Source organism: Ixodes scapularis, unplaced genomic scaffold (genome assembly GCF_016920785.2).
Source record: "Ixodes scapularis isolate PalLabHiFi unplaced genomic scaffold, ASM1692078v2 ptg001200l_1__unscaffolded, whole genome shotgun sequence".
Lineage (NCBI taxonomy): Eukaryota > Metazoa > Arthropoda > Arachnida > Ixodida > Ixodidae > Ixodes > Ixodes scapularis.
In genome coordinates this window covers 1298959-1371047 of record NW_024610116.1, presented here as the reverse complement: position 1 = coordinate 1371047, position 72089 = coordinate 1298959, and the positions used below count along the sequence as shown (strand labels likewise).

The 72089-nt window shown below is 43.1% G+C and overlaps 1 protein-coding gene across 2 annotated transcripts; it reads right to left on the bottom strand.

Annotated features, from left to right (window-relative positions):
• Positions 1 to 35897: 35897 nt before the first annotated feature.
• LOC115327838 lies at positions 35898 to 41385 on the bottom strand. 2 transcript variants are annotated; one of them, XR_005716485.3, is made up of 4 exons: positions 41216 to 41385; positions 39248 to 39372; positions 37619 to 37809; positions 35898 to 36408 (listed from the first exon to the last, which is right to left on the bottom strand). XR_005716485.3 is itself a non-coding variant. In XM_040216754.3 (4 exons), exons 2-4 carry the CDS (start codon positions 39303 to 39305, stop codon positions 36153 to 36155), a joined length of 477 nt encoding a protein of 158 aa, XP_040072688.1. In that variant the 5' UTR covers positions 39306 to 39372; positions 41216 to 41385; the 3' UTR covers positions 35898 to 36152. The 2 variants fall into 2 exon arrangements, 1 of the variants encoding a protein (XP_040072688.1); XM_040216754.3 differs by having other exon boundaries at positions 35898 to 36380.
• Positions 41386 to 72089: the final 30704 nt, after the last annotated feature.

The window sequence follows — 72089 nt, the reverse complement described above, 5'->3', positions numbered from 1 at the left end:
CAGCAATCCTTCACCAAGCCGGATAGATTCAATATTATGTCTGCGTTTGATTGTGTAAAAATAAGCTTCAATGCCACTGCCACAGATCATTCTGAGCTCGGTCAATTAAATATACGTATCCGCTCGTCTGGCTTCACTATTCCTGCTTCGCACCAAACTAGAGTATCTGGAATGCTCACCTTTGAGGAAAAACGAACTGGTGCTTGCTTGCTTGTAGCCGTGGAAACTGGAAGAGAGATTTGCGGTTAGTTGCGTCCAAGTAGCAGTTACTTTGAGTTGCCACGTAAAGTACACTAAGTCTGAAAAATTCAAAATTACATGCGCGGGACATAGATATCCTCTTGCGACGTAACTGGGCACGTGTCAATGTAGCCCGCTTGTATTACAGAAAAATAAGCTTCAATGCAGGATCTCCCAGTCGTTCTGAGCTCCGTCAATTAAAAATGCTGTGCAGGTCGTATGGTTTCAGTATTCCTGCTTCGGAAATCTGGAATTCTCACCTTTGAAGAAAAGCAAACTGGGATCTGCTGGCTCTTAGGCTATGGAAACTGCCAGAAAGATTTTCGATTAGCTGCGTCCAAGTATCAATTTCTTTGACCAGCCACCTACAGCACACTAAGCCGGATAAATTCAAAATTACATGTGCGTGACATAATATGCCTCTTGTGACAAAACTGGGCACACGTTTTGTCGCCTACAGCAACACTGAAGCCAGACAGACAAGCGGTACGGCACCTTTAATTGACAGAGCTCAGAACGAGTATTGACGCTTTCACTGAAGCTTGTTTTGCTGCAATACACACGTGTATTGCAGCAAAACAAGCTTCAGTGAAAGCGTCCCCAGTCGTTCTGTCAATTAAATATGCCGTACCGCTTGTCTGGCTTCAGTATTGCTGCTTCAGAGCAATCTAGAAAATCTAGAATCCTCACCTTTGAACGAGAACGAACTGGCGCCGGCTGGCTTGTGGGCCATGGAAACTGCAAGAGACATTTGCGATTAGTTACGTCTAAGTAACAATTTTTTTGGGTAGCCACCTACAGCACACTCAAAATTACATGCACGGGACACAGATGCCTCATGCGACGGAACTCCCTTCGTCCTTGTTTTCTGTTAACTCTGCTCCCCTTCACCACTCGCCTCCAATTTCTGCGCTACTTCTTTACACTCGATTCCCTGGTTCCCAAAGGCCATGCCATGGCTTGCGCCAGTCACGGATCTGTCAGCTCTGCGACTGGCGCTATTGTGGCAAAGACGCCACAGCACCTGGCGCTTGATGTGCTCTTTCAATATTTTGAGCACGGCTCAAAACAGGTGGATGGGTGCCTGGTATGCCCTTTGCTTATTTGCGGATCGTTCCGAATCAGAGGGTAGGGGCTTCTGCGACCTGGCCGCATGCTCGGTATTTTAAAATAGTTGATACCGAACTCTTCAGGAATCTTGAAACATAACAAACATAATGTGCACGCCAAAAGGCATAGCAAATGAAACACCCAACATCTATCTATTTTCGTTTCTTGTCCGCAAGAAGCTGTCGTATATGTAGCCTCCCTTGCTTAAGCCGTTCCTCCCTAGTGTCCCGGTTGGGTCTCGTCCTGATGAATCGTCGGTGGAGACCTGAGGAGCGGTCAACATCAGATTAGACCTTTTTGAGACAGAACCATATACTTGCTGAGAGGAAGTACACCCAAACGAATCTCAGGCATGTCATTTATAGTGCGTTTTAAATTGAGACGCATGATGTAAAATGAGATGTCAATACTGACGCACCCCTTTTGCGAACCCAAAATTTTGAAGGCCTTGTCCACCTCGCTAGGGGGACAAGGCACATGAATCCCGGCATGTGGATGAAATTTTTACCTTAACATCCCGACTCAATGCCCATCCCTGAATAATCGACCACCACACTTTAAGAAAAAAAAATTTTTTAGAAAACACTGAGTCAACTATTACCCCTAAAAACGCCTGAACCAAGCATATTCGTACCGTGGCTTGTTTGCTCCGTGCCGCCCCCGAGTTAATTCGGGCTGACAATGTTTTTTTTTTTTTCAAATGTAACCCACATCCTTAGTTTTGGTTTGTCTTGTAGAGGCAGGTGGATACATTTATAAAGCTTCCTCCCTATGCGCTTCCGAGTCAACATTTTTGTAATGGCCAACCCCCGGGCTTTGATTTTGCGCTCCTTGATGAATGCTGAAACTCATATAGGCGGGCAATAGCTCGCCTTGAAAATACTTGCTTTTGGTGGCCGAGAACAAACTCGTGTTCCTGATTGGCAGCCATTTGCTGCAAAGAATACCTGCAGATATCCTAAAGAACCGAGTCTTAGTCTAACACAGATGCTTTGACCGGACAGAGACACAAAAGCCTGACACAAGACCACTATAAAGAGAGGACATAGAGTGTCTGTGAGGAATGAAACGCACAACACAGATAGGCGTCAATCACTCACCTTGAAAACACTTGCCATGCGCGGCAAAGAGCAAACTTCTGGCCTTGATTGGCTGGTGCTTGCCACCAAGACCTGCATGTATAAGAAAGAACCCGGTCTTAGTCAAACTTGGGTGTTTTTGCAGAAGAGAGACAAAATACTAATGCAAGACCACTACACATAGGTTATGGCATTCAAGAGGAATGAAATACAAAACTCATATAGGCCGGCAATAGCTCACCTTGAAAATACTTGCTCTCGGTGGCCAAGAAAAAACCCGTGTTCCTGATTGGAAGACATTTGCTGCGAAGAATACCTGTAGATATCCAAAAGAACCCAGTCTTAGTGTAACACAGATGCTTTGGCCGGACAGAATACAAAAGTCTGATACAAACCACAAAAAGCAGGAAATAGTGTCTGCGAGAGATGAAAAAAGTCCCAAGTGGAGAGGCTCGTTCTGTTTACGTTGGTCAAATAGCGTAGCTCATTTTGCTAAAACAATGCATATTTGCTAAAAAAAGTATCTATATTTTGCCCCATTTAGCAGAGTTTACTGCCAAGGGTACCTGCACGACAGAATAAGTCAGAATTAGTCAGTTTGTTTTTTCTTCTTTCGATGAGCGACAACAGAATCCTAAACAGGTGATGAAACAAAATATGAACCCAGAAAGACAGGCTAGTTTGCCTTGATGCAAGCACAGTGCTTCGGCCAACCAAATGAGGTTCTATTCTTTATCACTTGTCATATTTGGTGGGAATAGTAAAGTGAATGAAAATAAGGCAATCTCTCTTGCAGCCGACAGCTGCAAACAAAATTCATATACCTCGATGAACGACCTGGAAATAAAATTGGGTGGTGGCCAAGTGGTTTAAGGTGTCAAATTTCAAACTTACAGACTGTAGTTTTGGTTTAAGTCCTCCTGGTGTATATTTTTATCCTTATAACTATATTTACATTTTTTTTGTATTTTTGAGGCACAAGTACTTAATTTATACGCTAATTCACCTTTAGAAGCGTTTTAATTACACTCCATGCCTTTCTAGTGCTCGTAATTGATTCTTGGTGAAAGCGGTCTTAAATTTTTTTTTCTTGCTGTCGCTGCTGCTTGCTTTCTCACCTTTAGAATGCTGACAACTCGACGCAAAAGTAATGAAAAAATGTGTTTAAAATGTCATGAAGATCAGCATTTCCAAGCTGTACCCCTGCTTCATGCCCCGACCATGCCACCCTACCATAGCCGAGTGCAGTGACAAATGGTCCCAGGTTTGTCACCCGACCGTATATGGGCTTACGGTGTGGCGCGACTCATGCAGCACCTATGCTTCGCGATGGAGCCAGTGAGCGAGGTGTGACACACTAGAGCTGTGCGAGCCACAGCTTTACAGCCTGCAAAGCGTGGGAAGATCCCTCTCCCTTTGCAGAGCTGGCATTAGCTCACCGAAAAGCTATTGCAAGCACTAGAAAGCCACAGAGTGTGAATAAAAGCGCTTCTGAAAATGAATTAGTGTGTAAATTATGCACCTATTTGTTAAAACTTAAAAAAGTGTATATGCATATATATATATATATATATTTGAATACTAAAAAAGGCAAAAAAGAAAAAAAAAATGTTTCCAGGTGGGCTCGCACCCAGAGCTCCACGGCCCTTGAATTCAGTTCCCTAAAGCCCGCTTCAGACGGAACAATTTCGCCCAGCAACTTCATGTCGCAACACCAACAACACGGGCCGCCCGCGTTCGCATGCAGCAACCGAACTGCTACGACTTGCCATCATCATCATGAAATTTTATTTTTCTTACAGTATTTAGACGCACAGTTATATCCTAAAAACATGTTTTTATATCTTTATATTGCGCTGAGAATACTAACTCATTTTTCTGAAACAGTTTATATTCAAAAATGATCCATTTCAAACCAGAACTAAGTCCTCAGTTCTCATCATCACGACCACAGGGGTGTCACATGAAAATATTGCATTCCTGATTGGCTACTGCCGCTTCAAACATCTCCGAGTGGTCAGAGTTGCTCGTCCGCTTCGAGCCGGACCCGATCTCAGCAATTCGTGTCGATCTAGGGAAAACTAGGGAACAACCCGCCAGCAGCCCCAAAATTGCTGGAAAGGTTGCCCCGTCTGAAGCGATCCTATACTCTGTTTCATACATAGAGTGCAACGCAGTCAAAGCTAGCGCACCGGTTTGCATTGCTGACCGTGCCTACGTTCGCCCCATAAGGTAGTGCGTCCCCTGCAAAACAAGTTTAAAAAGTCGGAAAATGTGCCTCCTCGGGGCTAGTAACTGATAGTGGCGTTATGATTTCAACGGAGCACAAATGTTTTTCAAGAGAAAGGAAAAGATAATGTAAACCACCTTAAATTGTTGTCGTGTTCATCCGTGTGGCAGCCGCTGTGGGTTTTCGGGTTGTGTGGCACTGGCTGGTTTTGAAAAGATGGCGTCTTACGCAGCAAGCTCAAGTACCTCTCCTGCTCGGATGTTTTCGAAGATTCGTTGTGCGAAAACCTCGAAAGAGTGCAAGCAGATGATCGCCAATGTGTACGGGAGTATAAGAACACATTCCCCGGAGAATTCGGTCGTGAAGTCCTGGAGACGGCCAGTAACGACACTGGAGTGTGCCCTGTACTGTCGCGAAGTGCATGGCGCAGTGCCTATCTGACAAGGTGGCGTCCCCGAAGCAAAGACCTCGCAACGTGAAAGTTTCGAGCACGGGGACCGTCAAGCATGACGAGTTCACACAGAACGCCATTCGCCTGAAGGTGCATCGCAAGTGCTCCGAGAGGGAGATTCCTACCCTTGACAGCTATTTCAATATAAACTCTACAGGCCATAACTATTGTCGATTAACGTCTTACTATAAATTTTGGGACAAGGCCGCTATCAGGGCGATTCCTCATTCCACGCTGCACGAAAGAAAAATATAACTCGGTGCTGGAGGCAAATAACACTTGCAAAGCGGCAGACCAGATGGTAGAAATCTGGCCTCTCGGCGACTTATAAATAAAAATCAAGAAGGAGGAACTGAAATATGCACTTCGTCAATGCGCACAATCTTGCACGAAAAATATGTCTAAAAAAGAAAAAAAAAACAAAAAAACTTTGCGCGTAAAATTGGTTCGAACCACGGCCACCGAGACGTCAATATCGCCAGAGCAGCGCCTTTTACCACTCGTCCACGAAACGCGCGGAGTAACACTTTTTCTTTTTTTTTTTTCATGCGCACCACTTTAGTACCTTTGACAGCGTTGCACGCTAAGTGTGAAACAGAGTATAAGACACCCTATTGTCTGGTACAGAGACCATTTATGAACGCTTGGGTGTTTAAACGATGTACTACACATTTTACAAAAAGAAAAAAAAAACATTGGGTGTTTCAACGTTGCACTACCCTTTTTTCAATAGAAAAAAGCAACAATAAAAAAAAACACAATTCAGAAGAAAAAGTTAAGGAAACGGAATGTACCATTATGCTCAGTGAAGTTTGGTGACAAGACTCGGGACTCGAGCAGGAATGCAGTTATCCTTGGTGTGACCCCATGAGACTGTCTTGCTGCCTTTGCTAGGGTTTATCTAACTGAAGTACCTGTACAAAAGTAGAACACATGTGCATAACACTCATTATTCACAAGAAAATTTGTCAATATCCAAAATGACCCATGAAGAAAATCATACGAGGAATTTTCAGACTGCGTTGGCCGAGTCACCTCTCGTGGCCAATGTTTCATAGCAACTTTAATTGTAGTGAACAGTTATAGGGTATATTACGAACAAAGTGCAATTTGGCTTTGTAGGAAATTATAACACACAAAACGACACTTTAAAACAGTATGTTGAGGTACCTCTAAACAAACTCCAGGGTTTCATGGCGCCTCCTTCAGATACCTGATGTTGAACATGAAGTATGTGCACCAAGGAGTGAGCAAACAGCGACTTTAGATTTGTCTCTAACACCAGCGACATGTCGACAAGGAGTGCAACGTGTAGAAGGTCGTCTAGAAGTGCGCCAAGATGAAAAAGCAAGATGTAACGATATCAGAATAAGATCATACCAACGAGGCACCATTGTGGTGAGACAATCTACGATGTAGAGACAGTAATCGGGAATCAACCGACGTACGGCCGAGATTTACTTTGCGGCGAGCAAAATGAAACATGGCAAAAAAAAAAAAAAATTGAAAAGTAGAAAACGAGTTTTTTTTTTTTTACATTATTCGTTGAGCGCAGCCGTAGCAGAGCAGTTGGGCGGCGTCACGAAAATCTGACAGACTCGCTAGCATTTCTCAACTTCGTACGGCGCCAGTCGGCACCACAGATGAATGGTCGGCACTCTTAGTCTACCAGGGCTGAAAAAAGTACGAGCTCAGAGCCCAGCGTCGATCGTGACTTTCGTAAAGAGAAGCTCCGGTAACACTTCGGCGACTCGCGAGCGTTAAACAACGCCTCTTCGAACGAGCTCACGAATCCAACACGTGGAACGGTTTGCGCCGGTAAGCACGCTGGGAGCCAGGGGGCTGGAGGTTGAATATCCGAAAGAGACAAGGCGCTGGTTTCTACGTCTATTTCGCACATGAGATAACAAGATAGCGAAGCTAGCCGAGTGTGAACACTGACTGACGTTACATCAGAGTACACGCAGTCGAAATGACGTCTGCAACAGAGCACAGCCAGACGCTTACAGCAGGGGCGCATGCGTTCAAATAAGCTGCGATTTCAAAACATCATGTCTCCCTTCTGTCCTTCAGTGTTCACTTTGATCTGTGTATACCAAAGCACTCAATGCTGCAAGTAATAAAGTCGTCTATACGTACCTTTGGAAGCGATTGAAGGTGCGTTGGTTTCACTTGGAACCCACAAGCAAAGTGCGCGACGAACTTGACGAGCTGTCATCCGTCGGTCCCGCCATCGCCGCCGTCTCGCCGGGTCGGCGCGGTCGCGGTCGCTGCGCAATGGCGCAATCAGCGCAATCGCGCAATCTCGGCGGCTCGGCTAGGCTTGGCTGGATCGGCGGATTCGGCCACTGGCTCGCTCAGCCGCTCGTCTGGCTCTATCAACGAGCTTGGGCGCTTGGGCTCGATGGGCTACTCGCGGCTCGCTCGGCTCGCCTCCCGGCCTCCCTTCGGAGTTCGGACTGCCTCCGAAGCTCGAGCGCTCGAGCTTTCGCGCGCGCGGGTTGACGATGGAAACTTTTCTCATAAAACGAGTCTGTAACGTATCGTTTGATGGCGCAAATGCACGTATTTTTCCCGTCGTTTTTTACAGTGTGTGAATCTTGCGAAACAATCGACGAAGAGTGGTGGGTAAAATGTGCTCGTGTGTGGTTGTGGATTTTGTGTACGACGTAGGATTACCCAGAAAGGTGGGTCAATATCGATAAATGTGCGGGTAAGAAGCACGTGACCTGTCAAGCCCATTAATCCTCATTATTTTATCGTGCGAACTGACATTGTCACGTATCGCGTTCGATTTGGGTTCCAACATCGGTAACCTAACTTTTGTTGCATTAAAACTGCAATAAACATTTGTTTGAAAACGATCACTCCAATGAGCACGTCGTTATTGGGCTTTCTCATTGAAAGGTAGGTCGCGGGTGTCCCAGGTAGTTATTCTGAATGGTTTGGTGGTTGTCTAGCATTTCAAGCGCTCGAGGCTGTGTGTACTGTGTGCCGTACGTACACTTGCGCTTTTGATCAATGTGAATCTGTTTGCAACGCGGAACGTTTGTGTTCTGTGCGTATCCACCTCCAATATCGTTCTCTCTCGTATTGCCGTATGGTAACTCCTGCTGTTCTACGATATCATTGACGCGATGTCGTATATGTGGACGTACCGACATCCACATGTTGCTTCACGGGCGATCAATACTGTGTTACGTATCCTCTTAGTCCGCGGTATATGCCGACGTAATTCATGTTGGTAACTTGGAATTCGTTCTGAGATTTATCCACGCGATATTGTATTCTCCTTTGGGCCCGTGATCGACGACCGATATTTATATATCGTGTGGCCGCGCAGTATATCCATGTCGGTCACCAATATGCACGCGGTGTCGTATTCTATTCCAATAATCGTAAGTTCTGTCGGGATATTGTGCTTCGATATCCTGTTGTATACCAATAACCGCATACTATATCGGGATATTGTGCTCCGATATGAATTCCCATCGTGCGTATTGGGTTAATCGGATAACAATAAGTTTTTATTCGTTTCCATCAACTTCACTGGAATACAATATTTCCAATAAGCCGAGTTCATATCCGCCTTTTTCAATAGGGCAGTCAGGAAAGTGCATGGTAGATGCCATGGCCAAAGCGAAGGAGGAGGTGTGGGAAAGCAGGGAGGGGGGGGGGGGGGGGGGAAACGCAGTTGTAGTACAAGCAGGACTAAATGATGTGTTAAAGGGACGGAGCCAGAACCTCGCCAGCGGATAGAGTTGGGGTTACGTAGGCTGAGGGAGGTCTCCGAGGCTGCGCATATGCAAATATGCACCATCCCAGAGGTCTGGGGACAGTCTTTGCAGATAGAGAAGCGGGTGGTGGAAGCTAACCGCGTGATAAGGTGGTTGGGCCGGCGATTTGGGTATGGAGTAATGGAAGTAAACAGGGTGGTGTACGAGGCTCGGTCCGACCCTTTTACATGGGGCATCCACTACAGTAGAACCACTGGGAGCACGGCAGGCGATAGGATTCGACGTCATATCGTACATTTTTGGGGGGTCCCGGAGTCCTGAGGGTTCCGGTGTGAATGATGCTAAAATTTAGATACAGAGGGAAGGGTTTCGGAGGGTAAGAGGAAGCCTCACAGGACTAGGAAAAAGAAAAAGCTTAACATAGGGTTCATAAACATGCACGGGGGCAGGAACAGAATAAAGTGGGAGGAGATTGAGAAGCAATTAGAGAGCGAAAACTTTGCAGTGTATGGATTAGCAGAAACACATCTGATGGATATGGAAGAACCACCATACATACCGGGATATCATTGGATGGGATACAACCGGGCCAATGGGGAACGCAAGCGAGGGGATTAGGGGTGTTAGTTAAGGGTCAGGAATGGGAAAGGGAACGAGAGGGCTGCAGGGAACACATGTGTCTCAAAGGCGAGATTGGGGGTTTAGACACCAATCCTGGGTTTTGTTTATCTAAAAACAGGGAGTGATGTAGGGGAGGAAAATGCAGAACACTTGACATGTATATCAGGAGAGGTTAGGGAAATCGGCACTAACAAGCAAATAATTATCTTGAGGGACATGAATGCACATTGGCAGACTTTGATGGAAATACAGATACAACAGGGAGGATGTTGAAGGAGTTCTGCGAAGCTCTTGATCTGGTATTGGTTAATGCTCAGGTAAAATGTGATGGAAAAATAACAATGGAAGAAAGAACTCGCACTCGACTATTGAATATTGTTTAATGTCGCGTAAGGTATACAACAGATTAGGAGCCATGGAAATAGAGGAGGAAGGCACGAAAAGTCTGGGGAGCGACCATAAGAGAATCAAGATCAGATTTGGCACAGCAAAACCAGAAATGCAAAATGGAAAAACAGGAAGGTAGAAACAACTTAAATGATAAACAACTACAGGAGGTATCTAAGCGAATTGAGAACATAGTATCCAAGCAACCGGAGAGAAAATGGACATATGAAGACTTAATTAGTGTTTTCAAAAGACGGTCAGAGAAATATCGAATCGAACAAGGGGGAAGAAAACTAAAACGCAAGCTCAAAAGCTGGTGGGATAGAGAGGTTAAAGCACCAATATAGAGACGCCAAGTGGCATTTGAAGTACACGATGGGCAAATTAAAAGGGGGCCACACTAGCCGAAGTAGCATCAAAATGTAAGGAATTTCAGGAAAGAAAGCGAGAGGCATCAGCATTAATACAGACCAAAATTGGGAGGGCAGGGTTTCAGTGGATGATAGAGATAAACCAGAAGGATTAGAATGCGGCAAAATGGTTCTGGGAACACATCAGTGCGCAGGCAAGAAAGACCGGGGGTACCAGCAGACACTAACCACACAGTAAGGGACAAAGGTAAAGGGGGAAGAGGCAAGAGAATACATTAGACATACAATCGAAGCAGCATTTTCTGAGTTAGATTCAGGTCAGGCCGTAGGGAATGGTAGCGTCTACACAACGCAAGAAGAGGATCATAGTGAAGAAGAGTAAATGACCACTGGGGAGTGGAAAAAAAGCAGAAGGAAGGGTTCCGGCTAGAACTGCGACAGGCCCAGACGGCATACCAATGAGATTGATAAAAGTTCTAGGCAAAACAAGCAAATTGAAACTACGGCAGGTGATTGACCAGATACTTATGGGAGGGGAGGTACCCAGTGACTAGAAATTGTGCAGTATGAGATCAATATATAAGGGCAAGGGAGACAAAGACAGTTTCAAATCATACCAATCAATCACAGTAACTTCAGTAATATACAGGCTAGCTATGCTAATTGTAAAAAGAAGAATGGAAAAATGGGCAGAGAGAAAGCAGATTCTAGGGGAGCTTCAAAATGGTTTGGGGAAAGATAGACGACTAGATGATAATTTATTCGTAATCACTCAGTGCATAGAGATAGCAGTGACAAGTCAAAGGCCACTCTGGGTATCATTTTTTGACATCAAAGGGGCATATGACAATGTGAATCAGGAAAAACTCTGGAACAAACTGAAAGGATATGTGCTAGAGAGAACCATGGTTGAGTTTCTAGAACGGGTTTATGCGGAGAATAGGGTGGTTATAACATGGGAATCCGAAACTACAAGACCAGCAGCAATAAAAAGAGGTCTTAGACAGGGTGGCCCATTGTCTCTCCTGCTCTTTATGATATACCTCAGTGAGATGGAAAAAAAGTTATAACGGTGCACCCTAGGTTTTGACCTGACTTACATGGAGGAAGGACATAAAGTGAATCAAGTATCGCCAGGGTTAATGTGTGCAGACGACATTTTAGTCGTATCAGAAATTCGTGACACAATACAGGAACTAATTAGGATTGGCAGCAAGGAAGGGGACAATTTAGGACTAAAATTTAGTAGGGACAAGTCCGGTATAATAGTTTTCAACGACGAGAAGGGGGATCCCCTGGAGATACAGGACACATTGATAGAACACGTAGAAAAGTACAAATGTCTGAGAGTATGGTTAAGTGAAGGAATGCGGTATCTAAAAGACTATGAAGATATTGTAATAAAGAAGGGGAAACGAGATTCGGCTATCATGAAACACAGGGCACTATGAAACTATAATAGATATGAAGTCGTTAGGGGTGTATGGAAGGGAGTCACGGCGCCAGGACTGTCATTTGGGGATGCGGTATTGTGTATAAGGTCAGAAATCCAGGCAGGTTTTGAGATACAGCAAAGGAGGGAGTGTGGGATAGGTTGGCATTGGGGGCACATGGGAATGCACCCAATGAGGGAGTACAGGGGGATCTAGGGTTGGGCGTCTTTCGAGAGTAGAGAAGCGATTAGTAAATTAATATTTGAACAAAGACTAGCTGAAATTGAGGATACACGTTGGGCAGCGAAAGTGTACAAGTATCTATATATGAAAAGTCTAAACACTAAGTGGACAAAGCGAACCCGCAAGCTGAGATTTAAATTCATTCATTCAGATGGAGCCGAACGGAGCATATGAGGTGAAAAGGGAGTAAAGGAAACAGAGAGGAAATTGTGGGAAGGGAGAATGCAGTGGAAATCAGCTTTAACAATATACAGGGCACAAAAACAAGAAATAAAAAAGGAACAGCTGTATGATAATTCAGTGGGGAGCTCTTAGTTGTTTGAAGCTAGAACTGGGGTGCTAGGAACGAAAGCTTATACGGCTAAATTCCAAGACGTAGACACTCTGCGCGACGTATGCAACCGCGAAAGAGAAACTATGGAACATGTAATTTTAAGGTGCACGGGGCTCCGTCCCATCCTCTTGGGGGGATGACTACGGAGTTAGATGGGGCACTGGACTTTCCGGACATGGATTGTCGAATGGATAGGGAAAGAATTGCGGTACCTAAGAGGAGATCGGAAGATTGGTGGAAGAGATCTAGGGAAGTATAAAAATAATACAGATAAAAATATGCAATAAATTCAATTTAAAAGAGAGGGGGGTTTGTTATAACAAAATTCATACAAATTTAAAAAAAGGATGACCCAATGTTAGGCTAGGTGGCGCAGGCTGCCGCCCGTTACAAAGGGTATAGCCATTACCATCCATCCAACCATTCATCCATCCATTGCTGCCTTGGGTGCTTGACCATAGAGTAATATAGTACACGTAAAGAGAGGACACTGAAGCCGAATCGCGGCCCAGAGAGTGCGTTTAATGCCCTCCGCTACGTGGCGCATTTTTGTAATTTGGTTAAAATCAGTTCGAACTCTTTCTGCAAGAAGTATTCATTTTTGAAATCGTTATGCTTTAGACTTATTTAAAGTACTTGAAACGCCTAAATTGTTTTAATCTTATATGTCACAAAAAACATGTAATAAATGGCGCCAGCCATGTGCCTGCCATGGCCTGCCGTGGGCCTGCTTGCCTGCACGCCGTCGCCTCAGCATCATTCTGTATGCCCTCAGCTGCTCGTCCGTGCGTCGTTCGTCCGTGCCGTGCCGTCCGTTTGTGCTTTCTGCTGCAGCGTGTTCGGTCGGCTATGTATCTAACAAGGTGACGCATGACTGCCCGCGTGCTCGCATGCTCGGCGTGAGTTTGTAGAGCCGAGCAGCTTGAGATTTTCGTGCTGTTGTTTCCGTCGGGCTGTCGGCCTGCAATCGTGTGTGCACCTCGATTTTCGATGAGATTTATTTGAAAATGAACTTGGCTTATGACCCTGCAAACGACATTGTCCATGGGTTTACAGATGATGGTGTTGAACTAGTTGAACGGTGTTGCAGATAGAGCCTTGATGTTGTGCTCTCTGGAATTTTTAGGAGGTGGGTTCAGCCACTTGCAGACTTGCATACACTGTTGTGCACACTTTAACATCGTTTTCTGTTATCCGCAGTCTCCTCATTTGCAAGAGCTTAAGACTGTTGGCTTCACAGTTAATACTTTGATCTGTGATCAGGGGGCTTTAAACGTAAGCTTGGCCAACCAACTTGGTGTGTCTGTGAGTAAGCCATTTTTTGAAGTTGACAACGAATATGTTTATCTTTGATGTTCCGCACCTTATCAAAACAACCAGGAACAATCTCAAAGCACACAAATTGTGCACTGAAAATGAGGTAATTGAGTGGTCCCATATTTTTAAGCTTTATTGTTCTACCCACAAGATGAGGTTGCGATTGGATCAGAACCTTACTGAGAGACACATTTTTCAAAACCCTTTCAGTAACATGAAAGTAAAATGTGCTGCACAGGTAATGAGTGCCTCAGTCTGTCTTGCAATTCTATTCCTTGTTTATGCCAAGCAGCGTCCTGAGGCAGCTATGGCTACAGTCTATTTCTGCGATAGAATGATTGAGTGATTGACTGATTGATAAAGTTTTATTGGCGCAAAAGCATCTAAGGCTATAGAGCGCCAAAGTCTGTGACTATTTCATAAATGATTTCTAGAGAGGAAAGAGGGCTCTAGTGGCCAGTGATAGAATAAAAGGATGTGCATGAATCTGTATATAAATAATGTGGATGAAATATTTAAAAATTGCAAAGCAAGTTTAAAGTCGAAGTAAAAGTCCAGTGCTTTCTAGGAATTTAAAAACATTTGTATGGTTCAGAAAGGGTTCATTTCCAAGCAAAGAGCAAGGTGTAAAGTCACCTGCGCTGAATAAAAGTGGGCCAAGTACAATTGGCGGTATCTGTGATATGCGGGGCGCTCAGGAAGAATATGAACTACAGTTAATGGTTCTGAGCAGTGTTCGCATGCAGGTGGATCCTCTCGGCGAAGCAGATACCCATGTGTTAGATGTGTGTGGCCAATTCTTAACCGACAAAGGATTACCTCGAAAAAATGGTCCCTATGACGGGCACTCGCCCACTCCTGTAGCATCGGTTTCACAACATGGAGTTTGTTGTTTGTTTCGCGGGACCATTCCTCTTGCCATTTACGCTTGATACTTTTCTTTACGGTCGCTTTGTAGTCTTGGTAGGGTATGTCGTGAATATCAACCTTCCTTTTAGCACATGTGGAAGCGGCACGATCAGCAGCTTCATTGCCGGGAATACCCACGTAACTAGGCACCCAGCAAAAGATTATCTGCAATGTGTTGTCCCTAGCCGCAGCAACCACTTTGTGTTGTAGCTGAGTAATTAAAAGGTTTTTCGCTATCTCAAGGGATCTGAGTGCTCTCAGAGCACATAGTGAATCAGTGTAAACTACAAAGTATAGATGTCTATTTTTGATAATATAGTCTGTGGCCAATAGCAAACCGTATAACTCGGCAGTCAAGATAGTTGCACAGGAATTAATCCTCCGCACACATTTAAGGGATGGTCCAATCACGGAACAGCCGACACAGGAATCGGTTTTTGTGCCGTCAGTATAAAAGCTGGGGTAGTCTTTATATGTATTTTGTAGCTCAAAGAATTCCTGTTTTACGACTTCCGGTGGGGTATTTTTCTTAGTGTACTCAGTAAGTGACAAGTCTTTGATGAGCAGACCATGTTCCCATGGTGCCATTGCTCCCAAAAGCTGAGCAACAGGTGGGTTTGTCTGAACACTAGCCGATACGGCCGCAGTCTTGCTCCGCAATTAAAATGGAGGCTTAACAGCGGGCTTGCTTTAAAAGGTTCGTTCAAAACGTGTTCCCTCGACTAGTTCCCGACACGGATGTTGTACTATAGACCGTCTCCTAAGGGAATACATTAGACCTAGGACATCTCGCCTTTTCTCTAGAGACATTTCATTAGCTTCAGCATAGAAGCTCAGCACAGGGGATGTACGAAACGCACCAGTGGCAAGTTTGATCCCTGCATGATGGATTGGATCCAACATTTTCAGTGTTGATGCACTCGCTGATCCATACACCAAACATCCATAATCTAGGCGTGACCGCACAATCGACCTATAGATTCTTAGAAGGCACAGTCGATCGGAGCCCCAGGTTATGTGGGAGGGAACTCTCAGAATATTAAGGGATTTATGGCATTTTTGTTTTAAAGTTTTGATATGCTGGCTGAAAGAGAGTTTGGAGTCAAATATAAGCCATAGAAACTTATACTCCGTTTTTCTGAACTGGTGTACTGTGTATGGTCAATGAAGGCGTCGGCATCACACCGCGTTTTCGTGAAAAACAAACCCAAGCAGTCTTCTCCGCGGAGAACTTAAATCCGCTATTGTCAGCCCACCTTGTCATATTATTAATAGTCAGTTGAACGCGCCGTTCAGATATTGCAAGGTTACATGAGGAAACAGCGATCTGGGGGTCATCTACATACAGCGATTAGTGGACTGTTGGTGGTATAACACGGGCGAGAAAATTGATTTTTATAGCAAACAGAGTAACATTTAGGACACCGCCCTGCGGAACACCGTTTTCCTGTACAAACCATCGTGAGTGTACAGACCCCAGCCTTACTCAGAAGGTGCGTGTACCTAAATAGCTCTCAATGGCATGGAACATGCGGCCCTGGATACCAATGTCAATCAAGTCCCTCAAAATTTCATACCGCCAGGCAGTATCGTATGCTTTCTCGAGATCGAAAAACAGAGAGAGGCAGTACTGTCTATTGACAAAGGCCTCTCGAACAGTTGTCTCCAATCGCACCAATTGATCCCGCGTCGAGCGGGACGAGCGGAAACCGCACTGGTATTTAACCAGGATGCAATGTTTTTCCAGGCGCTGCATCAGTCATCTATTAATCACTTTTTCGAGGTTTTACACACGCAGCTCGTCAATGCGATTGGCCTGTAACTAGTAGCAGCATCCGAGTTTAAGTAGAGGGATAATTGTAGCCGTTCTCCAAGCTGATGGAAATCGTCCCTACTCCCATATTCTGTTGAAAAGGTATAAAACCAGATCAAGTGCAGACGGGTGGAGATGATTCAACATGAAGTAGTGGATACCGTCAGGACCTGTTGTTGAGGGTTTGACGCTCTGAAGGACCATCTTTAGTTGAATAAGGGTGAAGAATATATTATACGGCTCCCGTGCAGCACCATGGTCCTGGTTCTTTCTGTTGTTTTAGCCAAAGAAATGATGGTGATTAGTGTCTGGAACTTGAAACAAATTCGAAATTTTCCACTAGAATATTGGCTTGTTCCTCTAGACTTTCTGGACAGGTTCCGTTGCAGGATAACAGGGGGATGGTGAAAGGACTATAAGATCCATTGATTTTGTTAATTCGGTCCCACGAATCTTTCGGGGATGTGTGGCAATTTATTGATGTAGCATACCCTTGGAGACTTGTTCTTTTCGATTGCCGGCGAATGTACCGTGCACGGGCCTTCATTTGCTTAAAGCGAAGACGATTGCTTGATGTCGAATACCGTCGAATTATGATCCATGCCTTGTGTTGTTTTTTTCGTGACTCTGAGCATTCTTCATTCCACCAAGGCTTGGGACGGCGTGGGAGGCGTCCCGAGGTCTTGGGGATTGCCATTATGGCTGCCTGAAGGATGCGATTCGTTAAGTATTCGTTCACTTCATTTAATGAAAGCTTGTCAAGAGTTGTGCATGCGAGCAGTGAGAATTCGCTGAATTCTGACCAGTTTGCCTTCTCAAATTTCCAGCGGGGAGTTCGGCTGGGGAGGGTCACACCTGGGTTATTTCATTTTAAAACAATCGGCATGTGGTCACTGCCTAAAGGATTATCTGCAACCTGCCTTGAAAAGAGTGAAAATAAAATAGGTCCACTTATAGAGAGGTCAATTGATGTAAATGAGTTTGTGGGTGCACTAAATATATGTAGGTTTTTTTTGCGTTAAATAGACACAGATTTGTAGATAAAATACGCTCCACCAATATCTCGTCTAGTACTGCTCCATAAAGGATTCTGTGCATTAAAATCACCAAGAATTATGAATGGATGGGGGAGTTGAGCGATGAGTGACTCAAGGTCTTCACACCTTAAATGAAAGTTTGGAAGAATGTAAAGTGAACAAAGAGTTATCAGGCAGTCTGACAGAATGCGAACAGCCACTGTTTCCAAGGTGGTCTGCACGGGAACCTCAACACATGCAGCTGATTTTTGCGCTACTATGACCAAGCCACCAGAAGAGTAAGACGAGTGATCTCTATCCTTGCGGAAAATATGAATGTGCCTAAAGACACTCGACTGACTCCCCTTCAGGTGAGTTTCCTGGAGACACACTGCCAGTGGACGATATTCCTCCAAAAGGGAGCAAACATCGTCATAATTATGTAGGAGACCTCGGCAGTTCCATTGAATAAGACTTATTGTCGGTTACAAGTTTGAAACACAGGACCTCGAGTTCGTAGCCTTAGCGCATAAGCAGCTAAAGCTGTAATGCACCACTCACAAACTAGGGTTCTAAAAAAACATCTAAAAACGAATTTAATAAAAAACGAAAGAGGACATGAATAGGTGTGGATTTCAACAGGAGGGCAGTTCCGATCAAACCTTCAGGGAAAAACAAATAAAGGTAGTGTCCCAGGCGAGGGAGTCGTCAATAGTCCTCAGGCTGATCCTTGTGGAGCTGCCCCCTCTGACCTCTGAGGGGGTTGAGACTTTGGGCCATCGCCACTTGGGAGGGAGTCGCCATTATTCCTCTTTCCCAACTGATCCCTAAGAGTGAGTGAGATAATGCAGGTGAGCGGCAAGGTGCAGTGATGCTGTGTGGTGTATGAAGTGTTAATGAAAATTTTCGGGAGTTGAGCAGCATCCACGACTAAGCACTTGCTATGTGCCAGATTCTGGACCTGTCGCTTTGGTCTTTTTTCTTTGGGTCCTTAACTTCTGACAAGATTTTACCACCCTTCAGGGCAGGTGGAGGCTCCGGCGGACTGCTGGAGACATCCATTGCGATGTCTTATTTATTTCTGGACTTATTTCCCGTACCTCAGTCGCCGTGAAAGCGAATGGATCATTCAGCATGTTCAATGTGGAAATTTTTTTTTTAGCTTGGTTCCGCTAAAAATATATTACGAAGTGTACGATATGCCGGACTCCTTCATATTGATTTATTTTTGTGAGTATTAGTATCTTTTTCTTATAAAACATACAGGACGTCAGAAGTAAATGTATATACGAATGTGGTTCAAGAACATATTTTCGAACCACTCACTGTTGTTGTCCCCAAAATGATCCACCAGTCAGGAGTCAATGTGGAGATTGTGAAACTTAAATGTTTTACAGTAGAAAAAAAAGATATACGCATCTGTTTTGGGAAGCAGAAATTTTGTTTTACACATTTTGCACGTACTCTATCATAAAAAATAAAGATAAACTGCGTAAAAAAAAAGAAAGAAAGAAAGAAACAGCGGCTCCGGGAGCCGAAGAGCTCCCGAGAGCCTAGCGAGGAGCGACGCAAGAACGAAAGATGGGCAGAAAAAGAAGGAGACTGGTACCGGTGAACCGGAGCAGAAACGCCCAAACCGAAACCGAAGGTAACTTGACCGGAACAGGAACTAGATTATATTTAAGACGCCCGCTAGGAGCGCTAGCTGTCACTCGTCTATCTGGGCCGCTGGGGCCTATGGCAATGTCCGCTATTTACCTTGTGTAGATTACTCTATGGCTTGACTGCATTCCGACACCAAAAACATGACTGAGACACACAACAACATGAACATAACATGACACGTGGCTGATCCACCGAAGGCTTTTGTGGACATTTCGGGTTAAACTTTTTGCCCTCTGTTGTGGCGCCTGTAGCCCCCCACATGCGCTGTCTCAGCAGGCGCTGTCTCGGTAGAGTGCTTGAGAGTCTCTTGTAGCCGGCTAACAGCTTTCGTTTACTTCGTTAGCAACACCGCTCGTTCCAAAGTAAGTTCGCTTTCTTCTTAGAATACAACCGGCTCGAAAAAAAAGTCTGAATTTCTTTTGTCTTCTTTCACCGTTTCGAATCTTCAGTGGGCTTCACAAAGGTTTTATATACTAGGTACTACATGACATGAGAATTAGGCAATCGCTCTAATCTTTGTTAAAAAATAGCACCCGATGAAGCACCCCCATTCCTGTTTTTCTTCGCGAAGAATATAAGGACCCACACAAAAAATAGAAAAAAAGTATATCACGTAGTTGTAATGTAGTCTCAAGAAAAAAGGGTGAAAAGGGGGTATCGCTACACCCTTTGACCCGTATAATGCACCCCCAAACTTCGATTGGACGTACAGCGCCCTACAGTCGAACAGACGGCCCCAAATTTTACGAGGGTCTGCATAACCATGTGGTACAACTTATTAAAATAGCTAATGTACGTTTTACTGACTAGAAAAAAAAAATAATCGGAGTTTTCTTGGCGCTACTCTAAAAAATTGGTGTTTTCTTTATGTTGTCTTTGATACATACTTTAGCTGTTGAATAAGTTATATTGCCACGCGCGTCGGCAAGCAAGCGCGTGCGTGGCCGAGTGGTTACCGCGCTTGACTTTCGCGCAGTAGGTGTAGGTTCGATTCCAGTCAGCGGACTGTCCTTTTATTCACTCTTTCAATTTGTCCTTCTCATAAGTTGGAGAACATTCTCGTCTGATCCAGTTCCGAATATTCTACGCACCGAAATTTCTACGCCGAATGATCCAGAAACGGATGAGGGTCGTCCGTTTCTGGAAGGCGAGCGGAATCAGCCACGCCCCAGCGCTCGATCCTGCGGTTTTGCGGACATCGACGCCCGCGACGCTCTGCTGTTATCTTTTGTTTCCTTTTTATTTTTGGGCACAAGCTCACCGCATTAAACGATTAGTTTCTTCAGTTATCATTGCCTCATCAATTGTCATTCGTGACAATATCGCACCGTTATCAAGCCCCTCGTAAAATTCGGGACCGTCTGTTTGACTATAGGGCTCAGTACGGTCGAAATGAAGTTTTGGGGTTGTATTATATGGTACAAAGGGTGTAACGATAACCCTTTTACACCCCTTTTTCTTGAGAGTGTAGAGACGCCCGCGTTATATCGTTCTTTTTTTTTTATAATATCTTTACATTTGATTCACAAACGAGCTCGAATTCTTAAAATCAAAAGGACGCATAGTTTGGGAAAGGTTCGGAACTATGTAGATGCTCCGCACCGAGCTTTAAGGTTTCTTCCTAAGTCGGGGTCACACTGCACATACATAATAGAAAAACAGTTTGGAAGAACGAGTCACCGCAATACCTCTGGTTCGAATACCTCGGCATTTGAAGCACGTATCTCTAGTGGACTAGAGTTCGAATCTGTTTGCGTACTGTCTTTTGTGTAATATATAACCAGTGTGACCCCTGCTTCAGACCACACTTCGTCGCACTACGCGGTGACAGCCAAGCGGAGGGCAGCGATCTCGTGCTGGAAGCGAAGTTTCGAATCTGTTTTTAACCTTTCACCGAGCCTAGTTGGATTATTTGAATCATCTCAGTAACTACACGCGTACTTCCAAAAATAAAGAATACTGAAGCAAGAACATTTTTTTTTGTTGTTGAGACACTGAGTACATTCCTATAAACCAAATATAAAAAAAAATGTTTTCACATTCTTTCAAACCCTATTGTTTTATCCATGGAATATTCACGCGAAAGAGCGCATTCTTTACAGCACAGGTGCCGCTGAGATGTGTCGTCATACGGGACTGTTCTGTTTGTTTTTTTTCTTTTTTGTATTGCATTTCGATTTCATGTACGTGGACACGTACATGACAAGAAGAAACAAGAGCAATACGAATAAAAATAACAAACATTCAATGTCGTTAAGGTCATGCTCTTTGTTCGGTCGTGATTTTTTCAGTTACCGTTCTCAAAATAAAAGCATTGTCGACACTTCTGAAAATGCTTGGGAAATACTCAAAGACTTTCATTTCTAAGGCTTATCAGGCAAAGATGGAGAGGCATGGACAAAGTCAGAGAAGCTGGTTCTTGATACCTGTTCTAAGCATCTTGCGCTATCAGTGGAGCCAGGCGGCGTTGAACGGGCCCAGAGGATCGGTTGGTTCACCGTGGACATGAAACGCCCAGTCATAGCTAAATTCTTCTCGGCAAAGAGAAAGGATCTAAGTCTGGGGAAAGCTTTCAGGTACAAGGGCATCTCGCTCGCGATGAGTGAAGAATGAACTCCTGGCACATGAGTACTACGTTAAGAGCTCATAATATTTTAAAAACTGAAAAATAATCATTTTAAACTAAACTTTAACGAGCTTATTAGTGGAAAACAGATCTTCTTTATGGTACGAAAAGCGAAAGTGTTATAGAAGTTTAGCAGCCATAGGATACGTGTACTCAAGACGCCCGACAATGTCCTCAGACTCAGATAAATCGTGCATCATGGTTTGTACTTTATATTAATATAAGAAGTATGTTACCAAAGCGTGAAAACGTTCATTTATTGGCTGAACCTTCTTTATCCGTCTTTGTTCTAACGGAACCATAGCAGCGACCCAACATCAAAGATTCCTAAATGTTACCTTTCTCCTTAAATTACATCCTTTACCGGTGCGACCGGCAGTCACGTCGTGGGGCGGGGTACTCATTGCTGTACGAAATCAAATTGTAGTTTCCCTAGTTCAAGTTCCCAGTTCTTTTGAAATGGTGTGGTTACGGCTTCATTCTCTCTCCTCGTGCATTTTCCTCGGTGTGTGCTATAGACCGCCGGACCTTGATAATGATTTCTATGAATAGCTTCTCAACGCAGTCTCTTTTATTTCCCTCCAACCCTCCAACGCATCATGCATTCTCTTAGGCGACTTCAATTGCTGTGGCATAATGTGGGATAATTTTTCATTTTCAAACCAAATTTCAGGGGCAATTATGACAATAGGTATAGCATTATTGCGGGGGGTGATTTTAATATTAACATGCTCGCGGATACCCCAACCAGCAGACAAATGAACTTGGTAATTAGCAGCAATGGTTGCACAAATCTCATCACGTCACCGACGAGAATAACATCAGAATCATCAACTTTGCTTGATTTACTTATAACAAACTATGACTCGGCACGTACAAAATCAGGAGTGATATGTACTGATATTAGTGACCATCTGGGTGTGTTCATGTGCGTGACAAAAGTAATCAAGAATAAGAAAATTCAAGAAAGTGTTTCTTTTCAGAATATTACCACAAGCAGCCTTTCCGAGTTTAGACACAAACTTGCAGCCTTTGACTGGAGTGAAGTCACTCAAAAAGAGGATGTAGATGGCGCTTATAATTTGTTTTTAGAACACTTTCAGCAGTTGTATAAACTCTGTTTTCCTTATAAATCTGTTCGATTCTCTAAGAAAAATCGTAAGCCTTGGGTCACTTCAGAACTTATAAACAAGATTAATAAAAAAAATTACTTGTTCAAAAAATTTGTAAAAACAAAAGATTCAGAAAGCCTTAGAGCGTTCAAATCCTTTCGCAACAGGCTTACAAAGGAACTCAGAAATGCTAGATCAAGATACTTTCAAAATTACTTTTTATCAACATCACACCGAGCAGATATCACTTGGAAAAAACTGAATAACGTTCTAAACTTGTCACCTGAATCAAAACCAATTGAAAGAATCTGCTTAGGTAACGTAGAACTAACAAAAAGACGGCTGGCAGATGCTTTTAACGATTTTTTTGTGAGCTTGGCACGAGATAATCCCGACGAAAATGCTTGTGTGTATATTGAACACGATAACAGTAGCTCTCTTTTTCTTCACCCTGTCGTAGATACGGAGGTGACGCAGACCTTTTTGTCGCTAAAAAATAGTAGCAGCTGTGATGCCGACGATTTTCAAATAAGTCCGATTAAATATGTAGTTGATATAATCTCTCCTTGTTTGACGCACATTTTCAATTTATGTTTTCTGTGTGGTAAGTTTCCCAAAAAAATGCAGATCGCAAAGGTCACTGTTCTTTATAAAAAAGGTGACAGGAATGACTTGGGAAATTATAGGCCCATTTCAATTTTATCTGTATTTTCAAAGGGTTTCGAAAAACTTTTGCTAAATCAAATGGTGCATTTTTCTGATAAATATAGTTTGATCACACCATCGCAGTTTGGATTCCGTTAACAGCTGTCTACAGAGCTCGCGTTGCTAGAACAAAAAGATTACATTTTTCAAACATTTGAGGATAAAAAAATTGCTCTTGGTGTTTTTGTGGACTTTACAAAAGCTTTTGATCATTTAAATCATGATTTGTTAATAAAAAAACTAATGAAATACGGATTCCGCGGAAAAGTCGCAGCGCTCATTGAGTCTTATCTTGCGCATCGTCAACAATACGTATGTATTAACGGGTACTCCTCTGACATTAAACCAATCGCATCTGGCGTTCCACAGGGCAGCATTCTAGGTCCCTTTCTGTTCAACTTGTACGTTAATGATATTGTTAACATAAATAAAAACATTAAATATGTCATTTACGCTGATGATACCAGCCTTTTTTTTACAGGATATTGCTTTCACGACCTTGTAATCAGTGCTAATAAAACTTTAAAAGATCTAGTCAGCTGGAGCCAAGATAATGCTCTAAAAATTAATGTTAGCAAAACCAAGGCCATTCTATTTCACTCCAGAAATAAGAGCATTAATATTACATGTGATATTATTTTAAATTCAACTAAGGTCGATATTTTAAGTAGCTTTAAAACACTGGGTGTTATCTTCTCAGAAAGTATGTCATGGGATGAACATGTTCATAACATTTTATCAAAACTGGCACGGGTTGTTGGCTTTCTCTACCGTCATCGCTCTATTTTTCCGACGAACGTTAAATTAATGCTTTACCATTCGTTATTTCTTGCTCACATAAATTACTGTCACTTAGTATGGGGAAATACTACGCAAACAAACATACACAAAATTTTTATGCTCCAGAAAAAAATTATTCGAATCATCTGTAACGTTCCATATGATCACCCTAGCAAACCTCTTTTTGAAAATTTGAATCTGATGCAAGTAAGTAGTTTTTGTAAGTACCGTCTATGTAGAACTTATACAAGTCTCATGAGCAGACAAATGTTGCAAATCTTCTTCAATTAGCTTCTCTAACACCTAAAGTGACGACGTACCTAACTCGCAGCGTAGAAAATTGGAGAGTTCCAACTTATAGGACAACGTATGGCCAACAAATGATATCTTATACCCTTCCTAGCCTACTTAACTATCTTTCCGTAGCAAATGTGCAGCTATCGACGACTTCAAATAAAGGTCTTCGATTGTGTTTTTCGAATTCCGATGTGTAAACTATAAAGATTTGTAATTAATTGTTTTGATTATGTTGTGTTGATAGTTAGTTTACAAGTTGTTCCTGTGGATCACGTGAATCTATTTTTGCTTTTCGTAGTCACTTTGAGCACAGTCGTGCCATATGTATTGTTTTTAGATTCTTCAACTATTCAAATGTTACTTTTGTGTGTGTTTATGTGTGTATGTTTTTTGTAACTAATTAATTTACCACATCGCCGCTGTGTGCCAAATTGTATGGGGGCCGAGGGCTAGTCAAGCTGCTTGATGCAGTTTTTTTCCTCGGTCTCCATCCGTCATTGTATGTGATGGAAAATAAACAATTTATTATTATTATTATAATACCTGCCTTACATTATTTTGGATCCGATGATCGCTCAGCCCGCGAGATCTACCGAATACAGAGGTCATATCCTGAACCTCTGTCTCACTACTGACGGTGCACTGCTAAACATCTATAACATATCCTTCACCTGTTAGTGATAATGCCGTCATTCATCTCAATTTTTCGTTTGAGGTGCAGCAAGCGTCACTATATTTCAGAACGTTAAAATGCTATAATAAAACTAAATATAGCGTGATTAACAACACTAACATTTCAACAATCAAAATAGAATATGTCAAATCAAATCCTTGGTGCACAAAAGCGCTTCACCAAATAAATATAAAAAGTAAAAGATTGTTTATGCATGCTAAACACTCGCTTACCGACAAAGCATGGAAAAAGTACAATTTGATAACGAGAACCTATAAAAAATACGTCATCGAAGGAAAAGCAATATTTTTTATCGTTGCCCTAGTAAACATTCTTCACAATAAACCTAAAACGTTTCGGGAGATAGTTAATCAAAGAGAGCTAAACCTATTAAGATAATAAGTGATGATGGCTTACCGTTGTCGAACGAACAAAGTCCAAAAGCCATAACCATTATTTAAGCTCAATTTTCACCTCGGATGACCACAACCAGATGCTTCACCTTCAAGATTTGCATCATCCACCCATGATCGCAATAGAAAAAAGAAGATATACAGGAATTATAAGCTAAATAAAAAAATATCCAGCTATCACCCAGTCCTGGTGACGACAAAATTAATCCCGAACCACTGAAAAACTTAAAATCAAATTCTGCTCGTTTTCAATTAACGTTCTTTCAGCAATCCTTGATTGCCTTCTGACTAATTTCCAACAGACTGGGGAGTTGGCAGAGTTGTTTACATCTATAAATCATGCGATCGAACTTCACCATCTAACTATCATTCCATCTCTCTAACCAGTGTATCGCGTGAACTTCTCGAATAATTTATTCAAACGTCATGAAGTATATCGAAAATAACCACCTCTTCTTTCCAGATCAGCGTGGGTTTCGTAAGCGAAAGTCAACTGGTACACCTCGTCAATGTAATATATAGTAACATCCCTAATACCATACAAACTTACGCCATATACATTGAATTTTCAAAGGCATTTGATTGGGTATCTTATATTTTAATAGTGCTCAAACTAAATGTATTAGGTACTCATCCATCAGTGATCTCATGGATCAAGTAATTTTTAACCAATCGTACTCAACACAGTGTAGATAACGATTCTTTGTCTTCATATTTTCCTGTAATATCCAGAGTCCCTCAGGGCACTGTTCTGGGGCCCTTCCTGTTACTAATATTTGTAGATCACCTCCTTGATTACATTGCATCCTGTATACAACTTTTAGCAGACGACTGAGTATAGTACTGATTCGAATTTCACCTGAACAATAAAAAATATCTACAAGCTACAATATTGCCAACTCGTGTGAACCATGGAAAATGACAATTAATTATTGTAGAACGCAACTCGTTTCGTTCACATGTAAATATCTCGGTCTTCACTTATCTAGCGATCTGGCATAGAACACTCATTTAAAACACATCCTGTCTAACGCTAGCCGCTCTTTGAGCTTTCTTCTACGCGATCTAAAACTTGCACCGTCATCAGTAAAAGAACTAGGTTACACTACACTTATGAGGACCGACATTGAATGCGCGTCATACATTTGCTCTCATCGGCAGTATTCATTGGTAACAAACATAGAAGCAGTTTAAAATCGCCCAATCAAATTTATATTTTCAAACTACTCGCCCCCATCGCTCGAGTAATGGCGTCAGCCAGGGTTGTCGCGAGACGTTCGTGACTGGTGTTAACGGTGTCACGAAACTCGTTCGCTTGACGGTTGATGACCTGGTCTTGATGGCGCCTATCCTCGGATAGTGCCTGCTGCAGTTGAGCACTATGTCATTCCACAATGCGTTGAAGTTGGCTAGCAAAATCGCTGGCTTCATCGGAATGCAGGTCGTCTCTGGTGTTCGAGGCATGGAGCGTACTTCCGCACAGTAGAAAGGGTGCTACTCCACTCACGATGAAACCCTTGGTTCGGTCGGAGGGCGACTTGTTCGGACCGAAACCAACTGAGGTCCCGTGGTACTCCCGAAGCTTTTATACTCCGGAAGCACCAGCGGTGGCGCCCCCTGCCGGACCACGGGAATGTGTGCGGCCGTAATCCGGGAGGGGGCGTCCGCCGGGTTCAGCTGCGTCGGCACCCAACGGTACCATAACCTCTTTTTTATTGATAGCAGGGTTATTACAAGAGAGTACACTGGTGGGAAATCAAGTCCATGCCCGAACTTGAGTGCATTCACCAAGGCCTCATTGCCATTTGCGGTGACTGTGTCCGGGGGTGCTAGAAGTGCAGCCAGGCACGCTGCAGTGAGTTCGCGCACATAAATCCCGGTGGGTCTTGCGGTGATGAAGGCAATGCTTCCCTGGCGGAGGCAGATTCCGATGCCGATGTTGCTGGCATCCGCGGATGCGGCCTCTGTGGGCTCCGGAATCGTCCATGGCAGGGTATGTGGGAGGTCCTGCCAAATGTGGCGGAAAAGAATGATCAATTTAGGATCGACAGCGAGAAATAGAAAGCCCAATGGCCTGCGATCCGTTGCTAAGTTTTTTGGGACTGAATGGTCGCAAGAGCTTCGAGTGTTTTCTCGAGGTCTCTCAGTCTTGAAGGAGTATGAGCGATGCTCTCCTTTAGTCCGTTAAGAAAAAATCCAAGGAATATGATTTCCAGGCAAGGCTCGAGGATCGCGTCCTTTGGGTTGATGCGAACTCCGTTCTCGGTTAGGATCCGGGCAAAGTTCGCCGTGACCGTTCGCAGGTACAGTGGATCTGGGTGTGCCATCAGGAAATTGTCTAGGTGGCTTGAGGCCCATAATCCACGGTCACGGAGGTAGTGAGTTAACGGATTTGCAAACATCTGCCTGACGAAAGGTGCCGGGCGGATACCGAAGGGCAACACAGTAAACCTATAATAGGTACCGTCAAGTCTGAAAGTTGTAAGTCTTCGGGCGGAGTTTGACAATCCGAAGTGATAATATGCTTCAACGAGATTCAATTTTGTAAAAAAAGGCTGGTGAGGGAGGGGGTTAGCTTGCAGTGCCACTGAAAGTGGGGGTAACTGGAAGCGTGGGGCTTGCAGATAAGGAGTCAGAGTGGAGCAGTTAGGAACGAATCTGCTCTCAGTTCCAATCCTTGGGACAACTTGTATTGGGTTTCTTCACTAATAATGAACTCTAATCTCGATCTACTTTCATCCACAAGAACATTATAACGCCTGTGCCTTTTTTACAATATCTACTATTAAAACATCATTGCTATTTCAACAATCACATACTTCCTCGCCTTGATAACACAGGTGAGGTACGTCCGATCTTCTCTCCATGTGTCTCCTTTCTTAACTTAACTTTGCCGTTAACAATACCGGACTGAAATAACCTGCCTAACAGTATGGTGACCAAGATAGATTATGAAACATTAACATTGCAACTAAGTAACCACTTGCAACTGCACTAATAGTTTTTGTATATATTTATTTGTTTGTTTGGCTGAGGATTTTTGTTTTTATATGTTTGATCTAACAATGTTACAATACCCCCTAACCCCTTGTGCTATGCCCATAAGGGACCTCAAGGCTTAATAAAGGATGATGATCACAACTTGGAGAAAATAGAAGTAGGCTCACACAGTGCTGGCAGGTGGCATCATTTGTCAGCATATGTCAAAGGAAAACTCCTGTAAATTTACTCGATTTTAAGGTTAAGACGGCTTTAGTGTCGTGAGTGTCTCTTAATTACGATGTATCTGTTTATCCGTTTTCTCGTATGCATTCTACAGTTTTGTAAATATCCTATCCCAAAGCTTGGTTTGGGTATCTTCGGTGAAACCGGAACTATTGGCTCCACCACGATGCCAACTCTTGTGATCAACTACATGGCAATCGTGTAACACAAAGATTGTACCGCGATACCGCAAAACGTACGACTGGGCTTTTCACAAGAGCAGTTCCGTTAAGTAAGGTAAAGGCCCTTTCACGCACTTGCAACCGACTACGACCGAGAGAGACGACACCTGCTGAAACCTCTTAAAATTTCTTAGGAGAAGAGAACAAACTGGTACGCTGGCGCAATCGATGCGGAAACCCTGGAACTGCATTTTAAAGGAGCGAAGGTTTTGCGAGATTTCCGAGGTCAAATGTGCGTAATACCTTTGACAAAACCGTGTTTAAAACGGTTGCCAGACGTTTTTTGAGCCAAGGAAGAAAGGATAATGCGCGAGAGGAATAGAAAATATGCGGGACCGCTCGTGGCTACCAATTCACGGATATAGCCTGGAACGCGACATTCTTAACACAAATCTTTCGGTGACGACGCGCTAGGACGGTGAGCTACCGTGGCAACCAAGGACGCAAGGCTCGTCGTAACGTAACGTAAGGAGTTGAGCTCGGTTCAACATTTCACACAGCCCCGTTTTCTTGCGTTACGTCTAAATCACCGAAACATTTGTGTCTCGAATGTTGCGTTCTAGGTTATCTCCTTGAGTTATTTGCCAGGCTTAATACGAAGCACGATTTCGCGGTGACTTTTCGTAACGTACCATAAGAAAACGGGTCTTTGTGAACGAGCCTTAAAGCGTGTTTCATATGCAGCGAATTTGGCCCTAAAGCGGCGAGATTTCTGCCGTCGCGGCGCTCGAGCCTCTTAATCGCTGGTGCTGGCCAGAGCGCCGCGACGGCAGAAATCGCGCCGCTCTAGGTCCAAAGCCGCTGCATGTGAACCATGCTCAAGAGGTTCAAAGACAATCGGTCTTAAGGAGTCGCAAGTGTCTCAATGGGCCTTACGTTGCTGCGGCGGCTTTACTGTTTTGCTTCACAAATAGGGACTTTTAGAAATCGTCACCGTGTTGCCCGTACCGCACTACCGGAGCCTCTGAAGCATGCTTTTATTCGCGCACCCCATGGTCACGGTATCAACCAGGCGAACCCTTCAAAGCGTGTTTCAAAGGTTCTCGCACTGCTTTACGTTGAACACTGTAACAACCTGCTAAAAGTGCCCAATATCAGACATGTATAGGAAATAATACTACATAGTCATAAATTTGCTGGCCGAAAAGCAAATTTTCCACGATGAGCAAAGGCTCATGAGTTCCGACTTATCAGCTGAGAAGAACCACAATCTTGGTGGTGTGCAATGCGCGTCCCAGAAGCACCGTGAAAGCTAATCTTTAGCTCTCACTTAAAAGAAACAGACTAAATTATGGCCGCTAGTTCATGCCAGAGGCGTATATAGGGAGTATTCACTGGCGGCCATAGCTGTGTTCGCGACTGCTGAGGGCGTGCTGACGGCAAGCTTCCATACACCAAATCCTGTTTACAAACAAACCGGACCGCCCCTAGCGGACGCAACCGGCGTCGCCCATGCGCAATGGTGGTGTGGGCAAGAAGCTTGCCGTCGCCCTTAAACAAACAATTGAAATGCGATGTTTTCGGCGTCGGTGTGAGTCGGCTGACGAAGCCAGTATACTATTTACCGCTAGTGGTACCCCTGAAGTTTTGATTATTCTATGCAATCGTTGGAAGATTGATATCGCCGCTAATAATAAAGTAGTCACCTAGAATACTGCAAATGAATGAGTTAGGCATTGAACTTCGCCGCCGAAAAAAAAAGGACGACAAAGCATTTCCTTTTACTCAGACGAATCTGGCATAACACTGTTTCGCCATCTCGAGCTTTCACTGGAATCTCGGTAGAAGAAAAAATTGCTGTAGAAACAAGTATTTCAGTTGTCGATAGGTTGCGACCACATTCGTCATGAGACTCACGACGCAGTTCATTGTGAATACAACGACGCAATTCTCGAGAAAACACTTTATATTATTAATGGTTTAGGATGTAACACGTAGCCCCTCTGGAGAGCGTCCCTTAGGAAGTCAGTGATTGTTTCGTGTCTGTGTCTCCGTTTATTATTTTGTCTTTGTGCAATCGTTTAATGTTGAAGGTGTTTCCCCACCGCCATTGGAGCTTCATGTGTGTCTTGTCCTTTCTCTGTGCAGTCGTTTAGTGTTCAAGTTGTTTCACGACTGTCACTGACCATGCACCAACTTGCCCAACTTAAACCGATAATCGCTTCGTAGCTTGGGCGCAAATGTCAATTTGTGCGTACTGCCGTTCCCTGTATGCGCGGCGCGGGTTTATCTGGCTGCTAGAAGGACATCTAGCAAACCTCCTTAGAACACGACGTCAAAACCGGCGGCTAGGACGACTTCTCGGACGACCTTTAAGGTGATCTCAAGGACTATCCTCAAGGACGACCTCAAGGGCGACGTCTAGAACGACATAGAGGAGGACGTACGCACGTATGCGGAACTGCGTAAGCGGACGTCCTTCGTGTGCACGGCGTCGCGCTTACGCACGGCGCCTTCGAGGCTTGATTCATACCACAAAACCCGCTTAAAGTTGCAAAAGATTCATGTCTTATTAAAAAGCTTGATCAACTGGAATAAACATGCCACCTCCACGGGAGCAGCGACCACATGTGTACCATTCAAAATGTCGTCAAATATCTCTCCGCCACGCACAGAAGCATCCAATAAAGTATCGATTCGTATAGTCTTCAAGAGCAGCTGTTGAAAGTCGTCAACTTTATTTTGCAAGCTTCTGCTGTTGACAATAGCAACCGCCATCGAGCAAGCGACATCGAGCACGTAGTCAGTGCCGAACAATCGATTTTCTGACAGGATTCCAGGAATATTTCGCATTGTCTCGAAACAAGCTGTCATATTTTAAGACTGTCTTTGTTCCCTCTCACCGATATGCCCTTGCACAATCCCACAAGTGTTATTTTCTTTTCGCAAGCAACATTCAAAATGTCATCGGATGTGAGGTAGAATTCTCCAGGTTTCGAATATTCGTGAGGAAGTTTTGCTTTTAGTGCAATTCTATTTACAAGTCGTTAAAATCCCGCCATTTTGGACCCTCTTCCATATTTTGACTCAATTGAATATACTCGCGTGTGCAAGTCGGCAAGACAGGTGTCAGACGAATTTTGGCTGTCTTCAATTGAGACAAGCTTATTCACCAAGCTCTTCTGGCCGTTAAAAACTGCTGAGCATCATAAAAAAATGCAATGTGTACTGCAAATATTACAGTATTATTTCCGGACTCGTATCAAGAATACTCTAAGCACGTTCGCTTCATAGATATGCCTGCTTCCAACATGTCTGTGCAAATATTTGTGACAGATATGACACGACTGTTTTACAAAGATTAAACATACATTAGACAGCATCTGCGGACTGTCTTTCTTATATGTTGGCGACGTGACCACGACGCAACGCTTCGTCTTTGACACATCGTGTGAATCTGAAACAACTTTGGGGCGTCCCTTTCTTTCCAGAAGAGACGTTCAACATAGGAGAGGCTACGCCTGAGTGAAACGTCGCCTGCCACTGTGAAGTTTCAACGATGTGTTTTTTTTTTTCGATATTTACTCAAAAGCTTTAAGTTTGTCTTGTCGCTTTATTAACAATTGGTTGTGGTTTGGGGAACGTTGTAGTACGCAAGACACAGTTTCGAGGAGGCAAAAATAATTTAGATGAAAATTCCCACGTGCATAGTTTTATACGCAATGTACTACCTGCCTTTACATGGATGCGATTCAAGCGCATCCAGCTAAGCTAGCGCATTGATTTTATTAATTCTATAATTTTTTCTTACTGCCAGCCGTAAGGCCAGGGCAGTAGTGGTACAAATAGCAAACATAAACAAAATGTCATAATTACATACAAAAAGATATGAATAAAAAGAAAATTATTACATGCATGCACAAACTCCAGTTCTTTTGCAAATGACATGAAATCTTCGGAATTGACAACACGTGAGGTTAGCTTGTTCCATTCATATATACACCGAACAAAAAAGAAGTAGTTAAAACGATCTGTTGAGCACCAATATGGTTGAATATCATAATTATGTTTTGTTCTATAATGCATAGGTTCGGGAGTTATATATTTCGAAACTTCTATTCTGTAATATCTATTCAAAATCTGAAAAAAAAGTTTCATTTTGCTTATAGCCAACCTGGTTTGAACACTGCATAGGTTTGCTCGGGACCTGAGTGCGGAGACAGAGTCGGTTGATTTGTAACTATTGAATATAAATAGCACTGCTTTGTTTTGTAGTCTTTCTAGAATACGAACATTTCTAGTGGTAAATGACTCCCATACAGGGCTCGCATATTCAATGGCTGGTAAAATCAGACATTCAAGAACCATTAATTTTACTTCTGGACTCGCATGATCTATCTTTCTTCTGATCATCCACAGTTTTTTAAATCCTTTTTGAAATAAATGATCGATATGGGAGTTCCAGCTTTGATCGAAGCTTAAGAGCACTTCCAAATATTTCTACTCAGTAACTTTATTCAAAAAAGGCCGTTTATCTTATAGTTAAATTCCAGAATTTGTTTTTTTTGCACGTCACATTCATATAGACAGTGTTCTTAATATTCAGTTCAATCTGCCACTCAGTACACAATTTATCTATTTTGCTCAGATGCCTGTCTAGGTTGTCTTGATCATGAACGGAGGAAATAGTACAATATACTATGGTGTCATCTGCAAAATGCTTTAAACTTATCGCAGGATCGAATCCGTCACTCATGTCGCTGATATACAATATAAAAAGGAGCGGTCCAAGCACAGAACCCTGCGGAACACCAGATAACACCCCCGCTCCAAAAACCCGCAGACCCATGGGGTTATGAAACCGTGTGGGTCCCACAGAAATTGTGTGGGTGTTCGGGTTCCTATGGGTCCCCGCACAGTTTGTTTGGGTGTGCGGGTCCCCACAGAGTGTGTGGGTGTATAGGTCCCCATGGGTCCCCGCACAGTCTGTGTGGGTCTACGGGAGCTGTGTGGGTCCTGCAGAGATCCTATAGGAGCTGTGTAGGACCAAAGTCCCGTGGGAGCCGTGTGGGTAACCCATAGGGTTCATAACCCCATGCTCTGTGGGCAATCTCTGTGGGAACCTGTGGGGGAATGCATGCTTGACACCGTATTTCACTGCAGACCATTGCCAAGAACCGGCTGGTTCTATTTTTATTTACCGATTGGCTCTTCATTTCTCTTGCTTTCGCCGGTCGTTCATTTTTTCTTCCAGTATGTGGTTTACTTTTGCTGTCCTCGACATTACAGCAATGACATCTGCATGGTGCTTTTGGCCACGGAGCTTCATCATTAGGCATTCTGAAAAATATGCAATGACAAAATATTTAAAGGAGCACAATTTGTAGACGTAAGGCTTGAACTAATGTTCATTAAAATACCATGCCACATCACTTTCATGAACAGTTTAATTTGGAATAGCCTTTAATAATGACGCTCTTGAAGAATGCAAATGCAACATGCCCTATAAAATCAATTAAAAAGTTAATTAACAAATCTGGGTTGATTAGTCAACATATTGTGACGGTTATCCCCTTATCTATGTCCGCCGAGCCCCACAAATCTCTCGCCCTCTTTTTTAAATTACGTTCAAACTAAAATGGCACGATCTGTATGATGCTGAACCCGATTATATCGAACTTAGTATCAAACTTTGTGAACAGACTAGTAGCTGCTGTAAAAATGCATAGCGAAAAATGCGGTTACGTCGAAGGAAAATTGCAGCGTCTTCCGATAGATAGAACTGCCAAGAGCGCCTGTTTAGCTTTGCAAGCTGGCTTTCTCCCAGCACGAAGACGCATTCGGGGAAAGCCAGCTTGCGGAAAAAGCTTGCCGTTTTTGGGCGGGAGGGAGGGGGGGGGGGGGGGCAATTGCGTCGGCCCCCCGGAAGTGGGGAGAGGATGATCCGGTGAGATCTTGAAAAACGAAGAAGCGGCCACTGAATAGCCATGTGGAGTGTCCCTTATGACGTACAGACGCTCCTTCGAGAGTAAACAACTTTTCTAAATATGTCGTGTTTGTTTGTTGTCAGATTCATTCGAACTTTCATGTAGAATTACCCGCTATATCGAACTGGTAGACTGTCTTTTGCGAGTTCGACATAAGTGGGTTTGACTCTATAGCAATTCGTAATCATCGCCATTTGAAAGCTTTTTATGTCCAGTTCCTGCTTTTGACAAATATTGGGCTTATGAAAGATACCGTCACAATGTCACCGTTTTCCACCATCAAAAACCTTAGAAAAAAGTGCTGGTTATACCCTTAATGTAATTTTTTTACACTTATGCCTGACTGCACGGGCCGCTAGCAAATGCCAAGCAGGCCGCGTGTTTGAGACACAACATATGGTGCCCCTCTCCTATCTAATGTTTGAGCGAACCAAGATAAAACCATTAAAAAAGAAGTACAATGCTGATGCAGAATTCAGTTTAGAGAAAGTGATTAAGAGTGTTCAAACATCCTACCAGTCATTGAGAGTACTAATATACATCACATATTACAACCCTGCTTTTATTTGCCACTGCATGACAAGTACTTTGAGCTACTGTAATTTTAAACAATACCTACTGGGAGTTAACAATGTTCCATGGGCACATTAAAGTGACCAGATAAATGGGCATATTTCGCTGATATATTACAAGAGAATGCCTGAAAGCGGTGGTTTTAATATTTCTAAGTTAAGGACATAAACCCCCTTGCGTCAAAAAGAAGAATGAAGAGAATTGTTGCAAAGTGCAACAGTTCTCTCCACGAAAAGAAAATTTCGCAGAGCCTTTTTTTTTCTTTTTTTTTGGTGAAGACATCAGTTTATTCAGGGTCACTATAGCATGTACTGCAACTGCAAATGATTGTAATAAAAAGGAAATGCCCTACGCATTGCTTAATTCATATAGCCGAAATAAAGGCCAGTGGCACAAAAAAAAATATAAATCTGGTGTTGGCACGCAAAAAATAAAAAAAAATATAGCTTTTGTGTTTTACCGAGGTTACCTAATCTTCCTATAATTTTACTGAAAGCTTCCACCATTATGTCACAGCTGTGTGCTCAATCCTATCAGTTTTATGCGGTCTATCCAAAGATCACCGAAACATTGTGAACTCCCAGTATAATACCAACTAGCTGCCAAGATACTGCCTTGATTGAGAAGATTTTTCAAATAACTGCTTAGGTTACGCTTACGTGAGATAATTTGCACTCGCCTCTTAGGAATGGGGCTTTCTTGGGTGTCAGAGGCAGCCTGCTGTCCTTGTTAAGACTCACATTCGACGCCATTTCGGCCACAGTCCTCTGCAGGACACTGGACCCCCACAGAGCAACGGTCAGGTTCTTCACAGCAACGCTTGACCTTATGTCCTGGTTCACTATGTTGTCACCCCAGGCTTTCCACGTCACCTTGACATCAACCGTCGTAGACATGCATCTATAAAAAATTAGAATAGGAAGCGAAACCGGTGTATTCGGTGGTGAGATCCTCCTTTCATGAAATGCTGCTTCGTGCATATTGATTAAAGCAAGTTTCGTTAGTTTAACTCCTTTTTTAGTTGAATCATCTTCAAAAATCCTGCGAAGCTCCCATACAACACTACTACGGTGCTCGAGCTATCAAGTTCTTTTATTACGTTCCCTGATTCTGCCGCTGTCAACTGCAAGGGGTACTGGGTGACAAGCCCTCTTGTAGTGTCGGCTGCTGGCGAAGATTATTTGGCCGGCTCAAAAAAACCTGACAGTGCGATCACTGGCTGGCCTTGTGATTTCGCTCTTCCCTTTCCAGCCCCCTTTGCCTCCATAGATGGTGTTTCATGAATTCCCCCCCCCCCCCCCGAACTTTTCGGTCGGCGTAATGGACAGAGAACATGAGAAGATGCGCCCACTGATTTGAGTTGCCGGTGCAAGGCGCGCCACTTTTTTACCTGTGTGGGGGGTTATCATGCAACCTCGAGCGTGGCTGGGACAATAAAACTAACGCTTTAAAAGAAAAGAAGGCACTTTATGCTCCAAGAGTGCTGAGTTTCATTCCCATGTACCTGGTGAACATAGGAAGAATAGACCATTTTCAAAACCTAAGCAAGCAACATTGACAGTCGCCATTTGTTGGACATGAAAGCTGTGATTGGATCGAAGACCACGTGAAATGCTGACGTTGCACTCACGTCTAACCACGCCAATCACTGACACGGCACTTGTTTCCAACGAGTACTCGGAATTCGCGTTTAAGAAATGGCGGCCTTGGATATGCACACACTTCTGAAAAGGGTTTATTGTATGGGCCAAAGGTAATTAATGGGGAATACGATGCTCCAAGTCTTTCCGCCTAATGCACTCAAAATGTTGAGCAGAATGTTAGAGATGCAGGTTTAAACTTTCTACAAAGAGATGTCGCCTTAGATATGTTTTTCAAGACACTAAAACTTGGGTCTTACACCACTGCTGAAGTGATGCAACACCAAAAAACAATAATTTGTGGCGATGGTGCTGAAAGAGAGATCTTATTCGAGCAACATTTATCGAGATCTAGATGGTCAATGACAAATTGTCAAGGCCTTTTCATCTTGAAGACATTGTGCAAGCATAGAAATGCCTTCTATCCAGAGGTATCTCTTATAAAGCAAAAACGTACCAAATCAACTTACCATTTCACATTCTAGGAAGTTTAGCAGCTGATATGGCTCCACCTCAGTGGGCTCTTTAGCAGCTGCCTCAGCGGATGCAGGTCCGACTGTACCAGCTGCTCCATCTAAGGTTGCAGGTATTGCAGCTGCACCACCGAAGGCTGCACCTGTGTTGCACATGCTCTGCATCACAGGAGCTGGTGCTGCTGCCACTTATTTTGTGAAAAATATAAAAAAAATATATGGCATGAGTCAGAACAATGTGCAGGACTGCCACATGATGTGTGTAATGCTACAATAAAAGCTGAGAGTGGGGTCGCAAGTATATGCCGATTCAACCAACCACCCACCAGCTTGGAGCAATGCGGCTGCACTCCTGCCCCTGTGTATACATGGAGAGCAGTGCCACATAACACAAGGCTGATTGCAGTTTGGTCCAGCCCATACGCAGCTTCTATGACACTGTCAGCCAAAAACTTAATAGGTAGAGTAAGGGTCGTGGACTTGACATTTATGATGCTTTAGCTTGTCAAAGAGAGTATGTTGAATGCATACCATGCTCCTGCAGTCAAGTATTCGAGGTTAGGAAATAGCACGGAATATTTTTCATAAATATCTACTGCAAAGCTTTGCAACTCAGGAGTGTTCTGAAGAGTTTTACAGATTATAGCTTCTTGACTACACGGCTTGATAGACCGAGTAAAATGTTTTTGGGCATAAGTGAGGCAGAGATGTACAAGAATCGATGCAAAAAGTCCGCAGTACGTGGAGACCAGAGTTCGGAACAGGTGTGACAGCATTTGGCACGACAAATATGCCAATGTCATTATTTATTTTCGCAACATTAAAATGACTCTGAAAATGCGACCAGCTATGGGGTGTTTTCACGCAAGTCTTGTGAGTGTTGAACTTTAAGTACAGCTCCTGGTTGTGCCCTTGTGCGATATATGACAAAATATTATAGATATTAATACTGGAAACTTCTCTGAAAACCAATGGGCACGGTGGCGAAGGACGTGAGAGGCACTGTTTACCACTCTTGCCGTTCGTTTGTGTTTGTGTGTTGTTACTTATGCCCGAGTCCCACTAGAGCGACAAACAGAAACAGACGACATTGACAAGCCTTGAACACATGCGGTATCCTCGCGATGGTATACCTTTGGCAGGCGTTTATAGTCGTTCGGTGCTCGTGAAGTGACCCCGGGTGATTGCAAGCCTGCCGAAGATACCCTCGCGTGCGTAATACTTGTATCCGAGTGTAGCCTCTTTTATTCTATGCACAAGCCTGTGAAATCGCGACAGCGACTCTGGTTTGAGGCTCGTCGCTGTCGTTTGTTTCTGTATTGTCGCTCTAGTGGGACTAGGGGCTAACAAGCGCACCAATGGGAAGGCTTTAGCCATTATTGGGAACACTAAATAAAGAAATACAAAAAAATACAACACCCAGCAACACTGCATGCAAGTAGTGATGCACTTCTGTTGTCAACTCCGCATTCCGCTTACGAATGAAATGTGCAATTTCCCTAGAGGCTTTCATTCCAGGCGAGTGGCATCAGAATTGCTGAAGGCCAGCCCATAAACAGTCTATGTTAAAACAATCCCAGCAGCAATAAGTTGCTATTGTATTGCCCAATATATGGAGCACCTTACCATAAACAGCCTTGGCAGTCTCCCATGAAGCCTGGACTTCAGCAGAGGAGACTGTCATCCTGTGTCGTCCCAGGACACTCACATCGGGATGGTGAAGGTGAATGCCAACTTCTGCTTGGCAAGGGCTGCAGTAAGTATAAAGATGAAAACAGAGTACAATATACAATAGAAAATATTGTGGACCAACTTGAAAAAAGTGCACAAAAAAAAAGACAAGGACAAAAGGACAGGAACACGTAGAACACAGACAGGTGCACACTAGCAACTCAATCCCTTAAAAACAAAAGAAAGAAGAGAGCATCAGAGAAATCAAAAAGGCTGTGCTCGGAGAACTGAGCATCAGGAACCGTGGCGCGAGGCAAAGATGTTAGGTAGATTGTTTTACAGAAGTTCTAGAATTAACAACATCCTTTCCATGTAGTGAAGTGGTGAGTTCATTCTAACTGAACATATTAAAAAATAGTACACAAAAAACAAGGAATAAAGGGTCGAGGAATACATACACTACATACAACTGCAGACTCCCAAGTCACATAAATTATAGCAAAAATAAAAAAAAAAGAATGCGGAAGGAGTTTTAGCAAAAGTCTAAACAGGTTCAAGTGGAACGTGTTAATTCAACCATAGCCACAAGGCTAAAACAATTTCCTTGTTAGCTCAAGTAACAGACGAATGTGCAGACACATTGGTTGCCCATACTATGAATAATAAACGCCTAAAATAATCCTCTTTTATGTTTTTCATAGTATATGCTAATTATTCACGTTTTTTTCTAAGGATGACATACACGAGCAGTGTAAACAGTGGATAGATAGCTGACAGTCCATCGTGAATTTTAGATAGAAATTGAGCTGTTTTGATGTATTAGCCATCGATCTGTTACCTTAAACGACGAGAAAATTATGGTTTTAAAATCTGCACTTGCTAATGGGTAAATCAGCGCGTTCCACTTGGGCCTCTGCTAGAGCTCCTTCCGCATTCTTTATTTCCTTCTTCTCTGTTTATGCGAGTTGAGTCTGCGCTTGCATGTGGTCTATGTGTTACCCTCCTTGTCTCCATGGCTTTTTGTGAACTAATTTTCAAGGTGTTCAATTAGCCCCAGCTCATCCCCTTACTACCAAAAACAATTACAACCTACACCATTCACTAAAGGCAGTACCAAAGAGAAAAAAACAGGAATTGGGTGAGGTATGAACACTATATACTTACACTGAACAAAATATACCTCCCATAAATTGGCGCGACACAATTCAAGATAAGGACACGCTTGTAAACTACCCCAGAAGCGGTGTCAAAACGTTTTTCGCGGGCACAAATTTTTGCGATCGGGAGTGGCATGCTATGCATTAATCACCGTGGGGTGAATTTACCGGGGCACCACTTTTTGGCAATTCTTTTCCGGTTATAAATCGAGAAAATGAAGTCGTTTGCAGGTGACTGGGCGGCGGAAGCTACGGGCCTGCTCGATCAATCAATCGCTGACATTTGCCTGGTCCAGCTCTCCGGACGCAAATACGCACACAGAATCCACCTGTGGTGTCAAACCAAGAGCTTCGGCGATGGAGGGGCACCGCGCTCTCCCAGACATTCTAGTTTACCAGTAAACAATACGGTGGAGGGAGGCAATCAAACCACCCCCCCCCCTCCCTTTATTTTTCCGTCTTAGCATGCCTGCCTGCCCGACTGCCTGCCCGCCCACCCCCCCGCCCGCCCCCATGTCCCGAAAATTTCCGCCGCTACTGATGGACCTGGAGCGAGTATGCAGCCTACGCGCTCATCTGTGACCGCTAATTGGTGCGAGGATGGAGTGCTCTGCATCGGGGGAAAAAAGAAGAAACACAGCCTGGCATAACACCATTCGCGCACAATTAGTAACAACGATACAAGCAAGTGATCTAGAGACAATAACAAGCATTATGAAGGGAGGAAAGAATAATCTAGCCCTAACGAACAAAGAAAGGAACTTACTTTGGAACGACCGTGCCACGATCTCGGCTGTTGAGCAGATTCGACGTAGTTGCACGGCTCACAGTAGCTTCCTTCTTTTTCAGACACACTTGAAACTAAGGTGAACTCCACGCATCACGAATAATCGGTAAATTTACTTTATGACGGAGATTTGAAACACACACGGACAACGCGACCGGCAAAACGTGCAAAATGAGATTGTGGATTATATTGGGTCGCATTCGTTGGCTATTATGGATGCCTAGCGACTTTACCGAGGCTATGTTCGCGTATCTTCAACACGCTTGCAATAAAACGATCAGCAAAGCGCTTTAAAACGATTAGAAGACACAGTAATATTAAATTATTGAACATGTCAACGTCACCACAATGTTAGAAATACAATCCTGAACAGGTAGCAAAAAATTAAATACGAGACTAGCCACACAATGTTTAAAAACGAATTCAGCAGACATATAAACTCCAAGAAAAACCACTGGAACCGATGGGGCGCGTGGCCTATCTTGTTAGCGCGCTATGCTTGTGATCGTATGGTCGATGGTTCGAATCCAAGAAAATAAAATATTTTTCTTAATTTTTTTTTTTTATTGATTTAAATATTTGCTATGTTTGTTTTTTTTCGCGGTCGCCGGCTCCCTGCTTTCGGGTAAAAATCACTGAAAATGTAAAAATAGAAAGTGCGAGCCTAAGTTTGAATTTTGATACATGCACAAGCCGTGGCCCTCTTGTTTTGCCGAGATAATTCGCTCCCTCTGTGCTAATAGGTGGGTCAGTGTAATAGCAAAGCGCCGCAAATCCTTTCAACGAAGTAAGGAAGGTAAGAATAATGGGAATATTGAGAGAAAAATGGGAAAATGCGTAAGTGGTCAAACTATACTCCGTTTCAAACATCGCGTGCAACGCTGGGAAAGCTACTGAAGTAGTGCGCATGAAAAAACACACACAATTGTGTTACTCCGCGAGATTTCGTGGACGAGCCGTACAAGGCGCTGCTCTGGCGATGCCGGCGATGCCGACATCTCGGTGGCGGTGGTTCGAATCCACTTAGGGCGCAAATGTTTTTTTTTTTTTTTTTTGTTTTTTTTCTTCGACCGATTTTTTGTGCAAGATTGTGCGTATTGCGGAAGTGCATATTTCAATTCCTCTTTTCTTGTTGATTTTTATTTATAAGAACGTAGACTAGGGGCTAGTGTTCCGCTCGAACTTGCGCCGGCCTCGTCAAAACGGAAGAACGGTCGAGATCCAGGGCGTCTCTATTTAACGCCGTTTATTTACATGGTAGCGTGAAAATCAGAGAGTACCTCGAGAGTGTGGTGGACGGTCCTTTATATAACGAATATTGTGATTAGGGGACCGCACTGCCATTGTTCAGACGGCTTGGCATTCCCTCACGTGATGTGACTTCACGGAAGTTTCCTTCAGAGTCAGAATACTCGCCGGTGTATGGAAGAAGTCATCCAGACGGCAGTATCTCGGTGCTCTGGTGCCGGCGCCCCCATAAACCGGGAGTGATTCACAATAGACGCGTACACAACACACGGCACTCGAGATCAGGATCGAGTGTTGTTTCCTTTTCGAGAAAAGCAGGGGCCTCGGAATACAGGCACGGGCATGTGCGTCGTTTACTTAGCCGACCAAGGTTAAGGTGCCTCAGGCAGACGGAGCCGACCATGGTTACGGTTCCGCAGGCAGAAGAACCCAGACGCTTCGGAATGCAATCACGGGCACCGCCTGCGTTAAGGTCCCGCAAGCAGATGGAGCCGTAGGCACGATTCATCACCGACACAGTTCCTTCTTGAGGCTTGTTTCACTTTGAAGCCATAAGGCCGATTTCAACACCAGAAATAACAGGTGGCAGTTCACAACACTGTCCGCGTGCTCGGAACTTTCACGTTGCGAGGTCTTCGCTTCGGGGACGCCACCTTGCCAGACACTCCGGTGTCGTTACTGACCGTCTCCAGGACCTCACGGACCGACGTCTCCAGGAAACACGTTCTTGAACTCGCGTACACGTTGGCGATCACCTGCTTGCACTTTTGCGAGATCTTCACACAACGAATCTTCGAAAATATCCGAGGAGGAAAAGAAAGCTTTTCGCGTAAGACGCCATCTTCGCGAAACCGGCGAGGCAGGGGCAGCCGCACAACCCGAAAACCCGAAGCGAGTCGAGTGCCGCACGAACGAAAACAGAAAATAATTTGGAGTAGTTTACATTATCTTTTCCTTTTTATTGAAAAAGAATAGGTGTTCCCTCGAAATCATAACGCCAATATTAGTAACTAGCTACAAAAATGTACACTTTTCGACTTTTTTTTTTTTTCAGGGCCGCACTATTTTGTGGAGCGAACGTAGTCGCGGTCGGCTGTGCAAACGGGCGCGCTAGCTTTGACTACGTTGCACGCTATGTTTGAAACTTAGTATAGCTGCCACAGTGAGGCAGCCAAAGTTTGACTGAAGGCGGTCATCTTTACCCACTATTCAAACGAAAATACCGCTACTTTAAGGCAGTTATTTACCTAAGCTCATAGCGCGCTACGTATTAAGCACATTTCTAAAATTTCTGACTACCGGAAAGTAGTACTTAATTTTGTTCTGGTACATCCTGGTTTCACTTATCGGGGTTGCACTCCGCAGTTTTACTTCTTTATTAGGCCTAGACATGTTTTTATTTCTGACACCCAAGAACAGTGCGGATACTTAAACTAGCTAGCAGAAACGGTATCGTTCGGTGTTATAACATTTGTTTCGTAGCGTCAAGGGGTCACGTTCACAAACCCGGCAGGGCAGACATCCACAGCGCATTGGTGTTTCTCGTTTTTTTCTGCTAAAAAAAAAAAAAAGGAACGTTTTTTTTTTTTTTTTTATATTCCCGCTTTTCTGGTGCGGTATGTCTATAACATAAGCTATCGGGATTCGGGCGACAGATCGTCTGGCTATGTGAACATTTGAAATATTTCTGTTAGATGATCGTAACTAAGACATTTGATTCCTGCCTGAATCAGCATATCTTCACACTCAATTAAAATTACTAATAACATGATCTGAGGAGATTTACGTACCTTTCGTGGCGTCGTGAGCAATAAATAATATTACTTTTTCTGGTTTCTGGGCAGTAATGTTTATTATTGTTTTTGAAGCTCAAAGCGGGTGCTCAATCCTGCCACGTGTTTTGTTTTTTTTTGTTTTTTTTCATTCGGAGGCTCCGCTACAGTGGCGTCACAAGGGGGCGGGGGGGGGGGGGGGGGGTGTCGCGGCGGGCTACCGCCCCGGGTGCCCCTGGCCCTCGCGACGCCACTGATCCGCTATACCGTTTTTATTTTTTATCTGAGTCAAACACGTGCGTATAGTGCATCAAATTAAACTAGATTCCTGAAAAAATATCGTTCGGCGTTGTAAAATTTATTTTTCGTGGCGTACGTGTTCAGATTATCAATATCCTGAATGTGCTTTCCTCGCCGCATTGTTTTTTTTTTTTCTCGTTTTCGCGGTAAAACACGTCAGCCTTGGCACGCTGGGATCAAATACGCCACCGTCGGCAGTCATTTACGAAGGATTTATCAACGCAAACATTTCCCCTCGCTATTCATGCTATTCATGCCGCAGTTGGTCAGAATCTCAATGATATGACTGCATAGTGAAAACGGCAAAAAAATAAAAATAAAACGATGTCGGTCAGCAAACGGAACTTCAACGGCAGGACTCGCCAGCGTGAAGAGCAAAGCACAGATTCCAGAAAGTTACTGAACTTCCATGTAAATACTGGCCATCAAAGACAGCAAAATACCGATGCCGGCCAGTTACTGGAACCTCCATGAAAATACTGGCCAGCAAAGACAGCAAAAACACAATTCCGGCCAGTCACTGTAACCAGATCTGCTCAACTGGCCAGTTCGTAAGACGAGACGCCAACGCCGGACGGGGCCGGAAGCTCAAGGGCGCGCCGGGCGCCGCATCCTTTTACAGGACCGGCCGGCGTAGCCCCGATACCGACCGACGCGGTGTGCTACCTGGGTACATGCATTTTGCTCAGGAAAAACTGCTTGCTTTTGTTTTTCAGTCTGTCTCTATATTTGCCTTTTTAAAACATGCTCTTCTTTTAGACTTAATCAATATTCTGCTGCAAGATGATTGCATTTGTTCATGTATACTCATCAGTGCACTAGCTTTTTTTCTTGTTTTGTTTGCGCTTCACTGGATATCTGTATAACAAACCTAATAAGAGTTCAGGTGAGTCATGTCCTGCATCTAATTTGTCTGTTGCCTATAAACATTAGATTTATTGCTCTGCATTTTGGCAATACGCTTTTTCGCTAGAATACAGAACTCATAAGGTCACAACACAGAACACGAAACTGACTTCGGAACAATGTTGACATAAAGTATTGATGCCTGTGCATTAGAAGCCCCATTTCGAAGATAAGCCCGCGTGGTCGACGTCGTCGGCGTAGTGTTCTGCGCACTGGGATGAACGATGTAATTAAAAAAAAAGACTTACAAAAAGTTATATTTTGCATGATTTCTGTAGAATATATCTTGAGGGGCACATTCACAGGCTTCCCATAGGCGTCACACATGTCCCGTGTAGCTACACAGAGCGTCCCGTAGCGTGTGGCATCCCTACAGCAGCCCGCACAATGTCGCACTTGTCCTATGGGATGCTAGGCTCTATCCCCACAGGCTGCAGGGTACCTACATCAACCTATAGAATTTCCTACATGTCCCATAAGAGCCAGAGTTTTATCCCCACAGACTCTGTGGGTCACCTAAAGAACCCCCACGGGCTGTGTGGGTTACCCCAAAGAAGCCCCACAGGCTGTGTGGGTAACCCAAAGGAGCCCTTACAGGCTGTGTGGGTTACCCAAAGGACCCCACACAGTAACCCGCATGTCCCATAGGCCCACAGGCCTGACCCCACAGAAATTTCAGGACACCCATACAACCCCATGGGTGCCCCATAGAGACCTCTAGGACCCCACACAAATTTTCTGTGTGTGCTCTGTGGGCATTTGGACCAGGGACTGGCAATAAGTTGGTCCTTTCGCCCTGAAGATAAACAAACTGTTCTCTGCGCGATAAGTATGCCTCCATACAATCTACAACTTGACTGTTCTTTAGAATGAGACTAAGTTTATGTAATAACTTCGGATGCAATACGCGATCGAAGGCTTTCGCGAAGTCTAAAAACACGGCATCAATTTGTCCCCCCTTATCTACATTTCTGCTAAGGTCATGAAAATCTTCATTCAGCTGCATAGTTGTAGAACAACCCTGCCTAAAGCCGTACTGATTAGTGCCCAGGTTGTAGTTACTTTCTATAAAATCTATTAAATGTTTTGCTATTATTTCTTCTAAAGTTTAGCCGCACGTACTAGAGAGGAATATTGGTCGATATTTGCTCAGGGTGGTTCCTGCGCCTTGTTTGTGAATAGGAATTACTTTCCCGCACTTCCAGTCTCGTGGAATCATTCCTCTGCTAAGTGTGAGTTTAAACATCATCACTAAATAATATGAACACGATTCGGCTTATCTTTGCAGAAACGAATTTGGAATCTTGTCTGGTCCTGGCGACTTTTTTGTATCAATTTTTAAGAGCCAATTAAAAAGACCTTGATTCGCGTATATGTTTGGAATGGGAAATATGCTGCCAGAAACGTGAAAAGCGGGAAGGGAACCGTTGTCTCTCGTAAAAACTGACTGAAAGTATTCGTTGAATAATGAAGCCATCTGATCTTTATCCGTTATAACAGAACCGTTTTCAACTATTCTGGCTATCGCATCTCTCGAAGGAGATAAATGCCTCCAAACATTTCAGGGGAAGTCTTCATAAGGTTTAGAAGGGAATTATTCATACAAAAAATCTGGTATTGCGAACTTCACATTTAAAATGTCTGGAGAGGTTCCGCACCTCCTCTCGCCTTTTTGGTGTTTCATGCTTTTTAGGCTGCCGCCATTTCCTTCTTAACCTATGCTTCAGGCAAGCAATATTTCTTGTTACCCAAGGATTGTTCTGTGAATGCCTCCTTACTCGAAGCGGAACAAACTTTTCTATAGCATTATGTACTATGGTTTTGAATTTTTCCCAAACATTGTCTATCGATGACGTGCCTAACAAAGAAAAATGTCTAAAATTATAAAAGTGGACATCTAAAAAGTCTACTATACTTTCGTCGTCTGCTTTCGAAAAATCCGGAAATGAGAGGTTCTGGCGCGTCGGAATATCTCGTCTCTCCAGAGGACATTTTATAAGAACCATATCATGATCAGAGATCCCGTCAATAATCTGGCATAAGTATTTTGTTTGCGCCATAGTAGCACTTAGTAATACCAGGTCGAGCATGGATTCAGTTAAGTCTTGCGTTCTAGTATTCCCTTGAACTATTTGTGTCAAATTTTGCGAATAAGCCACATCTAATAGTGCTTGAGACATAGAGGCTTCGCCATTCCCTATGCACAAATTAGTCCAGTCGATGTTAGGAAGGTTGAAATCCCCGGCTAGGACAAGCCTAGTGTTTTTTCTATGAACATATTCGCCATAAATAATCATTTACACGCGTAAAATAATCATCGTTTGACATGAGGGGCGATATACAGCTCCGACTATAATAGGAAGTTTATCAACCATGACCTTACAAAACAAAGATTCTATGTCCAGAGCGGACATCTCAACACTCCCAAGTTGTTTTTAATGACAATGGCAACCCCACCGCCACGAGTCTCCCGGTCTTTACGGAAACACACATAATTGGGGGTATAAAGTCAGAATTTTCAACAGAGGCACTTAACCAAGTTTCCGTTTTTGTAACAACATCAGGTTCATGCTTTAAAAAATCAGCTTCAAGTTCAGCCCGTTTGTTCAACACACTCCTTGCATTCAAATTGATGACCGTGAGCGCATCAGGAAAAACCTTGGTTTTCAGGAGACGATGACTGCCTCAGTTCTTCCTCCAGTTGCTGACTGTCCCGGCACGGCAGTCGAGAGTTGGATTCAGGATCCCAGTAGAATATACGACCTTCAATACCCACCTTGTCGTATACCAACCGAACCTTTGAACCTCGATTCTTTTCCTCGCGTAAAGCCTCCCAGAGGTGTTTTCTAATATCTTGAACATGTTTAGAAAAGTCTTCACTAACGGAAGTGTTCGTGCCTTTTAGCCTGTTACAGTTTCGCAAGACTTCCATTTTCCCTTTGTTGTTCTAAAACGTACAGAGCGCGACACTGTTAGCGGGAACAAGCGATCGCCCGTTTTTTCAGTTTTTCTCTTTGAAACCAAAAGATGTCATCCAAGTTATTAATACTATGGAAAGAGCTAATTTAGTTCTATAATGTAAGCGATACAATTTCGAGCTCGCTAATACTATTTAGGAGTAAAATGCGAAAATGCGCCGATGTCGTGTTCGCGCTAACAGTGTCGCGATGTGTACTATAACAGGCCGAGGGCTGCGACGTTTTTTGCGAAGACGGTGAATGCGTTATACGCTTTTGGGATTCACGTTAACTTTGTGAAATATATTGGACTGAGCCGACTTGGAGAAAACCGCTAGAGTTTTATTTTGTTCCTCATTTAAGCCGAAGATCAAACGATTATTGCGCCTCGAGCGGTTCTCTAGGTGGTCGATTGTTTGCGTTAATACATGAACAGTTTGCGAGAGTTCCCGGACCAAGGCCTGCAATTCTACAACACTCATAATCGACGATTCGAGATTCACTAACCGAGCATCCAGATTTTTAAAATGTTCTGTGTTTTCATTTACGGATTTTCGGATAGAGCGCTGATCTCGTTTAATATCGTTTAGCATTCTCATGTGTTCTTTTTGCCCATCAAGGATCATTGACACCTTTACCTCGAGTGAGTGGTGTGGTCCAGGGTTCATCTCGACGTCACCGCTTAGAAGCAGAAGTTGTTTCACAATATCTAAGCACTCTAACGTCATGGAAAGCAATTTGTGGGGAAGGTACAACAACAAGGCACAGACAACTACTGCGTACACCACAACTCTTGTAGCTTACCTGCAAGCAGGCGAAGACAAGTAGGTTAGGCATCTTGTCGCAAAGCGTACCGTTCCCTCCACTGGCACCGTGCAGTCCGTTCCAGTGTTTTATAGCACCCAGAGGCGTAGTACTCGTTGACGTTGATTGGCTTGGAGTGACGTAGGTAAGGGCCGTGCCCACCGTGGCCGATGTCGCGCTGATACCGACGTCCCGTGCTGATGACAAGACAAGTCCCACGCTGTTTGCGTCGGACGGTGGTAGCTTGAATGGCTTAAAGGCCGCGTGATGCACGCAGTTCCCCATTGCATGAAAATAAGTACTTGCAAGCAGGCGAAGACAAGTAGGTTAGCCATCTTGTCCCAAAGCGTACCGTGCCCACCACTGACACCGTGCAGTCCGTTCCAGTGATTTATAGGACCCAGAGGCGTAGTACTCGTTGACTTTGATTGGCTTGGAGTAACGTAGGTAAGGGCCGTGCGCACCCTGGCCGATGTCTCGAAGATACCAACGTCACGTGCTGATGACAAGACATGTCCCTCGCCGCTTGCGTCGGACGGTGGAAGCTTGAATGGCTCAAAGACCACGTCATGCACGCAGTTTCCCATCGCTTGAAAATACAGTAACTGCAAGCAGGCGAAGACAAGTAGGCTAGGCATCTTGTCGCAAAGCGTACCGTGCCCACAACTTGATTATAAAGCTGCCCCAGTAAATGCCTCGAATATAAAGCTGAGCGAAATAAATCGAATCTGGTCAATTTTTTTAGAAGGCTGTTGGTGGATATTTCCAATTTAAATAAAAATCTCACGGTCTGCAATTGTAAATAGAATTAATTGCTAGCACGATGAATCACTGGACTATTCCGTTTTCCGATAAGGGCTGCTGCGCGACCAGCTTCCAAGAAAGTTACCGTAAAGTGGCCGCATCGTTCACAGCTTCAAGGAAAGTTGCCGAAAAATGGAACAGAAAGCAAGCGCAGCTGGACTGAAGATCATATTTGCTGCTCCGCAGAGATACAAAGAGCTTGAAACTTGCAAAGGTTGCAACTGCAAGTACACTAAGAAAACGGAAAACGATAGACAAGCAACATGCGTAGTGTTGTAATCACTTAACACAGGGTGTAAACCGGTGCAAACCCAGAAGGCGATCGCTGGCCGAGTAGGCTACAATACACCAGTTCAGAGCACATGAAACAAACGTTCGAGCTGTAGAACCCCAAAAAATCCGGGGTTTAAACGCCGCCTCTGCCCTTTTAAATGTGCATGAGCACCGTACCTGCGTGCGATCATGTATCGCTACTGTACGGTGCTCGTACAACAGGCGCGCAAGATTATCGGTCGGAAAGCGCACCTGCACGGTTTTTTTGTGTCTTATTTGCGTTTTCACATCGCCACCCTTGTGCCTGTTGAATCGGTGGACATTTGAGTTGCATCCCGCACTTCCCACGGGGCGTCTTTTTAAAAGTTACCTATCTAGAGGTTTCCGCGGACGCTCAGAAAGTTTCTAATTAATATCCTATGTTTATTTCTAGTAACGAACAGATCAGATAAAGATGCAAGTTAAATATTTAAGTTATAGTGACGAATAGCCACCCGTAATATGCCCCCGAGGTTGCGTAACTCTGTGTGTTTTATCGTCATGGCACTTAGTTTTCTAGCGCTGTTCCAACCAAACAAGTATGCACCACCAAGCTGAACTGCAAGCATTATTGCTGTACAACTCACGTGTACAGACCATACTATTACATCATTCACGGCTTTGTTTTTCTATATAAATATGGCGAAATAAAATAAACCCCCTGTTTGATTTTTAAAAATGTTTATTTGAGCAGGCAAATTTCTTTCCATTACAGCTTAGTAGCAGAAAAGTCAGATTGTTACGCATATTTTCTTGTGTTCGTGTCGCAGATATTTTTATATTATGTTTACTTTACACCACACAGTTGTTTTTTAGATTTCCATTCTTACATTAAAAAATTGGGTACTCGCGTATAATAGTTGAAGGGTTCATGCTTTTGAGGTGAACTACAAAGTAAAATTCAGATCTACCCCAGATAATAAAATTTACTAAACAAATTGCCAATACATGAAAATGTCCTTTTTTTGGTGCTAGTAGCCAATATGAGTATCATATTGGTTTCTAGCACCCAAACCCATGTGATTTGTTTATTTCATTTCACTTGCATACTTGACGTCCAGGGTATGTTGTTTTATTGTTTAAAATTTACGCAGCTCCGTATTTATGTAAGAAATGTATTGTACGAACCTGAGCCCCTCTAACTATAAATGCATCTTGGTTCGTAGAAAGTTACTTTGGATTTTCACCTTTCCATACCTGCTGTTGTCTGCATTGAAAACTTTGCAATCTATGCCCGCCGTTCCTTTCTGCTAAAATGCAAAGCACCAATCTTGAGCAAAAGAAAATAAAAATAAAGTAATAATGACAAATGGTGATTCCAAATGTTGTCCACTCCTACCGCCTCTGCCATTTTTTTCCCTCTATCTTAAAAATTACGTCTTGTAACATCAAGTTGTGTAACGTGTTCATGCACCCACTACAATGTTGCTTTGACACTCCCTAGGATTACAGTCATCACAACCTGGTCACAACCATGTTAAGAAGCTCATACTGTTTAAAGAAGGAACGCCACCTCAATGTTTCATATATGCACATATTAATAAAAAAACAAAAGACGCTGCAATTTTATTAGTTTCTTATACAGTTATAAAGTGCGTTGTTTCCTCTTACCTGTGTTTATGTATCTAACGGACTATCAACTGTGCCCGATGTAATGTAAACAAAAAAAATTACGATCGACAAAATTATTAGATTACTTGCGCCCGGCGCTGAACCGAGACGTAGAACTATTTAAAAATTAGGATGCCTCGACAAATGTTGGGTTGTTTAACTCGCAGACAAACTTGTGCCATACATAATAATGATCTGTGTAACATGTTCGTCAGAAAGCCAGTCACGTCTTGTCATGATGAGCGACTCGGTGGATCCGAGGCGAGAGCGCCGACCTACGGATCCCCAGGTGGTGGGTTCAAATCCCGACCGAGGGGCCCGCAATATGACGGAGGCTTATTGCGGAGAAGGCGCCGTGTAATCGAGCTTTCGGTTGCACGTCAAAAGATCCCCAGCAATCGAAATTAATCCTCAGTCCTCCGCTGGGGCGTGCCGGATGCCCGTCATAGGTTTGGCACGTAAAACCCCTAAATTTGACTTTTGTAATGATGAGCGATCTAAAAAAAGAAAACATATATATTCTGCACCAGCAGAGAGTCTACGCAATTTACTTTTATAAAGAATAGGGTACCCATGAAATAGTCAGTAGAGGCTGTAGTTATGAATATGGTGACTAAATCTAGCATAGTGCGAGAAAGATCTTTTGTTATCCTCGGGTGTCCCCAAATACCTCTGATGTACCCCTGATATTCATTTGAGTACGGGCACTAGTAAATGCATAATTGTGTTACGTAAATAAAACATGAATAGTAAGATTCATCGTAGACTTAAAACATGCATCGTTATGCCAGAACATCCGAGGTAGTCGTTTCACAAAGATATTTTCATTCAATGTTCATTCTTCATATTGCCGCACGCGGAACTGGCAAAGTAGGCAGTGTGCGCGTGGCCTAATGGTTATCGCGCTTTCCTCCCACGCGAATAGCCATAGTTCGACTTCTGTGAGCGACGGATATTTTGTTTATTTCTGCAATTTAGTGTTCTGTAAATTCAATCATCCTGCTGCTTGATCGAGGTTCGAATGTTCTTCGCGTCGAAGCTTCTAGGCCGATCATTCCAGAAGCCCACGCTTGCCAAAGTCAGTTTCGCCTCAGCGTTCGATAGTGCTGTTTCGCCGACTTCGAAACCCGGGACGCTCTGTTGTTATTTTTTTCCTCTTTTTTTTGTTTTGGGCACAAGTTCGCCCCATTAAACGTTTAGTTTCCTCAGTTACTCGTTGTTTTATTACCTCTTCATTTGTAACAATATACCAGTAGCAGTAAACTTGTATACTGCAGAAAACATGTATACTTTAAGGAGCCACAAATTGCCACCATATATGCTATAGCTCAAATTATGCCATCTGTAACGGCCTTCGAACGCTGATAAGTTTGTAAGAACAAAGGGTAAATTTATTTAAAAATTAGGAATTTATAAAGCTTTATTTCACAAAAATCGATAATGCTTACGTAGATTGTTTTGGCAATGGATTTGTTTTTTGCTATACACAAGATAGATTTCGCTTCACAGCGCCTCAACTCTAAAATGTAAAAACTTGTGAAAGAACTAGTTTGAGAACTACGAAAGCATGTCCTTCAACAGCACTTTTATTATTTGACGTATACTTTTTCAAAGGCCTGGGCTGTGTAAGCATCGACGAAGGCTCCGCGGGTGGGCCGTTGGCACCAGGGAAACTTGGCTGGTAGGAGAGTGTTGGCGTAAACACTTCCCATGGCGGGCGACCTTGAGAAGCAGGCGTACTTCATGACGCGAGGTCCGGAACGCGCGCTTTCTGCCGAGAGAATCGCAGCGTGCGTTTTGGGCAGGGAGAATGCGGTGGCTCTCGGCGGCACCGGTTACACAACACGTTTACATTAGTGGAGTCTTTGTCGCCCGCGTGTGGAGGGTCACGGCAGGACAACGTCAGACCGCGTCTGGCATAATGAGTGACAAAATGGCTCTCTTAGTTGGCGCTATGCACGCCGGGTCGGCTGTTTGCTTCGCTTTGCGAGAAAGTTTTGCATGCATCCGAACCCGCCCAACCTTTGACCATAAGATATACGCAGACCGTGGGTTCTCATTAGGGAATATAAGCAATTGCCCCATGGCGAGGAGGTGAGCCGATTGGCTGTGGCCTTTTGACCTGTGGGAAGGGAAACGCGTTTCTGACGACGCGTCGTGGATTCGCCGGTCCACTAAAAGGGGACGGACCAACGAGTGTTTTGGAGGGGAAACGCAGCAAATGAGTTTAGTTCGTGCTGGAGCTCGAGATCTAAATCTAGGGAATCGAGTCAGGTCGTGGGATCCCGAGGGACATTTGTCCCCGTAATCGGGACGTACTCCCACAAGCCTGTCAACTCCCGAGCTTCGACAAGCTAGCTCCAGACCACCTCCATCCCAACCCCGTACGGGGCAACTATCCCCTTTGGAGTATAGTTTCGTTTATGCATTTTCATTCCCTACAAAAGGTTAAATTGTTTATTGAAAAGTAATTCCCAAGTTCAACTGAAGTAGTTGTCGGCGGACATGGGAAGCAACTTCGATTCCGAGAAGATCCGCCCAACTTCTCACAACGAAGTTCGTCACTCCATTCGGACCTAGCAACCGGGAGGGGGCAAGATCACCAGCAAAAAAACCCGTACTGCCTGATAAAATATTCTGCTTTAAAATTCATTCTCCATGGAATAACCAAACTTGGAATTGGACTATCTCGCATACTTTATATAAGGGTGGTTTCATTTCAACTCTGGCACGGATTCGGGGTTGAATTTTTAATTTTTAATAAAACGTAGAGGTTTTGGGGAAACCGCTTCTGTGACAGGGCGTGGAAATCGCAAGTTCGGGCGATTTTTCGTTTTCAAGTTATGGACATATTGAGCCGCCGAGGCGCAAACTGACCCTTTTTCTCGTCTGTTGGAGGCGTTATGTTTCACTGCTTTAAACGTTTTGCCTTTTTTTGGGGGGTAGTGCAATGTAACTTTTTTCCGCCGCTCTCAAAATAGGGATTACTTATGGACAATAAGTTTATCGTGATTATTTATGTTCACTTTTAAATATTGTCGAAGTGTATCGCTTTGACAATACTTCTCAAATTTTGACCAGCTCTTCCGTGTGACCTATTTTAGATATCGTAATATATTTTGTATTTTCAGAAAGCTGACAGAATACTCATTCTATTCATAACTGATTTATTGTTTCGTGTAATAGAGAAAGGGCAGTTTATTTTTATTAATCAAGGACTATTTCAAGATATTTGCAAATTGGAGGTCGATTTTCTAAAAAAAAAAAACACCTTTTATTTGGCTGGCTTTTTTATCTAGCTAGCTATTGCAGTGATTTATAAGGTAATGTAAATATAAAATGTAATATTTTGATTGTATGGCAGCTATAAAAGTGTGAAATCTGATTTTGTTTAACTGTTTCGTCAGTAAATCAACTTGCTCGCAAAAAAACACTGATTCATAATTGTCAGCCCTTTTTTTTTTAATAGATACCTGTCAACACCACTTATTCCCTGAGAAGTATTGTCAAAGCGATTTTTGTATGAAATATCCTTTAGAAGATTAGCCAGTTTGACGTCTTCGAAAGATATTTATCAAAGTTTACTAGCTCTTTCTTGTGACCTATATGTTGTCCTAACATATTTAGTATTTTCAGAAAGCTTAGACTAAACTCGTTCTAATGATAACAAATTGGATGCTGTATGTAAAAAAGGAAGGGCAGTATTTTCTCGTAAAGCAAGGACTATTTCAAAAATTTTGCGAATTGGAGGTCGATTTTCTAAAAAGCCTTCCTTTTATTTGGCCAATTGTTTTTCTCTAGCCACCTATGCAGTGCTTTAAAATGTAAAATGAACAGAAAATGTAAAATTTTGTATATATGGCGGCGATAAAAGATTACATTTTGTTTTTTATTCACTTGTCGCCCAGTAATACAACTGACTCATAAAAATATACTAACTCATAATTTACTCTGAAATTTTCATTAGCTACCATATATTCATTTAGGAAAATAAGATGCAAATGGCGAGTTTTGCTAATAAAGGTCTAGGTCATAATATATTTAATTGTTTTAATTGCCAAACCGCCTCTCTGCAACAATATTTCACAAACTTCAGCAAGCTGTGCTTTGTGACCTAATCAATATATTCTTTTGATCTTTAAATCGCCGTAAATCTCCAATCAAGATGTTTCGTTTAAATCTAATTTGAATATTTTGCGCTAAACATATAACGCGGAACATTTGCCTGAAAAACGAATATTTAGAATGGGTTGTGAATGGGGCCAGCTGAACATAAAAAACACAAAAAGAAAAAAAAATTCAACATTCCCACCGCTGGACTAGCAACATTTAGTGATGCCTCCTTTTCCTTTTCTGCTAATCCTTGATTGCGGTTTTCTTTTTCTTTACACTAACTTCGATTTTTTCATTCTTTACACTTGATTTACGTGTTTCTTTTCTTTACACTTAATTCGGAATTCCTTTCCCTTTAACGCATTGACCTTTCTGCTGTCGGAATGTTCTCATCCCTTTTCTTCTGTCTTTTTTAAGTGATCTTCCTCTTTTTCTACCTTTGCCTGGAACGTATATCACTCCGCAGGAAAATCTTCTCTGAGTTGTGTAGTGAAACGGAAGGGGCACTAACACAGTCCTCGCCATTTTCGGACCCGAAGTCGGACCTGAAGCAGGAAGGTCCGGAAAATTAAGGAAGCGGCAAATGCTCTGAGAATGTATTTGGCTGCAACCTACGGATCTGCTGCATGCATAGACACCAGGGCATCCCGAGCAACGAAGCGGTTCATAGAGCCGCCGCGGAGGCTTTAGGAGATTATATTTCCGCACCAGGCACAAACCGCGAGCCAAGAGAGGAAGATCAAGAGGTCGCCGACTACGAAAAGATGGTCGACGCAGTCAGAGGAGATAGACGTAGTTACCTGAAGGGCTAACCGCCCGAGGAGGAGCACCCGATTCCAGGCGGATACACAAGATGGGAGATGGTCAGGGCACAGGGACTCCATAAAAGTACTGCCATCCTGCAACATTCAAGGATGGCAAGGAGGTTAAAGACCCCAGGGGGTCGAAGCTCCTTGCCATCCTTGGTTCACAAAGACCTGTTATTAAAACGGGTCTTTGTGAACGAGCCTTAAGAGGCTCAAAGACAATCGGTCTTAAGAGGTCGCAAGTGTCTCAATGGGCCTTACGTTGCTGCGGCGGCTTTACTGTTTTGCTTCAGAAATAGGGACTTTTAGAAATCGTCACCGTGTTGCCCGTACCGCACTACCGGAGCCTCTGAAGCATGCATTTAATCGCGCACCCCATGGTCACGGTATCAACCAGGCGAACCCTTCAAAGCGTGTTTCGTAGGTTCACGTACTGCTTTACGTTGAACACTGTAACAACCTGCTAAAAGTGCCCAATATCAGACATCTATAGCAAATAATACTACATAGTCATAAATTTTCTGGCCGAAAAGCAAATTTGCCACGATGAGCAAAGGCTCAAGAATTCCCACCTATCAGCTGAGAAGAACCACAATCTTGGTGGTGTGCAATGCGCGTCCCAGAAGCACCGTGAAAGCTAATCTTTAGCTCTCACTGAAAAGAAACATACTAAATTATGGGCGCTAGTTCATGCCAGAGGCGCATATAGGGAGTATTCACTGGCGGCCATAGCTGTGTTCGCGACTGCTGAGGGCGTGCTGACGGCGAGCTTGCATACACCAAGTCCTGTTTACAAACAAACCGGAGCGCCCCTAGCGGACGCCACCGGCGTCGCGCATGCCCAATGGTGGTGTGGGCAAGAAGCTGGCCGTCGCCCTTAAACAAACAATTGAAATGCAATGTTTTCGGCGTCGGTGTGAGCCGGCTGACGAAGCCAGTATACAATTTACCACTGGTGGTACCCCTGAAGTTTTGATTATTCTATGCAATCGTTGGAAGATTGACATCGCCGCTAATAATAATGTAGTCACCTAGAATACTGCAAATCGGTTTGAATGAGTTAGGCATTGAACTTCGCGGCCGAAAAAAAAGGACGACAAAGCATTTCCCTTTAGTCAGCCGAATCTGGCATAACACTGTTTCGCCATCTTGAGCTTTCACTGGAATCTCGGTAGAAGAAAAATTTGCTGTAGAAACAAGTATTTTGGTTGTCTATAGGTTGCGACCGCATTCGTCATGAGGCTCACGATGCAGCTCATTGTGAATACAACGACGCAATTCTTGAGAAAACACTTTATATTATTAATGGTTTGGGATGTAGCACGTAGCCCCACTGGAGAGCGTCAATTAGGAAGTCACCGATTGTTTCGTCTCTGTGTCTCCGTTTATTATTTTGTCTTTGTGTAATCGTTTAATGTTGAAGGTGTTTCCCCGCCGCCATTGGAGCTTCATGTGTGTCTTGTCCTTTCTCTGTGCAGTCGTTTAATGTTCAAGTTGTTTCACGACTGTCACTGACCATGTACCAAATGGCAAAACTTAAACCGAAGATTGCTACGTAGCTTGGGCGCTAATGTGAATTGGTGCGTACTGGCGTTCCCTGTATGCGCGGCGCGGGTTTATCTGGCTGCTAGAAGGACATCGAGCAAACCTCCCTAGAACACGGCGTCAAAAACGGTGACTAGGTCGACTTCTAGGACGACCTTTAAGGCGATATTAAGGACTATCCTCAAGGACGACCTCAAGGGCGACGTCTAGAACGACATAGAGGACGACGTACGCACGTCTGCCGCAACTGCGTAAGCGGACGTCTTTCGTGTGCACGGCATCGCGCTTACGCACGGCGCCTTCGAGGCTTGATTCATATCACAAAACCCGCTTAGAGTTGCTAAAGAATGCTGTCTCATTAAAAAGCTTTATCAGCTAGAATAAACGCGCCACCTCCACGGGAGCAGCGGCCACGTAAGTACCTTTCAAAATGTCGTCCAATAAATCTCCGCCACGCACAGAAGCATTCAACAAAGTATCGATTCGTATAGTCTTCAAGAGCAGCTGTTGAAAGTCGTCAACTTTATTTGCAAGCTTCTGCTGTTGACAATAGCAACCGCCATCGAGCAAGCAACATCGAGCACGTAGTCAGTGCCGAACAATCGATTTTCTGACAGGATTCCAGGAATATTTCGCATTGTCTCAAAACAAGCTGTCATATTTTAAGACTGTCATTGTGCCCTCACGGCGATGTGCCCTTGCACGATCCCACAGGTTTTATTTGCTCTTCGCAAGCAACATTCAAAGTATCATCGGATGTGAGGTAGAATTCTAAAGGTTTCGAGCATTTGTGAGGAAGTTTTGCTTTTCCTGCAATTTTTTTAACAAGTCGTTAAAATCCAGCATGTTGAACCCTGTTCCATATTTTGACTCATTTAAATATACTCGCGTGTGCAAGTCGTCAAGACAAGTATCAGACGACCTTTGGTTGTCTTCAATTGAGACAAGTTTATTTATCAAGCTCTTTTGGCCGTTTAAAACTGCTGAGCATCATAAAAAAATGCGATGTGTACTGCAAATATTACCCTATTATTTGCTGACTCGTATCAAGAATACTCGAGGCACGTTCGCTTCATACATATGCCTGCTTCCAACATGTCTCGGCAAATATTTGTGACAGATATGACACGACTGTCATACAATGATAAAGCATGCATTAGACAGCATCTGCGGACTGTCTTTCTTATGATATGTTGGCGACGTGTCCACGACGCAACGCTTTGTCCCTGACACATCGTGTGAATCTGAAACAACTTTGGGGCGTCCCGGTAGCCTTAGATTTCCAGGTACTCATTCCAGAAGAGACGTTCAACATGGGAGATGCTACGCCTGAATGAAGCGTCGCCTGCCACTTTGAAGTCTCAACGATGTGTTTCCTTTTTTTTTTCAACATTTACTTAAAAGCTTATCTCTTTTTTTTTCTTTTTTGCCGATTTGTTAACAATTGGTTGTGGTTTGGGGAAGTTTGTAGTACGCCAGAGACAGTTTTGAGGTTTTAAAATTAATTTAGATGAAAATTCCCACGTGCATAGTTTTATACGCAATGCACTACCTGCCTTTACATGGATGCGATTCAAGCGCATCGAACTAAGCTAGCGTATTGATTTGCCCCAGTAAATGCCTCGATTATAAAGCTGAGCGAAATAAATCGAATCTGGTCAAATTTTCTAGAAGGCTGTTGGTAGATATTTCCAATTTAAATAAAAATCTCACTGCCTGCAATTGTAAATTGAATTAATTGCTAGCATGATGAATCACTGGACTATTCCGTTTTGCCGATAAGAGCTGCTGCACGACCAGCTTCAAGGAAAGTTACCGCAAATTGGCCGCATCGTTCCCAGCTTCAAGGAAAGTTTCCGAAAATTGAAACAGATTGCCAGCGCAGCAGGACTGAGGATCATATTTGCTGCTCCGAAGAGATACAAAGAGTTTGAAACTTGCAAAGGTCGCAACTGCAAGTACACTAAAAAAACGGCAAACGATAGGCAAAAAACGTGCGTTGCGTTGTAATCACTTAACTCAAGGTGTAAAACCGGTGAAAAAACAGAAGGCGATCGCTGGCCGAGTAGGCTACACTACACCATTTGAGAGCATATGAAGCAAACGTTCGAGCTGTAGAACCCAAAAAATCCGGTGTTTAATCCCCGCCCCAGCCCTTTTAAAACTGGATGAGCACCGTACCGGCGTGCGATTGTGTATCACTACTGTATGGTGCTCGTGTAACAGGATCGCAATATTATCGCTCGGAAAGCACGCCTGCACGGTTTTTTAGTGCCTTATTTGCGTTTTCACATCGCCACCCTTGTGCCCGTTGCATCTGTGGACACTTAAGTTGTATCCCGCACTTTTCACGCGGCACTTTCTAAAAGTTACTTATCTAGAGGTTTCTGCGGACGCTCAGAAAGTTTCTAATTGACATCATATGTTTATTTCTAGTAACGAACATATCAAATACAGATGCAAGTTAACTATTTAAGTTATAGTGACCAATGGCCACTCGTAATCCTCCAGCAAAGCACTTCCTGCTCTAAGTCGGGTGCACCACGCGTTGACCACATTCGCACCTAGTAAGGAAATCGTACGCGTACATATTCAACTCGAAGTACGCACTTCGTATTTGATTTTGCGCAAGCGCGATGTCTTCATCCGCGACAAATGTTGACGGCTCGACGACGTCTTCGTGAAAATCGGCTTGGTGGTTGGGTCTGTGGTACGGATTGCATGCCAATTCTTTTGATTGGTCGGAAATTTTTCTTTTAAAAGAAGTCAGATTCGCCGGTATCGCGAACGACAGTTATGAAATAGATGTCCCACGTCCGTCGTCCGCTGCTATCGCCATCCAGCCCGGGTGACCTACGATACCCGGTACGACACCTTGTTGAGAGTTACCCAGTGAACGCGCAGAATCCTTCCGGTTCTCCGTGCAACTTGTTTTTGTTTTGTTTTTAATCAACGTATTTGCAGTTGTTTGGGAGCCACAAAAAGTAGGGTTCATATTTTTTTTTATATTTTTAATATTTAGTGTGTGCTTTCAATCACTCACAACTTTGATTGGATTTGGTGTTTGTGTCTAAACCTTAGAAAACGGCCCGTGACCACGGCTGAGAGAGTGAGCACGACTCAAACCGGCCACTTCTTGATCGGCGGTTTTTGGGCGGAAAGGAACCGAATTTCGAGCCGAAATTTCTGTTCTGGGTAGTTGGCCTCTCACATGTCACGTGCAACAAAAAACCTCGGCGAGCATGAATACCCTGTCAGGGTCCCTTTAAAAGCATACTTCAGAGGCTCCGGTGGTGCGGTACCTGGAACATGATAACGGTTTGCTAAATGACCCATTAGAACCTTCGCGTCGAAATATTGAGATTGCGGTGCGCATTCAGCATAACGGCAAACGCATTGTAGAAGTCTTAAATTGGGGAAAGGTGCGGACCAACTAGGTGCTTGCAAAAATATAAAACAAAATGTACAAAGGGCGGAGTGTTACGTCATGGCCAATGTGGTGTACGTATACATATCGGGCGCGCTTATGACGACTCGAAGAGCGATTTAGTTTACACTCCTGAGGACAACGAAAGCTAATGCTTGTACGCGTATCCCTCAGGCTGTAAAGTATGCACTTTTATAGCACCCTATTACCTTCAGGCATGCTGTAAGCTGTGTTCTTAATACTTGCAGTAGAACAACTGGGAAAAGCACGTGCTGATAGCGATTTTCTATGCGTGATTTCGCAACGTCGCATTTGTTTTTGCCGACAACATCGTTCACCCCAAGCAAGCGGCCGCATGTGAATATGTTGTTTTGATTGTGGCAGAATTGGTTTGTAGTACGTTTTTGTAAACCTAGAAATACCTGGGTCACCTGGGTCTTTGATGCCTGTTGTGCTCACAAGAGCACAAGCTGAACCGCAGTGTATAATATAATTATAATTAATTTTATTAACAAGCGCGTTGTCGCGTGAAAAGTGGTAGCACTGCCTATATGCTGAAGGCAAGCAGTGTTTTACAATAAATCCGAGCGAAGCGCGAAACCACGCGCGAGTATGCAGCCATGCGCTACTGTTTCACGGCACAAACCCATGTGCCGGGTATAAGGGGCCATATCTTTTCGTCGAAACATGTTTCGTAGAAAACTTTTGATGGTCATTCGTTTCATTGAGACTTGGATCGGTCGTGGTCACATGGAGCCGCGGCGCTTTGTAGGCAATGTATTTTTTTTTACTAAGTCATTTGGATTTAATTGCTGGCTTTATTGCGTTCACCGGAAGAATCCAGGAACTTAGTCGAACGCACTTGGGGGCTCCGATAGGGCGAAAAGAAATTTGCGATCCCTAATCCTATATATCTAAATAGTCCTACCCATGGGGTCACAAGATAGTTTCTCGCAGATTTCACGAGATTTTATATACAAGGTATAGTGCTTCACTAACCATGACACCAAAGGCTAAAGCATGCACAATATTCTTTACGTCTGCTGACGGATTTTGCCATCTGAATGCACTGTCTGAGCCTTCTTCCATTTGCCCCAAATCTTAACATATTTTACATATATAATTTAGAAATCTAGAGAATGATCACATTTTGGTATCGGTAATAAATATTACGGCCTAACAAACTCTAAAACAGGATAAGGCATCGAATGTTCACTATCTTTGATTCGTATTGCTTTCGTTTGTTCCCGTTCTACGCCATGACAAAGTCCGCACCGCAACCTGAAATACAATAAAAAAAAAGTGTTGAGGAGGACCACCGCTAGCCGACAAATCTCAGCGGTAGATGTGCGGTAAACAAACCGGTTTTCCGCCTGTATTTTATATCATGAGAATAATAGGCTGTTAAAAGAATGTGAAACTTTTTTTTTAAATATTCGTTTTAGGGATTTTAAGGGAAAAGCAAGTAAAATCTTTAAAAATTGCAGATTAAGGAGCGGGAAATCTAACTGCAATTTTTTCTGGAAATATAAAATGCAGATTTTAGATATGAACAATTTTTGAAAACCTGAATTCCAGATTCTGTCCAAATTGAGTTCCGGTTACCTAATCGAGACGGCGAAACGTTATACTGTGTTTTTCGCTGGTAAAACGTGTTCACTGTCTCAGAAAATAACACGTGTTATTGTTTGAACTCGTGCTTATTAAAGAAACAAGCCGCGCAGTCTCTGAGATGGTTCAAACAATCTAACATTAGTCTGTGACAGGATAGCTCCGTCTCCAGCAACCGATCGTTCCCTGTCGCCGGAATTTGTCCTTGCGTACGACCAGGTGTTATCAAAAGCAGAAACCTCCCGCTCGATGCTAAGCATCGAATGAGTTCCGAACATTTACCCGACTATAGGCATTTGCTTAGAAACCGGAGCTTGTCCTTCAATACGACTTGGAGAAATAGGAAATAAGATATCACTCAAATTTACACGCATATTACTTGACAGTTTTTATTAGTGCCCGTGAGTTATTCAAAATAAAAAAATAGGGCTGAGTGTGTTTAGGGACTGTATCTTTTCTTAAAAAAATACTAAACTTTTATGTCATATTATTTGATATAAAACCAATGCAAAATGCATTGAAGTTTCTAAACGTTTAAACATAAGATCAGAAGGCAAAATGATTTGAAAATTATACAGACGCGGTTCTCCTCATAAAATCTCAAAACTCTTCCGATTATGTCATTCCAAATGACCGATAACTTACTTCTTTGTAATATGAAAACTTTCTGCTCAATGAATTCAAACAAGTAAGGCAGAAGTTTTTTTTCCCAAAATAACGTGTAACTGATTGAGCTAATCTGCAAATGCGATGACTTATGTGGATAGCAGGGGAATAGAAAACCGGGACGATTCCCGTTACACTGCGGAAGCTCCTGTCTGCCGTACAAGCAAATTGTAGCAACGCTTTTTTATCTTTAGTATTTTAATGTCATCTCCGGTTACCGTAGGGCGGAATACACACCAGAAAAAACATGATCAAGAGAGATTACGTAATAAACGCATGAAAAAGGCGTCATTACAATTTATTGTGTCCGTCCGTCATGAAAAGTTCCCCGATAATGCTTGATTTCCACACAGAAGACCGTCGCACCACGTCACGCCTTAAAAGGTTCTCTCTCAGTTTTAAGGCATCTTCATTTCTACGGGATACGTAGAGAGGGACTTTCATATATTTATCCTTTTTACACCAGTTTCTTCATAGTAAATATTGTGAAAGAATTTGAAACCGAGGAGCTTTCTACGATCACCTAATAATGGCCATTGGTAACAAATAAAAGCGTTGCGGCACACTTGAAGTGACATCAACAATTTGGGATTGGAAGATATTTATAACTATCTATCGCTTACTGAATAAAGAACTCTCAAAAACCGATTTTCGAACTTTTATAAATCTATAAAAGCAGAGTTAGAAATTACAAAATCACTGGGAACGACATCGAAAGCCTTACTGAAGTCAAGAAACACCAAATCAACACACCACCGAAAATCGATTGCCATTGGGAGGTCACAAAAGAATTTAACGTGTGTGCTACCATAGTAGCCCCGAAAAATACTTGTCAGCGATATTTGTCAGACAGTTCGGACACTTTTTCTAGGACCCCTTTTATGCACTGGCATTACTCGAGTAACCCTGAATTCCAAGGCAGAGAAGAATGACGTAGAGATTTTTTTGAACAATACATCAAGGCAAAGGCACCAGAACTAAACAAGATTTGAGAATACACGAAGGGATATCCTCTGAACCAGTCAACCTAGGTGCGTGTAAGTTCCTCAATTTATTTAAATTTTTTAGACACACTGAATTTAACTCCTGGCATCACAGTCGTCGCCGCTGGACCTTTGAGGTGTACCGAAGATGACAAGAAAGGTCCGAAAAGCGACCGAAAGTATAAAAATAAAATGCTCCACATTTTCAGAATCGTTATCGGCAATAGTATCACTGTGTCTGAGCGTCGGAAAGAAGGAATTGTGTTTACCGTTAATAGAGACGTATTTCAAGAACTGTTCTGGAGAACACCTATTGCTATGTTCTAATTTTAGAACTGCATTGGAGACTTAGCATGCTCCATCCTGCCTTAATCCACGCTGGCGAATTATTTTGTTCAGCAAGATTTCTCGGAAGCCGTATCTCACGAAAATTAAGATAGGCCCTTCCTCTTTTGCTTAGTAATACACGACACTCACGTGTAAACCACTTCTTGTCACCTAAGCGTTTTGGCGGAAGCATACGAGATGGAACAAACTCTTCCAATGACCTAAGTAATTTTTCTTTAGTTTTATTCTTATTTAATGGATGCTCAAACATTTAGACAATGTTTAAAAAAACTGGAAGACGTGAGCCCGGAGATTATATTTGCCTAATGTGCCCGTTCATAAGGAAAATTTAATTTTTTTACGTGATTTTCACGTGCTCACACAGTTTGAGTTACCTCAGACACGATAGCTTTACGGTAACTAATTCCAGGTATAGTTTGTCAGTCTTCAAACGTCCAAGAAGTCTAAAAACGTAGGCAATCCACCATACAGCTCATATCATCATTGCGTGTGGGCTCTTGAAGAAACTGTTCAAGCGAAAAAACCTCGGATACGTTGAAGAACTCAGCACACAATTTACCTGCAGTGGCACTCCTGGCGTTTTCACAATTCTTTTCAATCAATGGAAAATTAAATTCACCGCTAATAATAATGGAATCATCTAGAGTACTGGAAATGTGTTTACAAATGAGTTACGCATTGAACTTTTCGGCCGAAAAATAAAGCAATGACTAAGCATTTTGTTTTAGTCAGCCTAATCAGGCAAAACAGTGTTTCGGCACCTTTACCGTTCGCTGGAATCTCAAAAGAAGAAACATTTTCCGCAGAATTCACTATTTTGGTTGTTGATGTATTCCGAAGCATTCGTCATGACACTCAGGACGGAGCTCCATGTGAATGCAATGACGCAAGTCTTGAGAAAACACTTTATTTTATTAACGGTCCAGGATGAAGAACGTAGTGCGACTGCAGAGTGTCACTTAGGAATTCATTGATTGTTTCGTTTCTGTGTCATCGTTTATTCTTTTGTCTTTGTGCAATCGTTTGGTGTTCAAATTGGTGCCCCACCATCATTGGAGTGTCGTGTGGATCTTGCCTTTTCGCTGTATAATTCTTTAATGTTCAAGTTGTTTCACGACTGTCACTGCCTTGCACCAACTTGCCCAACTCAAACCTATAATCGCTTCGTAGCTTGGGCGCAAATGTGAATTTGTGCGTACTGCCGTTCCCTGTATGCGCGGCGCGGGTTTATCTGGCTGCTAGAAGGACATCGAGCAAACCTCACTAGAACACGACGTCAAAACCGGCGGCTAGGACCACTTCTCGGACGACCTTTAAGGCGATCTCAAGGACTATCCTCAAGGACGACCTCAAGGGCGACGTCTAGAACGACATAGAGGATGACGTACGCACGTATGCGGAAGTGCGTAAGCGGACGTCCTTCGTGTGCACGGCGTCGCGCTTACGCACGGCGCCTTCGAGGCTTGATTCATATCACAAAACCCGCTTAGAGTTGCCGAAGAATGCTGTCTTATTAAAAAGCTTTATCAACTGGAATAAACATGCCACCTCCACGGGAGCAGCGACCACATGTGTACGATTCAAAATCTCGTCAAATACCTCTCCGCCACGCACAGAAGCATCCAATAAAGTATCGATTCGTATAGTCTTCAAGAGCAGCTGTTGAAAGTCGTCAACTTTATTTTGCAAGCTTCTGCTGTTGACAATAGCAACCGCCATCGAGCAAGCGACATCGAGCACGTAGTCAGTGCCGAACAATCGATTTTCTGACAGGATTCCAGGAATATTTCGCATTGTCTCGAAACAAGCTGTCATATTTTAAGACTGTCTTTGTTCCCTCTCACCGATGTGCCCTTGCACAATCCCACAAGTGTTATTTTCTTTTCGCAAGCAACATTCAAAATGTCATCGGATGTGAGGTAGAATTCACCAGGTTTCGAATATTCGTGAAGAAGTTTTGCTTTTAGTGCAATTTTTTTACTTGTCGTTAAAATCCCGCCATTTTGGACTCTCTTCCATATTTTGACTCAATTGAATATACTCGCGTATGCAAGTCGGCAAGACAGGTGTCAGACGAATTTTGGCTGTCTTCAATTGAGACAAGCTTATTCACCAAGCTCTTTTGGCCGTTTAAAACTGCTGAGCATCATAGAAAAATACGATGTTTACTGGAAATATTACATTATTATTGGCGAACTCGTATCAAGAGTACTCTACTCACGTCCACTTCATAAATATGCCTGCTTCCAACCTGTCTGTGCAAGTATTTGAGACAGATATAACACGACTGTCATACAATGATAACACATGCATTAGACAGCATCTGCGGACTGTCTTTGTTATGATATGTTGGCGGCGTGACCTCGACGCAACGCTTCGTCCCGACACATCGTGTGAATCTGAAACAACTTTGCGTCTCGGTAGCCTTAGTTTTTCAGGTACTCTTTCCAGAAGAGACGTTCAACATGGGAGAGGCTACGCCTGAGTGAAACGTCGCCTGCCACTGTGTAGTTTCAACGATGTGTTTTTTTTTTCGATATTTACTCAAAAGCTTTAAGTTTTTCTTGTCGCTTTATTAACAATTGGTTGTGGTTTGGGGAACGTTGTAGTACGCAAGACAGTTTCGAGGAGGCGAAAACAATTTAGATGAAAATTCCCACGTGCATAGTTTTATACGCAATGTACTACCTGCCTTTACATGGATGCGATTCAAGCGCATCCAGCTAAGCTAGCGCATTGATTTTATTTATTTTATAATTTTTTTTTTACTGCCAGCCGTAAGGTCAGGGCAGGAGTGGTACAAATAGCAAACATAAACAAAATGTCATAATTACATACAAAAAAATATGAATAAAACGAAAATTAAATACATGCATACACAAACTCCAGTTCTTTTGCAAATGACATAAAATCTTCGGAATTGACAACACGTGAGGTTAGCTTGTTCCATTCATCTATACACCGAACAAAAAAGAAGTACTTAAAACGATCTGTTGAGCACCAATGTGGTTGAATATAATAATTATGTTTTGTTCTATAATGCATAGGTTCGGGAGTTATATATTTCGAAACTTATATTCTGTAATATCTATTCAAAATCTAAAAAAAAAAAGTTTCATTCTGCTTATAGCCAACCTGGTTTCAACACTGCATAGGTTTGCTCGGGACCTGAGTGCGGAGGCAGAGTCGGTTGATTTGTAACTATTGAATATAAATAGCACTGTTTTGTTTTGTAGTCTTTCTAGAATACGAACATTTCTAGTGGTAAATGGCTCCCATACAGGGCTCGCATATTCAATGGCTGGTAAAATCAGACATTCAAGAACCATTAATTTTACTTCTGGACTAGCATGATCTAGCTTTCTTCTTATCATCCACAGTTTTTCAAATCATTTTTGAAATAAATGATCGATATGGGAGTTCCAGCTTAGATCGAAGCTTAAGAACACTTCCTGATATTTCTACTCAGTAACTTTATTCAAAAAAGGCCGTTTATCTTATAGTTAAATTCCAGAATTTGTTTTTTTACGCGTCACATTCATATAGACAGTTTTCTTAATATTCAGTTCCATCTGCCACTCAGTACACAATTTATCTATTTTGCTCAGATGCCTATCTAGGTTGTCTTGATCATGAACGGAGGAAATAGTACAATATACTATGGTGTCATCTGCGAAATGCTTTAAACTTATCACAGGATGGAATCCGTCACTCATGTCGCTGATATACAATATAAAAAGGAGCGGTCCAAGCACAGAACCCTGCGGAACACCAGATAACACTGGCAATGAGTTGGTCCTTTCGCACTGAAGATAAACAAACTGTTCTCTGCGCGATAAGTATGTCTCCATCCAATCTACAACTTGACTGTTCTTTAGAATGAGACTAAGTTTATGTAATAACTTCGGATAAAATACGCGATCAAAGGCTTTCGCGAAGTCTAAAAACACGGCATCAATTTGCTTCCTTATCTACATTGCTGCTAAGGTCATGAAAATCTTCATTCAGCTGCATAGTTGTAGAACAACCCTGCCTAAAGCCGTACTGATTAGTGCCCAGGTTGTTGTTACTTTCTATAAAATCTATTAAATGTTTTGCTATTATTTGTTCTAAAGTTTAGCCGCAAGTACTAGTGAGGGATATTGGTCGATAGTTCCTCAGGGTGGATCTTGCGCCTTGTTTGTGAATAGGAATTACTTTCCCGCACTTCCAGTCTCGTGGAATCATTCCTCTGCTAAGTGTGAGTTTAAACATCATCACTAAATAATATGAACACGATTCGGCTTATCTTTGCAGAAACGAATTTGGAATCGAGTCTGGTCCTGGCGACTTTTTTGTATCAATTTTTAAAAGCCAATTAAAAAGACCTTGATTCACGTATATGTTTGGAATGGGAGGTATGCTGCCAGAAACGTGAAAAGCGGGAAGGGAACCATTGTCTCTCGAAAAAACTGACTGAAAGTATTCGTTGAATAATGAAGCCATCTGATCTTTATCCGTTATAACAGAACCGTTTTCAACTATGCTGGTTGTCGCATCTCTCCAAGGAGATAAATGCCTCCAAACATTTCAGGCGAAGTCTTCGTAAGGTTTAGAAAGGAATTATTCATATAAAAAATCTGGCATTGCGAACTTCACATTAAAAATGTCTGGAGAGGTTCCACACCGCCTCTCGCCTTTTTGGAGTTTTATGCTTTTTAAGCTGCCGCCATTTCCTTCTTAACCTATGCTTCAGGCAAGCAATATTTATTGTTACCCAAGGATTGTTCTGTGAATGCCTCCTTACTCGAAGCGGAACAAACTTTTCTATAGCATTATGTACTATGGTTTTGAATTTTTCCCATTGTCTATCGATGACGTGCCTAACAAAGAAAAATGTCTAAAATTATCAAAGTGGACATCTAAAAAATCTACTATACTTTCGTCGTCTGCTTTCGAAAAATCCGAAAATGAGAGCTTCTGGCGCGTCGGAATATCTCGTCTCTCCAGAGGACATTTTATAGGAACCATATCATGATCAGAGATCCCGTCAATAATCTGGCATAAGTATTTTGTTTGCGCCATAGTAGCACTTAGTAATACAAGGTGGAGCATGGATTCAGTTAAGCCTTGCGTTCTAGTACTCCCTTGAACTATTTGTGTCACATTTTGGGAATAAGCCAGATCAAATAATGCTTGAGACATAGAGGCTTCGCCACTCCCTATGCACAAATTAGTCCAGTCGATGGTAGGAAGGTTGAAATCCCCGGCTAGGACAAGCCTAGTGCTTTTTCTATGAACATATTCGCCATAAATAATCATTTATACGCGTAAAATAATCATCATTTGACATGGGGGGCGATATACAGCTCCGACTATAATAGGAAGTTTATCAACCATGACCTTACAAAACAAAGATTCTATGTCCAGAGCGGACATCTCAACACTCCCAAGCTTTTTTTATGACAATGGAAACCCCACCGCCACGAGTCTCCCGGTCTTTACGGAAACACACATAATTGGGGGTATAATATCAGAATTTTCAACAGAGGCACTTAACCAAGTTTCCGTTTTTGTAACAACATCAGGTTCATGCTTTAAAAAATCAGCTTCAAGTTCAGCCCGTTTGTTCAACACACTCCATGCATTCAAATTGATGACCGTGAGCGCATCAGGAAAAACCTTGGTTTTCAGGAGACGATGACTGCCTCAGTTCTTCCTCCAGTTGCTGACTGTCCCGACACGGCAGTCGAAAGTTCGATTCAGGATTCCAGTAGAATATACGACCTTCAATAGCCACTTTATCGTATACCAACCGAACCTTTGAACCTCGATTCTTTTCCTCTCGTGAAGCTTCCCAGAGGTGTTCTCTAATATCTTGAACATGTTTAGAAAAGTCTTCACTAACGGAAATGTTCGTGCCTCTTAGCCTGTTACAGTTTCGCAAGACTTCCATTTTCTCTTTGTTGATGTAAAAACGTACTATAACAGGCCGAGGGCTGCGACGTTTTTTGCCAAGACGGTGCATGCGTTATAGGCTTTTGGGATTCACGTTAACTTTGTGAAATATATTGGACTGAGCCGACTTGGAGAGAACCGCTAGAGTTTCATTTTGTTCCTCATTTAATCCGAAGATCAAACGATTATTGCGCCTCCAGCGGTTCTCTAGGTGGTCGAATTTTTGCGTTAATACATGAACACTTTGCGACAGTTCCCGTATCAAGGCCTGCAATTCTACAGCACTGTTAATCGATGATTCGAGATTCACTAACCGAGCATCCAGATTTTTAAAATGTTCTGTGTTTTCATTTACGGATGTTTGTATAGAGCTATGATCTCGCTTAATATCGTTTAGCATTCTCATGTGTTATTTTTGCCCATCAAGGATCATTGACACCTTTTCCTCGAGTGAGTGGTGTGGTCCAGGGTTCATCCCGACGTCACCGCTTAGAAGCAGAAGCTGTTTTACCATATCTAAGCACTCTAACGTCTTGGAAAGCAATTTGTGGGGGCAAGGTACAAAAACAAGGCACAGTCAACTACTGCGTATACCACAACTCTTGTAGCTTACCTGCAAGCACGCGAAGGCAAGTAGGTTAGGCATCTTGTCGCAAAGCGTAAGGTGCCCCCCACTGGCACCGTGCAGTCCGTTCTAGTGTTT

Coding starts and splice junctions, on each gene's coding strand:
- LOC115327838 (XM_040216754.3), bottom strand. CDS start 39,305: ATGACAGTCTCCTCTGCTGAAGTCCAGGCTTCATGGGAGACTGCCAAG. Junction 37,810..39,247: donor GACTGCCAAGGCTGTTTATG/GTAAGGTGCTCC, acceptor TCACAAAATAAG/TGGCAGCAGCACCAGCTCCT. Junction 36,381..37,618: donor ACTTCCTAGAATGTGAAATG/GTAAGTTGATTT, acceptor GTTGATGTCAAG/GTGACGTGGAAAGCCTGGGG.